The sequence below is a fragment of the Schistocerca gregaria genome, unplaced genomic scaffold (assembly GCF_023897955.1).
Source record: "Schistocerca gregaria isolate iqSchGreg1 unplaced genomic scaffold, iqSchGreg1.2 ptg000361l, whole genome shotgun sequence".
Classification (NCBI taxonomy): domain Eukaryota; kingdom Metazoa; phylum Arthropoda; class Insecta; order Orthoptera; family Acrididae; genus Schistocerca; species Schistocerca gregaria.
In genome coordinates, this window is record NW_026061818.1 from 602463 (window position 1) to 674345 (window position 71883).

Here is a 71883-nt window from a genome sequence, read left to right on the forward strand (position 1 = left end):
GAGCAAGGGGCAGCGGCTGTGTAGAACGAAAACACAAATCCTCAGGGGCGTGAGCGTTTCGAGATGAGTCGTATACATGTAAATGTTGGTCGTCAGTGACCGTGTGGCCTAATGGATAAGGCGTCGGACTTCGGCTCTGAAGATTACAGGTTCGAATGCTGTCACGCTTGTGTTTTTCCAGTTCTGAAAAAGAAACATACCGTTTTAATGTAGCAATTGAGCAGTACGAAACCGTCTGAATGTTGCTGTTGACCATTTTTTGCTTGGAGATGCTCTTGAGCTTGAAACACACACAGCAAGACCGGTGTTAACTAACGAAATGGTCGGCAGAGTGCCGACACCGCGAGTTTTGACTGGCACTTGCACATCTAAAACAACGTCGGAAAGTAACTCGTTCGGCTTTTGAGTCACATAAAGTATGTGTGTTAATTTTGACGCCACTAGCTCTGCTTGTTGTCATGCAATTTCTTTGCCTCTCAGAAATGATTATGACATAAAAGTGAAGTGCGTGACGAGTGTGACGTTAGGAAAACATTAGGCAGCATGGAGAGATGCTGTATGGGACCACCCAACCCAAACGAGTACTGTGTGACGTGCTACCCGGCAAGTATTCACCGAGGTAGCCGGCTATCTCAGTCGGTAGAGCGTCAGACACTTAATCCCAGGGTCGTGGGTTCGAGCCAGACGCTGGGCGAAACGGAATTTTGTTCCGCTGCAGGTGTAAATTACCGTTTTTCTGATTAACGAGATTTAATGGAAATAGCAACTTTAAACTTTGCCTACGTCTCTGTCAGTCGCAAGGAAACTGTATTTGAAGGTGAAGGTGATTTTGTAGACATGTGTAAAAGACATGTTCTGAAATGCAAGTGTTGTGGTTTGGAGAGCACATCGGTTACGTGTCAGATGTGTAGCCAAGCAGTAATTTGTCGCCATAGCTGCAAATATTAGCCGATAATATGAATTGTTGTCAGCTAAAGTCTGATGATGCAGACGACCGTAAGGACGAAGTACCCAAGAGTACCGCTAGGCCGCGTCTCTTTAGCTCAGTGGTAGAGCACTGGTCTAATAAACCAGGGGTCGTAAGTTCCATCCTCACAGGAGAAAGATGAATTTTGGAAATCAGTTGCGCGTCGTGGCCGTATAGCAAACAGTACCTGTGATGACGAACAATTAGCGACAGGCGTTTTTTTAAGATTTACTCTCAGATGTGATTAAGGCGAATGGCGCAGATAAAGCATTTGCCAAAGCGGTACAGCATAAGGTGGGACGAGGCAGTCTGAATTACATTTTATAGATGTATTTCTCACATATCTCAGAGCCTCTCGCGATCTTCGTCGTCGTCGTCGTCGTCGTCGTCGTCGTCGTCGCCGCCGCTTCTGCAGAAGTAGCAAATGGCCATCGTAGCAAATGCGGCGAGGGACGCCCTGCCTTCGATTCCGAATGCACAAAGTGTGTGGTCTTGTTTCTCAGTCTATTTTTGGTCGGTCTCGTCAGAGGTTGAATGTAACGAATGGGTGGGAAAGAGCAAGGGGCAGCGGCTGTGTAGAACGAAAACACAAATCCTCAGGGGTGTGAGCGTTTCGAGATGAGTCGTATACATGTAAATGTTGGTCGTCAGTGACCGTGTGGCCTAATGGATAAGGCGTCGGACTTCGGCTCTGAAGATTACAGGTTCGAATGCTGTCACGCTTGTGTTTTTCCAGTTCTGAAAAAGAAACATACCGTTTTAATGTAGCAATTGAGCAGTACGAAACCGTCTGAATGTTGCTGTTGACCATTTTTTGCTTGGAGATGCTCTTGAGCTTGAAACACACACAGCAAGACCGGTGTTAACTAACGAAATGGTCGGCAGAGTGCCGACACCGCGAGTTTTGACTGGCACTTGCACATCTAAAACAACGTCGGAAAGTAACTCGTTCAGCTTTTGAGTCACATAAAGTATGTGTGTTAATTTTGACGCCACTAGCTCTGCTTGTTGTCATGCAATTTCTTTGCCTCTCAGAAATGATTATGACATAAAAGTGAAGTGCGTGACGAGTGTGACGTTAGGAAAACATTAGGCAGCATGGAGAGATGCTGTATGGGACCACCCAACCCAAACGAGTACTGTGTGACGTGCTACCCGGCAAGTATTCACCGAGGTAGCCGGCTATCTCAGTCGGTAGAGCGTCAGACACTTAATCCCAGGGTCGTGGGTTCGAGCCAGACGCTGGGCGAAACGGAATTTTGTTCCGCTGCAGGTGTAAATTACCGTTTTTCTGATTAACGAGATTTAATGGAAATAGCAACTTTAAACTTTGCCTACGTCTCTGTCAGTCGCAAGGAAACTGTATTTGAAGGTGAAGGTGATTTTGTAGACATGTGTAAAAGACATGTTCTGAAATGCAAGTGTTGTGGTTTGGAGAGCACATCGGTTACGTGTCAGATGTGTAGCCAAGCAGTAATTTGTCGCCATAGCTGCAAATATTAGCCGATAATATGAATTGTTGTCAGCTAAAGTCTGATGATGCAGACGACCGTAAGGACGAAGTACCCAAGAGTACCGCTAGGCCGCGTCTCTTTAGCTCAGTGGTAGAGCACTGGTCTAATAAACCAGGGGTCGTAAGTTCCATCCTCACAGGAGAAAGATGAATTTTGGAAATCAGTTGCGCGTCGTGGCCGTATAGCAAACAGTACCTGTGATGACGAACAATTAGCGACAGGCGTTTTTTTAAGATTTACTCTCAGATGTGATTAAGGCGAATGGCGCAGATAAAGCATTTGCCAAAGCGGTACAGCATAAGGTGGGACGAGGCAGTCTGAATTACATTTTATAGATGTATTTCTCACATATCTCAGAGCCTCTCGCGATCTTCGTCGTCGTCGTCGTCGTCGTCGTCGTCGTCGTCGTCGCCGCCGCTTCTGCAGAAGTAGCAAATGGCCATCGTAGCAAATGCGGCGAGGGACGCCCTGCCTTCGATTCCGAATGCACAAAGTGTGTGGTCTTGTTTCTCAGTCTATTTTTGGTCGGTCTCGTCAGAGGTTGAATGTAACGAATGGGTGGGAAAGAGCAAGGGGCAGCGGCTGTGTAGAACGAAAACACAAATCCTCAGGGGTGTGAGCGTTTCGAGATGAGTCGTATACATGTAAATGTTGGTCGTCAGTGACCGTGTGGCCTAATGGATAAGGCGTCGGACTTCGGCTCTGAAGATTACAGGTTCGAATGCTGTCACGCTTGTGTTTTTCCAGTTCTGAAAAAGAAACATACCGTTTTAATGTAGCAATTGAGCAGTACGAAACCGTCTGAATGTTGCTGTTGACCATTTTTTGCTTGGAGATGCTCTTGAGCTTGAAACACACACAGCAAGACCGGTGTTAACTAACGAAATGGTCGGCAGAGTGCCGACACCGCGAGTTTTGACTGGCACTTGCACATCTAAAACAACGTCGGAAAGTAACTCGTTCGGCTTTTGAGTCACATAAAGTATGTGTGTTAATTTTGACGCCACTAGCTCTGCTTGTTGTCATGCAATTTCTTTGCCTCTCAGAAATGATTATGACATAAAAGTGAAGTGCGTGACGAGTGTGACGTTAGGAAAACATTAGGCAGCATGGAGAGATGCTGTATGGGACCACCCAACCCAAACGAGTACTGTGTTACGTGCTACCCGGCAAGTATTCACCGAGGTAGCCGGCTATCTCAGTCGGTAGAGCGTCAGACACTTAATCCCAGGGTCGTGGGTTCGAGCCAGACGCTGGGCGAAACGGAATTTTGTTCCGCTGCAGGTGTAAATTACCGTTTTTCTGATTAACGAGATTTAATGGAAATAGCAACTTTAAACTTTGCCTACGTCTCTGTCAGTCGCAAGGAAACTGTATTTGAAGGTGAAGGTGATTTTGTAGACATGTGTAAAAGACATGTTCTGAAATGCAAGTGTTGTGGTTTGGAGAGCACATCGGTTACGTGTCAGATGTGTAGCCAAGCAGTAATTTGTCGCCATAGCTGCAAATATTAGCCGATAATATGAATTGTTGTCAGCTAAAGTCTGATGATGCAGACGACCGTAAGGACGAAGTACCCAAGAGTACCGCTAGGCCGCGCCTCTTTAGCTCAGTGGTAGAGCACTGGTCTAATAAACCAGGGGTCGTAAGTTCCATCCTCACAGGAGTAAGATGAATTTTGGAAATCAGTTGCGCGTCGTGGCCGTATAGCAAACAGTACCTGTGATGACGAACAATTAGCGACAGGCGTTTTTTTAAGATTTACTCTCAGATGTGATTAAGGCGAATGGCGCAGATAAAGCATTTGCCAAAGCGGTACAGCATAAGGTTGGACGAGGCAGTCTGAATTACATTTTATAGATGTATTTCTCACATATCTCAGAGCCTCTCGCGATCTTCGTCGTCGTCGTCGTCGTCGTCGTCGTCGTCGTCGTCGCCGCCGCCGCCGCTTCTGCAGAAGTAGCAAATGGCCATCGTAGCAAATGCGGCGAGGGACGCCCTGCCTTCGATTCCGAATGCACAAAGTGTGTGGTCTTGTTTCTCAGTCTATATTTGGTCGGTCTCGTCAGAGGTTGAATGTAACGAATGGGTGGGAAAGAGCAAGGGGCAGCGGCTGTGTAGAACGAAAACACAAATCCTCAGGGGCGTGAGCGTTTCGAGATGAGTCGTATACATGTAAATGTTGGTCGTTAGTGACCGTGTGGCCTAATGGATAAGGCGTCGGACTTCGGCTCTGAAGATTACAGGTTCGAATGCTGTCACGCTTGTGTTTTTCCAGTTCTGAAAAAGAAACATACCGTTTTAATGTAGCAATTGAGCAGTACGAAACCGTCTGAATGTTGCTGTTGACCATTTTTTGCTTGGAGATGCTCTTGAGCTTGAAACACACACAGCAAGACCGGTGTTAACTAACGAAATGGTCGGCAGAGTGCCGACACCGCGAGTTTTGACTGGCACTTGCACATCTAAAACAACGTCGGAAAGTAACTCGTTCGGCTTTTGAGTCACATAAAGTATGTGTGTTAATTTTGACGCCACTAGCTCTGCTTGTTGTCATGCAATTTCTTTGCCTCTCAGAAATGATTATGACATAAAAGTGAAGTGCGTGACGAGTGTGACGTTAGGAAAACATTAGGCAGCATGGAGAGATGCTGTATGGGACCACCCAACCCAAACGAGTACTGTGTGACGTGCTACCCGGCAAGTATTCACCGAGGTAGCCGGCTATCTCAGTCGGTAGAGCGTCAGACACTTAATCCCAGGGTCGTGGGTTCGAGCCAGACGCTGGGCGAAACGGAATTTTGTTCCGCTGCAGGTGTAAATTACCGTTTTTCTGATTAACGAGATTTAATGGAAATAGCAACTTTAAACTTTGCCTACGTCTCTGTCAGTCGCAAGGAAACTGTATTTGAAGGTGAAGGTGATTTTGTAGACATGTGTGAAAGACATGTTCTGAAAAGCAAGTGTTGTGGTTTGGAGAGCACATCGGTTACGTGTCAGATGTGTAGCCAAGCAGTAATTTGTCGCCATAGCTGCAAATATTAGCCGGTAATATGAAGTGTTGTCAGCTAAAGTCTGATGGTGCAGACGACCGTAAGGACGAAGTACCCAAGAGTACCGCTAGGCCGCGCCTCTTTAGCTCAGTGGTAGAGCACTGGTCTAATAAACCAGGGGTTGTAAGTTCCATCCTCACAGGAGAAAGATGAATTTTGGAAATCAGTTGCGCGTCGTGGCCGTATAGCAAACAGTACCTGTGATGACGAACAATTAGCGACAGGCGTTTTTTTAAGATTTACTCTCAGATGTGATTAAGGCGAATGGCGCAGATAAAGCATTTGCCAAAGCGGTACAGCATAAGGTGGGACGAGGCAGTCTGAATTACATTTTATAGATGTATTTCTCACATATCTCAGAGTCTCTCGCGATCTTCGTCGTCGTCGTCGTCGTCGTCGTCGTCGTCGTCGTCGCCGCCGCTTCTGCAGAAGTAGCAAATGGCCATCGTAGCAAATGCGGCGAGGGACGCCCTGCCTTCGATTCCGAATGCACAAAGTGTGTGGTCTTGTTTCTCAGTCTATTTTTGGTCGGTCTCGTCAGAGGTTGAATGTAACGAATGGGTGGGAAAGAGCAAGGGGCAGCGGCTGTGTAGAACGAAAACACAAATCCTCAGGGGTGTGAGCGTTTCGAGATGAGTCGTATACATGTAAATGTTGGTCGTCAGTGACCGTGTGGCCTAATGGATAAGGCGTCGGACTTCGGCTCTGAAGATTACAGGTTCGAATGCTGTCACGCTTGTGTTTTTCCAGTTCTGAAAAAGAAACATACCGTTTTAATGTAGCAATTGAGCAGTACGAAACCGTCTGAATGTCGCTGTTGACCATTTTTTGCTTGGAGATGCTCTTGAGCTTGAAACACACACAGCAAGACCGGTGTTAACTAACGAAATGGTCGGCAGAGTGCCGACACCGCGAGTTTTGACTGGCACTTGCACATCTAAAACAACGTCGGAAAGTAACTCGTTCGGCTTTTGAGTCACATAAAGTATGTGTGTTAATTTTGACGCCACTAGCTCTGCTTGTTGTCATGCAATTTCTTTGCCTCTCAGAAATGATTATGACATAAAAGTGAAGTGCGTGACGAGTGTGACGTTAGGAAAACATTAGGCAGCATGGAGAGATGCTGTATGGGACCACCCAACCCAAACGAGTACTGTGTGACGTGCTACCCGGCAAGTATTCACCGAGGTAGCCGGCTATCTCAGTCGGTAGAGCGTCAGACACTTAATCCCAGGGTCGTGGGTTCGAGCCAGACGCTGGGCGAAACGGAATTTTGTTCCGCTGCAGGTGTAAATTACCGTTTTTCTGATTAACGAGATTTAATGGAAATAGCAACTTTAAACTTTGCCTACGTCTCTGTCAGTCGCAAGGAAACTGTATTTGAAGGTGAAGGTGATTTTGTAGACATGTGTAAAAGACATGTTCTGAAATGCAAGTGTTGTGGTTTGGAGAGCACATCGGTTACGTGTCAGATGTGTAGCCAAGCAGTAATTTGTCGCCATAGCTGCAAATATTAGCCGATAATATGAATTGTTGTCAGCTAAAGTCTGATGATGCAGACGACCGTAAGGACGAAGTACCCAAGAGTACCGCTAGGCCGCGCCTCTTTAGCTCAGTGGTAGAGCACTGGTCTAATAAACCAGGGGTCGTAAGTTCCATCCTCACAGGAGAAAGATGAATTTTGGAAATCAGTTGCGCGTCGTGGCCGTATAGCAAACAGTACCTGTGATGACGAACAATTAGCGACAGGCGTTTTTTTAAGATTTACTCTCAGATGTGATTAAGGCGAATGGCGCAGATAAAGCATTTGCCAAAGCGGTACAGCATAAGGTGGGACGAGGCAGTCTGAATTACATTTTATAGATGTATTTCTCACATATCTCAGAGCCTCTCGCGATCTTCGTCGTCGTCGTCGTCGTCGTCGTCGTCGTCGCCGCCGCCGCTTCTGCAGAAGTAGCAAATGGCCATCGTAGCAAATGCGGCGAGGGACGCCCTGCCTTCGATTCCGAATGCACAAAGTGTGTGGTCTTGTTTCTCAGTCTATATTTGGTCGGTCTCGTCAGAGGTTGAATGTAACGAATGGGTGGGAAAGAGCAAGGGGCAGCGGCTGTGTAGAACGAAAACACAAATCCTCAGGGGCGTGAGCGTTTCGAGATGAGTCGTATACATGTAAATGTTGGTCGTCAGTGACCGTGTGGCCTAATGGATAAGGCGTCGGACTTCGGCTCTGAAGATTACAGGTTCGAATGCTGTCACGCTTGTGTTTTTCCAGTTCTGAAAAAGAAACATACCGTTTTAATGTAGCAATTGAGCAGTACGAAACCGTCTGAATGTTGCTGTTGACCATTTTTTGCTTGGAGATGCTCTTGAGCTTGAAACACACACAGCAAGACCGGTGTTAACTAACGAAATGGTCGGCAGAGTGCCGACACCGCGAGTTTTGACTGGCACTTGCACATCTAAAACAACGTCGGAAAGTAACTCGTTCGGCTTTTGAGTCACATAAAGTATGTGTGTTAATTTTGACGCCACTAGCTCTGCTTGTTGTCATGCAATTTCTTTGCCTCTCAGAAATGATTATGACATAAAAGTGAAGTGCGTGACGAGTGTGACGTTAGGAAAACATTAGGCAGCATGGAGAGATGCTGTATGGGACCACCCAACCCAAACGAGTACTGTGTGACGTGCTACCCGGCAAGTATTCACCGAGGTAGCCGGCTATCTCAGTCGGTAGAGCGTCAGACACTTAATCCCAGGGTCGTGGGTTCGAGCCAGACGCTGGGCGAAACGGAATTTTGTTCCGCTGCAGGTGTAAATTACCGTTTTTCTGATTAACGAGATTTAATGGAAATAGCAACTTTAAACTTTGCCTACGTCTCTGTCAGTCGCAAGGAAACTGTATTTGAAGGTGAAGGTGATTTTGTAGACATGTGTAAAAGACATGTTCTGAAATGCAAGTGTTGTGGTTTGGAGAGCACATCGGTTACGTGTCAGATGTGTAGCCAAGCAGTAATTTGTCGCCATAGCTGCAAATATTAGCCGATAATATGAATTGTTGTCAGCTAAAGTCTGATGATGCAGACGACCGTAAGGACGAAGTACCCAAGAGTACCGCTAGGCCGCGCCTCTTTAGCTCAGTGGTAGAGCACTGGTCTAATAAACCAGGGGTCGTAAGTTCCATCCTCACAGGAGAAAGATGAATTTTGGAAATCAGTTGCGCGTCGTGGCCGTATAGCAAACAGTACCTGTGATGACGAACAATTAGCGACAGGCGTTTTTTTAAGATTTACTCTCAGATGTGATTAAGGCGAATGGCGCAGATAAAGCATTTGCCAAAGCGGTACAGCATAAGGTGGGACGAGGCAGTCTGAATTACATTTTATAGATGTATTTCTCACATATCTCAGAGTCTCTCGCGATCTTCGTCGTCGTCGTCGTCGCCGCCGCTTCTGCAGAAGTAGCAAATGGCCATCGTAGCAAATGCGGCGAGGGACGCCCTGCCTTCGATTCCGAATGCACAAAGTGTGTGGTCTTGTTTCTCAGTCTATATTTGGTCGGTCTCGTCAGAGGTTGAATGTAACGAATGGGTGGGAAAGAGCAAGGGGCAGCGGCTGTGTAGAACGAAAACACAAATCCTCAGGGGCGTGAGCGTTTCGAGATGAGTCGTATACATGTAAATGTTGGTCGTCAGTGACCGTGTGGCCTAATGGATAAGGCGACGGACTTCGGCTCAGAAGATTACAGGTTCGAATGCTGTCACGCTTGTGTTTTTCCAGTTCTGAAAAAGAAACATACCGTTTTAATGTAGCAATTGAGCAGTACGAAACCGTCTGAATGTTGCTGTTGACCATTTTTTGCTTGGAGATGCTCTTGAGCTTGAAACACACACAGCAAGACCGGTGTTAACTAACGAAATGGTCGGCAGAGTGCCGACACCGCGAGTTTTGACTGGCACTTGCACATCTAAAACAACGTCGGAAAGTAACTCGTTCGGCTTTTGAGTCACATAAAGTATGTGTGTTAATTTTGACGCCACTAGCTCTGCTTGTTGTCATGCAATTTCTTTGCCTCTCAGAAATGATTATGACATAAAAGTGAAGTGCGTGACGAGTGTGACGTTAGGAAAACATTAGGCAGCAAGGAGAGATGCTGTATGGGACCACCCAACCCAAACGAGTACTGTGTGACGTGCTACCCGGCAAGTATTCACCGAGGTAGCCGGCTATCTCAGTCGGTAGAGCGTCAGACACTTAATCCCAGGGTCGTGGGTTCGAGCCAGACGCTGGGCGAAACGGAATTTTGTTCCGCTGCAGGTGTAAATTACCGTTTTTCTGATTAACGAGATTTAATGGAAATAGCAACTTTAAACTTTGCCTACGTCTCTGTCAGTCGCAAGGAAACTGTATTTGAAGGTGAAGGTGATTTTGTAGACATGTGTAAAAGACATGTTCTGAAATGCAAGTGTTGTGGTTTGGAGAGCACATCGGTTACGTGTCAGATGTGTAGCCAAGCAGTAATTTGTCGCCATAGCTGCAAATATTAGCCGATAATATGAATTGTTGTCAGCTAAAGTCTGATGATGCAGACGACTGTAAGGACGAAGTACCCAAGAGTACCGCTAGGCCGCGCCTCTTTAGCTCAGTGGTAGAGCACTGGTCTAATAAACCAGGGGTCGTAAGTTCCATCCTCACAGGAGAAAGATGAATTTTGGAAATCAGTTGCGCGTCGTGGCCGTATAGCAAACAGTACCTGTGATGACGAACAATTAGCGACAGGCGTTTTTTTAAGATTTACTCTCAGATGTGATTAAGGCGAATGGCGCAGATAAAGCATTTGCCAAAGCGGTACAGCATAAGGTGGGACGAGGCAGTCTGAATTACATTTTATAGATGTATTTCTCACATATCTCAGAGTCTCTCGCGATCTTCGTCGTCGTCGTCGTCGTCGTCGTCGTCGTCGCCGCCGCTTCTGCAGAAGTAGCAAATGGCCATCGTAGCAAATGCGGCGAGGGACGCCCTGCCTTCGATTCCGAATGCACAAAGTGTGTGGTCTTGTTTCTCAGTCTATATTTGGTCGGTCTCGTCAGAGGTTGAATGTAACGAATGGGTGGGAAAGAGCAAGGGGCAGCGGCTGTGTAGAACGAAAACACAAATCCTCAGGGGTGTGAGCGTTTCGAGATGAGTCGTATACATGTAAATGTTGGTCGTCAGTGACCGTGTGGCCTAATGGATAAGGCGTCGGACTTCGGCTCTGAAGATTACAGGTTCGAATGCTGTCACGCTTGTGTTTTTCCAGTTCTGAAAAAGAAACATACCGTTTTAATGTAGCAATTGAGCAGTACGAAACCGTCTGAATGTTGCTGTTGACCATTTTTTGCTTGGAGATGCTCTTGAGCTTGAAACACACACAGCAAGACCGGTGTTAACTAACGAAATGGTCGGCAGAGTGCCGACACCGCGAGTTTTGACTGGCACTTGCACATCTAAAACAACGTCGGAAAGTAACTCGTTCGGCTTTTGAGTCACATAAAGTATGTGTGTTAATTTTGACGCCACTAGCTCTGCTTGTTGTCATGCAATTTCTTTGCATCTCAGAAATGATTATGACATAAAAGTGAAGTACGTGACGAGTGTGACGTTAGGAAAACATTAGGCAGCATGGAGAGATTCTGTATGGGACCACCCAACCCAAACGAGTACTGTGTGACGTGCTACCCGGCAAGTATTCACCGAGGTAGCCGGCTATCTCAGTCGGTAGAGCGTCAGACTCTTAATCCCAGGGTCGTGGCTTCGAGCCAGACGCTGGGCGGAACGGAATTTTGTTCCGCTGCAGGTGTAAATTACCGTTTTTCTGATTAACGAGATTTAATGGAAATAGCAACTTTAAACTTTGCCTACGTCTCTGTCAGTCGCAAGGAAACTGTATTTGAAGGTGAAGGTGATTTTGTAGACATGTGTGAAAGACATGTTCTGAAAAGCAAGTGTTGTGGTTTGGAGAGCACATCGGTTACGTGTCAGATGTGTAGCCAAGCAGTAATTTGTCGCCATAGCTGCAAATATTAGCCGGTAATATGAAGTGTTGTCAGCTAAAGTCTGATGGTGCAGACGACCGTAAGGACGAAGTACCCAAGAGTACCGCTAGGCCGCGCCTCTTTAGCTCAGTGGTAGAGCACTGGTCTAATAAACCAGGGGTCGTAAGTTCCATCCTCACAGGAGAAAGATGAATTTTGGAAATCAGTTGCGCGTCGTGGCCGTATAGCAAACAGTACCTGTGATGACGAACAATTAGCGACAGGCGTTTTTTTAAGATTTACTCTCAGATGTGATTAAGGCGAATGGCGCAGATAAAGCATTTGCCAAAGCGGTACAGCATAAGGTGGGACGAGGCAGTCTGAATTACATTTTATAGATGTATTTCTCACATATCTCAGAGTCTCTCGCGATCTTCGTCGTCGTCGTCGTCGTCGCCGCCGCCGCTTCTGCAGAAGTAGCAAATGGCCATCGTAGCAAATGCGGCGAGGGACGCCCTGCCTTCGATTCCGAATGCACAAAGTGTGTGGTCTTGTTTCTCAGTCTATATTTCGTCGGTCACGTCAGAGGTTGAATGTAACGAATGGGTGGGAAAGAGCAAGGGGCAGCGGCTGTGTAGAACGAAAACACAAATCCTCAGGGGTGTGAGCGTTTCGAGATGAGTCGTATACATGTAAATGTTGGTCGTCAGTGACCGTGTGGCCAAATGGATAAGGCGTCGGACTTCGCCTCTGAAGATTACAGGTTCGAGTGCTGTCACGCTTGTGTTTTTCCAGTTCTGAAAAAGAAACATACCGTTTTAATGTAGCAATTGAGCAGTACGAAACCGTCTGATTGTTGCTGTTGACCATTTTTTTCTCGGAGATGCTCTTGAGCTTGAAACACACACAGCAAGACCGGTGTTAACTAACGAAATGGTCGGCAGAGTGCCGACACCGCGAGTTTTGACTGGCACTTGCACATCTAAAACAACGTCGGAAAGTAACTCGTTCGGCTTTTGAGTCACATAAAGTATGTGTGTTAATTTTGACGCCACTAGCTCTGCTTGTTGTCATGCAATTTCTTTGCCTCCCAGAAATGATTATGACATAAAAGTGAAGTGCGTGACGAGTGTGACGTTAGGAAAACATTAGGCAGCATGGAGAGATGCTGTATGGGACCACCCAACCCAAACGAGTACTGTGTGACGTGCTACCCGGCAAGTATTCACCGAGGTAGCCGGCTATCTCAGTCGGTAGAGCGTCAGACACTTAATCCCAGGGTCGTGGGTTCGAGCCAGACGCTGGGCGAAACGGAATTTTGTTCCGCTGCAGGTGTAAATTACCGTTTTTCTGATTAACGAGATTTAATGGAAATAGCAACTTTAAACTTTGCCTACGTCTCTGTCAGTCGCAAGGAAACTGTATTTGAAGGTGAAGGTGATTTTGTAGACATGTGTAAAAGACATGTTCTGAAATGCAAGTGTTGTGGTTTGGAGAGCACATCGGTTACGTGTCAGATGTGTAGCCAAGCAGTAATTTGTCGCCATAGCTGCAAATATTAGCCGATAATATGAATTGTTGTCAGCTAAAGTCTGATGATGCAGACGACCGTAAGGACGAAGTACCCAAGAGTACCGCTAGGCCGCGCCTCTTTAGCTCAGTGGTAGAGCACTGGTCTAATAAACCAGGGGTCGTAAGTTCCATCCTCACAGGAGAAAGATGAATTTTGGAAATCAGTTGCGCGTCGTGGCCGTATAGCAAACAGTACCTGTGATGACGAACAATTAGCGACAGGCGTTTTTTTAAGATTTACTCTCAGATGTGATTAAGGCGAATGGCGCAGATAAAGCATTTGCCAAAGCGGTACAGCATAAGGTGGGACGAGGCAGTCTGAATTACATTTTATAGATGTATTTCTCACATATCTCAGAGTCTCTCGCGATCTTCGTCGTCGTCGTCGTCGTCGTCGTCGTCGTCGTCGTCGTCGTCGCCGCCGCCGCTTCTGCAGAAGTAGCAAATGGCCATCGTAGCAAATGCGGCGAGGGACGCCCTGCCTTCGATTCCGAATGCACAAAGTGTGTGGTCTTGTTTCTCAGTCTATATTTGGTCGGTCACGTCAGAGGTTGAATGTAACGAATGGGTGGGAAAGAGCAAGGGGCAGCGGCTGTGTAGAACGAAAACACAAATCCTCAGGGGTGTGAGCGTTTCGAGATGAGTCGTATACATGTAAAAGTTGGTCGTCAGTGACCGTGTGGCCAAATGGATAAGGCGTCGGACTTCGCCTCTGAAGATTACAGGTTCGAGTGCTGTCACGCTTGTGTTTTTCCAGTTCTGAAAAAGAAACATACCGTTTTAATGTAGCAATTGAGCAGTACGAAACCGTCTGATTGTTGCTGTTGACCATTTTTTTCTCGGAGATGCTCTTGAGCTTGAAACACACACAGCAAGACCGGTGTTAACTAACGAAATGGTCGGCAGAGTGCCGACACCGCGAGTTTTGACTGGCACTTGCACATCTAAAACAACGTCGGAAAGTAACTCGTTCGGCTTTTGAGTCACATAAAGTATGTGTGTTAATTTTGACGCCACTAGCTCTGCTTGTTGTCATGCAATTTCTTTGCCTCTCAGAAATGATTATGACATAAAAGTGAAGTGCGTGACGAGTGTGACGTTAGGAAAACATTAGGCAGCATGGAGAGATGCTGTATGGGACCACCCAACCCAAACGAGTACTGTGTGACGTGCTACCCGGCAAGTATTCACCGAGGTAGCCGGCTATATCAGTCGGTAGAGCGTCAGACACTTATTCCCAGGGTCGTGGGTTCGAGCCAGACGCTGGGCGAAACGGAATTTTGTTCCGCTGCAGGTGTAAATTACCGTTTTTCTGATTAACGAGATTTAATGGAAATAGCAACTTTAAACTTTGCCTACGTCTCTGTCAGTCGCAAGGAAACTGTATTTGAAGGTGAAGGTGATTTTGTAGACATGTGTAAAAGACATGTTCTGAAATGCAAGTGTTGTGGTTTGGAGAGCACATCGGTTACGTGTCAGATGTGTAGCCAAGCAGTAATTTGTCGCCATAGCTGCAAATATTAGCCGATAATATGAATTGTTGTCAGCTAAAGTCTGATGATGCAGACGACCGTAAGGACGAAGTACCCAAGAGTACCGCTAGGCCGCGCCTCTTTAGCTCAGTGGTAGAGCACTGGTCTAATAAACCAGGGGTCGTAAGTTCCATCCTCACAGGAGAAAGATGAATTTTGGAAATCAGTTGCGCGTCGTGGCCGTATAGCAAACAGTACCTGTGATGACGAACAATTAGCGACAGGCGTTTTTTTAAGATTTACTCTCAGATGTGATTAAGGCGAATGGCGCAGATAAAGCATTTGCCAAAGCGGTACAGCATAAGGTGGGACGAGGCAGTCTGAATTACATTTTATAGATGTATTTCTCACATATCTCAGAGTCTCTCGCGATCTTCGTCGTCGTCGTCGTCGTCGTCGTCGTCGTCGCCGCCGCTTCTGCAGAAGTAGCAAATGGCCATCGTAGCAAATGCGGCGAGGGACGGCCTGCCTTCGATTCCGAATGCACAAATTGTGTGGTCTTGTTTCTCAGTCTATATTTGGTCGGTCACGTCAGAGGTTGAATGTAACGAATGGGTGGGAAAGAGCAAGGGGCAGCGGCTGTGTAGAACGAAAACACAAATCCTCAGGGGTGTGAGCGTTTCGAGATGAGTCGTATACATGTAAATGTTGGTCGTCAGTGACCGTGTGGCCTAATGGATAAGGCGTCGGACTTCGGCTCTGAAGATTACAGGTTCGAATGCTGTCACGCTTGTGTTTTTCCAGTTCTGAAAAAGAAACATACCGTTTTAATGTAGCAATTGAGCAGTACGAAACCGTCTGAATGTTGCTGTTGACCATTTTTTGCTTGGAGATGCTCTTGAGCTTGAAACACACACAGCAAGACCGGTGTTAACTAACGAAATGGTCGGCAGAGTGCCGACACCGCGAGTTTTGACTGGCACTTGCACATCTAAAACAACGTCGGAAAGTAACTCGTTCGGCTTTTGAGTCACATAAAGTATGTGTGTTAATTTTGACGCCACTAGCTCTGCTTGTTGTCATGCAATTTCTTTGCCTCTCAGAAATGATTATGACATATAAGTGAAGTGCGTGACGAGTGTGACGTTAGGAAAACATTAGGCAGCATGGAGAGATGCTGTATGGGACCACCCAACCCAAACGAGTACTGTGTGACGTGCTACCCGGCAAGTATTCACCGAGGTAGCCGGCTATCTCAGTCGGTAGAGCGTCAGACACTTAATCCCAGGGTCGTGGGTTCGAGCCAGACGCTGGGCGAAACGGAATTTTGTTCCGCTGCAGGTGTAAATTACCGTTTTTCTGATTAACGAGATTTAATGGAAATAGCAACTTTAAACTTTGCCTACGTCTCTGTCAGTCGCAAGGAAACTGTATTTGAAGGTGAAGGTGATTTTGTAGACATGTGTAAAAGACATGTTCTGAAATGCAAGTGTTGTGGTTTGGAGAGCACATCGGTTACGTGTCAGATGTGTAGCCAAGCAGTAATTTGTCGCCATAGCTGCAAATATTAGCCGATAATATGAATTGTTGTCAGCTAAAGTCTGATGATGCAGACGACCGTAAGGACGAAGTACCCAAGAGTACCGCTAGGCCGCGCCTCTTTAGCTCAGTGGTAGAGCACTGGTCTAATAAACCAGGGGTCGTAAGTTCCATCCTCACAGGAGAAAGATGAATTTTGGAAATCAGTTGCGCGTCGTGGCCGTATAGCAAACAGTACCTGTGATGACGAACAATTAGCGACAGGCGTTTTTTTAAGATTTACTCTCAGATGTGATTAAGGCGAATGGCGCAGATAAAGCATTTTCCAAAGCGGTACAGCATAAGGTGGGACGAGGCAGTCTGAATTACATTTTATAGATGTATTTCTCACATATCTCAGAGCCTCTCGCGATCTTCGTCGTCGTCGTCGTCGTCGTCGTCGTCGTCGCCGTCGCCGCTTCTGCAGAAGTAGCAAATGGCCATCGTAGCAAATGCGGCGAGGGACGCCCTGCCTTCGATTCCGAATGCACAAAGTGTGTGGTCTTGTTTCTCAGTCTATATTTGGTCGGTCACGTCAGAGGTTGAATGTAACGAATGGGTGGGAAAGAGCAAGGGGCAGCGGCTGTGTAGAACGAAAACACAAATCCTCAGGGGTGTGAGCGTTTCGAGATGAGTCGTATACATGTAAAAGTTGGTCGTCAGTGACCGTGTGGCCAAATGGATAAGGCGTCGGACTTCGCCTCTGAAGATTACAGGTTCGAGTGCTGTCACGCTTGTGTTTTTCCAGTTCTGAAAAAGAAACATACCGTTTTAATGTAGCAATTGAGCAGTACGAAACCGTCTGATTGTTGCTGTTGACCATTTTTTTCTCGGAGATGCTCTTGAGCTTGAAACACACACAGCAAGACCGGTGTTAACTAACGAAATGGTCGGCAGAGTGCCGACACCGCGAGTTTTGACTGGCACTTGCACATCTAAAACAACGTCGGAAAGTAACTCGTTCGGCTTTTGAGTCACATAAAGTATGTGTGTTAATTTTGACGCCACTAGCTCTGCTTGTTGTCATGCAATTTCTTTGCCTCTCAGAAATGATTATGACATAAAAGTGAAGTGCGTGACGAGTGTGACGTTAGGAAAACATTAGGCAGCATGGAGAGATGCTGTATGGGACCACCCAACCCAAACGAGTACTGTGTGACGTGCTACCCGGCAAGTATTCACCGAGGTAGCCGGCTATCTCAGTCGGTAGAGCGTCAGACACTTAATCCCAGGGTCGTGGGTTCGAGCCAGACGCTGGGCGGAACGGAATTTTGTTCCGCTGCAGGTGTAAATTACCGTTTTTCTGATTAACGAGATTTAATGGAAATAGCAACTTTAAACTTTGCCTACGTCTCTGTCAGTCGCAAGGAAACTGTATTTGAAGGTGAAGGTGATTTTGTAGACATGTGTAAAAGACATGTTCTGAAATGCAAGTGTTGTGGTTTGGAGAGCACATCGGTTACGTGTCAGATGTGTAGCCAAGCAGTAATTTGTCGCCATAGCTGCAAATATTAGCCGATAATATGAATTGTTGTCAGCTAAAGTCTGATGATGCAGACGACCGTAAGGACGAAGTACCCAAGAGTACCGCTAGGCCGCGCCTCTTTAGCTCAGTGGTAGAGCACTGGTCTAATAAACCAGGGGTCGTAAGTTCCATCCTCACAGGAGAAAGAAGAGTTTTGGAAATCAGTTGCGCGTCGTGGCCGTATAGCAAACAGTACCTGTGATGACGAACAATTAGCGACAGGCGTTTTTTTAAGATTTACTCTCAGATGTGATTAAGGCGAATGGCGCAGATAAAGCATTTGCCAAAGCGGTACAGCATAAGGTGGGACGAGGCAGTCTGAATTACATTTTATAGATGTATTTCTCACATATCTCAGAGCCTCTCGCGATATTCGTCGTCGTCGCCGCCACCGCCGCTTCTGCAGAAGTAGCAAATGGCCATCGTAGCAAATGCGGCGAGGGACGCCCTGCCTTCGATTCCGAATGCACAAAGTGTGTGGTCTTGTTTCTCAGTCTATATTTGGTCGGTCACGTCAGAGGTTGAATGTAACGAATGGGTGGGAAAGAGCAAGGGGCAGCGGCTGTGTAGAACGAAAACACAAATCCTCAGGGGTGTGAGCGTTTCGAGATGAGTCGTATACATGTAAACGTTGGTCGTCAGTGACCGTGTGGCCTAATGGATAAGGCGTCGGACTTCGGCTCTGAAGATTACAGGTTCGAATGCTGTCACGCTTGTGTTTTTCCAGTTCTGAAAAAGAAACATACCGTTTTAATGTAGCAATTGAGCAGTACGAAACCGTCTGAATGTTGCTGTTGACCATTTTTTGCTTGGAGATGCTCTTGAGCTTGAAACACACACAGCAAGACCGGTGTTAACTAACGAAATGGTCGGCAGAGTGCCGACACCGCGAGTTTTGACTGGCACTTGCACATCTAAAACAACGTCGGAAAGTAACTCGTTCGGCTTTTGAGTCACATAAAGTATGTGTGTTAATTTTGACGCCACTAGCTCTGCTTGTTGTCATGCAATTTCTTTGCCTCTCAGAAATGATTATGACATAAAAGTGAAGTACGTGACGAGTGTGACGTTAGGAAAACATTAGGCAGCATGGAGAGATTCTGTATGGGACCACCCAACCCAAACGAGTACTGTGTGACGTGCTACCCGGCAAGTATTCACCGAGGTAGCCGGCTATCTCAGTCGGTAGAGCGTCAGACTCTTAATCCCAGGGTCGTGGGTTCGAGCCAGACGCTGGGCGGAACGGAATTTTGTTCCGCTGCAGGTGTAAATTACCGTTTTTCTGATTAACGAGATTTAATGGAAATAGCAACTTTAAACTTTGCCTACGTCTCTGTCAGTCGCAAGGAAACTGTATTTGAAGGTGAAGGTGATTTTGTAGACATGTGTAAAAGACATGTTCTGAAAAGCAAGTGTTGTGGTTTGGAGAGCACATCGGTTACGTGTCAGATGTGTAGCCAAGCAGTAATTTGTCGCCATAGCTGCAAATATTAGCCGATAATATGAATTGTTGTCAGCTAAAGTCTGATGATGCAGACGACCGTAAGGACGAAGTACCCAAGAGTACCGCTAGGCCGCGCCTCTTTAGCTCAGTGGTAGAGCACTGGTCTAATAAACCAGGGGTCGTAAGTTCCATCCTCACAGGAGAAAGATGAATTTTGGAAATAAGTTGCGCGTCGTGGCCGTATAGCAAACAGTACCTGTGATGACGAACAATTAGCGACAGGCGTTTTTTTAAGATTTACTCTCAGATGTGATTAAGGCGAATGGCGCAGATAAAGCATTTGCCAAAGCGGTACAGCATAAGGTGGGACGAGGCAGTCTGAATTACATTTTATAGATGTATTTCTCACATATCTCAGAGCCTCTCGCGATCTTCGTCGTCGTCGTCGTCGTCGTCGTCGTCGCCGCCGCCGCTTCTGCAGAAGTAGCAAATGGCCGTCGTAGCAAATGCGGCGAGGGACGCCCTGCCTTCGATTCCGAATGCACAAAGTGTGTGGTCTTGTTTCTCAGTCTATATTTGGTCGGTCACGTCAGAGGTTGAATGTAACGAATGGGTGGGAAAGAGCAAGGGGCAGCGGCTGTGTAGAACGAAAACACAAATCCTCAGGGGTGTGAGCGTTTCGAGATGAGTCGTATACATGTAAATGTTGGTTGTCAGTGACCGTGTGGCTTAATGGAAAAGGCGCCGGACTTCGGCTCTGAAGATTACAGGTTCGAATGCTGTCACGCTTGTGTTTTTCCAGTTCTGAAAAAGAAACATACCGTTTTAATGTAGCAATTGAGCAGTACGAAACCGTCTGAATGTTGCTGTTGACCATTTTTTGCTTGGAGATGCTCTTGAGCTTGAAACACACACAGCAAGACCGGTGTTAACTAACGAAATGGTCGGCAGAGTGCCGACACCGCGAGTTTTGACTGGCACTTGCACATCTAAAACAACGTCGGAAAGTAACTCGTTCGGCTTTTGAGTCACATAAAGTATGTGTGTTAATTTTGACGCCACTAGCTCTGCTTGTTGTCATGCAATTTCTTTGCCTCTCAGAAATGATTATGACATAAAAGTGAAGTACGTGACGAGTGTGACGTTAGGAAAACATTAGGCAGCATGGAGAGATTCTGTATGGGACCACCCAACCCAAACGAGTACTGTGTGACGTGCTACCCGGCAAGTATTCAACGAGGTAGCCGGCTATCTCAGTCGGTAGAGCGTCAGACTCTTAATCCCAGGGTCGTGGGTTCGAGCCAGACGCTGGGCGGAACGGAATTTTGTTCCGCTGCAGGTGTAAATTACCGTTTTTCTGATTAACGAGATTTAATGGAAATAGCAACTTTAAACTTTGCCTACGTCTCTGTCAGTCGCAAGGAAACTGTATTTGAAGGTGAAGGTGATTTTGTAGACATGTGTAAAAGACATGTTCTGAAATGCAAGTGTTGTGGTTTGGAGAGCACATCGGTTACGTGTCAGATGTGTAGCCAAGCAGTAATTTGTCGCCATAGCTGCAAATATTAGCCGATAATATGAATTGTTGTCAGCTAAAGTCTGATGATGCAGACGACCGTAAGGACGAAGTACCCAAGAGTACCGCTAGGCCGCGCCTCTTTAGCTCAGTGGTAGAGCACTGGTCTAATAAACCAGGGGTCGTAAGTTCCATCCTCACAGGAGAAAGATGAATTTTGGAAATAAGTTGCGCGTCGTGGCCGTATAGCAAACAGTACCTGTGATGACGAACAATTAGCGACAGGCGTTTTTTTAAGATTTACTCTCAGATGTGATTAAGGCGAATGGCGCAGATAAAGCATTTGCCAAAGCGGTACAGCATAAGGTGGGACGAGGCAGTCTGAATTACATTTTATAGATGTATTTCTCACATATCTCAGAGCCTCTCGCGATCTTCGTCGTCGTCGCCGCCGCCGCTTCTGCAGAAGTAGCAAATGGCCATCGTAGCAAATGCGGCGAGGGACGCCCTGCCTTCGATTTCGAATGCACAAAGTGTGTGGTCTTGTTTCTCAGTCTATATTTGGTCGGTCACGTCAGAGGTTGAATGTAACGAATGGGTGGGAAAGAGCAAGGGGCAGCGGCTGTGTAGAACGAAAACACAAATCCTCAGGGGTGTGAGCGTTTCGAGATGAGTCGTATACATGTAAATGTTGGTCGTCAGTGACCGTGTGGCCTAATGGATAAGGCGTCGGACTTCGGCTCTGAAGATTACAGGTTCGAATGCTGTCACGCTTGTGTTTTTCCAGTTCTGAAAAAGAAACATACCGTTTTAATGTAGCAATTGAGCAGTACGAAACCGTCTGAATGTTGCTGTTGACCATTTTTTGCTTGGAGATGCTCTTGAGCTTGAAACACACACAGCAAGACCGGTGTTAACTAACGAAATGGTCGGCAGAGTGCCGACACCGCGAGTTTTGACTGGCACTTGCACATCTAAAACAACGTCGGAAAGTAACTCGTTCGGCTTTTGAGTCACATAAAGTATGTGTGTTAATTTTGACGCCACTAGCTCTGCTTGTTGTCATGCAATTTCTTTGCCTCTCAGAAATGATTATGACATAAAAGTGAAGTACGTGACGAGTGTGACGTTAGGAAAACATTAGGCAGCATGGAGAGATTCTGTATGGGACCACCCAACCCAAACGAGTACTGTGTGACGTGCTACCCGGCAAGTATTCACCGCGGTAGCCGGCTATCTCAGTCGGTAGAGCGTCAGACTCTTAATCCCAGGGTCGTGGGTTCGAGCCAGACGCTGGGCGGAACGGAATTTTTTTTCCGCTGCAGGTGTAAATTACCGTTTTTCTGATTAACGAGATTTAATGGAAATAGCAACTTTAAACTTTGCCTACGTCTCTGTCAGTCGCAAGGAAACTGTATTTGAAGGTGAAGGTGATTTTGTAGACATGTGTAAAAGACATGTTCTGAAAAGCAAGTGTTGTGGTTTGGAGAGCACATCGGTTACGTGTCAGATGTGTAGCCAAGCAGTAATTTGTCGCCATAGCTGCAAATATTAGCCGATAATATGAATTGTTGTCAGCTAAAGTCTGATGATGCAGACGACCGTAAGGACGAAGTACCCAAGAGTACCGCCAGGCCGCGCCTCTTTAGCTCAGTGGTAGAGCACTGGTCTAATAAACCAGGGGTCGTAAGTTCCATCCTCACAGGAGAAAGATGAATTTTGGAAATCAGTTGCGCGTCGTGGCCGTATAGCAAACAGTACCTGTGATGACGAACAATTAGCGACAGGCGTTTTTTTAAGATTTACTCTCAGATGTGATTAAGGCGAATGGCGCAGATAAAGCATTTGCCAAAGCGGTACAGCATAAGGTGGGACGAGGCAGTCTGAATTACATTTTATAGATGTATTTCTCACATATCTCAGAGCCTCTCGCGATCTTCGTCGTCGTCGTCGTCGTCGTCGTCGTCGTCGCCGCCGCCGCTTCTGCAGAAGTAGCAAATGGCCATCGTAGCAAATGCGGCGAGGGACGCCCTGCCTTCGATTCCGAATGCACAAAGTGTGTGGTCTTGTTTCTCAGTCTATATTTGGTCGGTCACGTCAGAGGTTGAATGTAACGAATGGGTGGGAAAGAGCAAGGGGCAGCGGCTGTGTAGAACGAAAACACAAATCCTCAGGGGTGTGAGCGTTTCGAGATGAGTCGTATACATGTAAATGTTGGTCGTCAGTGACCGTGTGGCCTAATGGATAAGGCGTCGGACTTCGGCTCTGAAGATTACAGGTTCGAATGCTGTCACGCTTGTGTTTTTCCAGTTCTGAAAAAGAAACATACCGTTTTAATGTAGCAATTGAGCAGTACGAAACCGTCTGAATGTTGCTGTTGACCATTTTTTGCTTGGAGATGCTCTTGAGCTTGAAACACACACAGCAAGACGGGTGTTAACTAACGAAATGGTCGGCAGAGTGCCGACACCGCGAGTTTTGACTGGCACTTGCACATCTAAAACAACGTCGGAAAGTAATTCGTTCGGCTTTTGAGTCACATAAAGTATGTGTGTTAATTTTGACGCCACTAGCTCTGCTTGTTGTCATGCAATTTCTTTGCCTCTCAGAAATGATTATGACATAAAAGTGAAGTGCGTGACGAGTGTGACGTTAGGAAAACATTAGGCAGCATGGAGAGATGCTGTATGGGACCACCCAACCCAAACGAGTACTGTGTGACGTGCTACCCGGCAAGTATTCACCGAGGTAGCCGGCTATCTCAGTCGGTAGAGCGTCAGACACTTAATCCCAGGGTCGTGGGTTCGAGCCAGACGCTGGGCGAAACGGAATTTTGTTCCGCTGCAGGTGTAAATTACCGTTTTTCTGATTAACGAGATTTAATGGAAATAGCAACTTTAAACTTTGCCTACGTCTCTGTCAGTCGCAAGGAAACTTTATTTGAAGGTGAAGGTGATTTTGTAGACATGTGTAAAAGACATGTTCTGAAATGCAAGTGTTGTGGTTTGGAGAGCACATCGGTTACGTGTCAGATGTGTAGCCAAGCAGTAATTTGTCGCCATAGCTGCAAATATTAGCCGATAATATGAATTGTTGTCAGCTAAAGTCTGATGATGCAGACGACCGTAAGGACGAAGTCCCCAAGAGTACCGCTAGGCCGCGCCTCTTTAGCTCAGTGGTAGAGCACTGGTCTAATAAACCAGGGGTCGTAAGTTCCATCCTCACAGGAGAAAGATGAATTTTGGAAATCATTTGCGCGTCGTGGCCGTATAGCAAACAGTACCTGTGATGACGAACAATTAGCGACAGGCGTTTTTTTAAGATTTACTCTCAGATGTGATTAAGGCGAATGGCGCAGATAAAGCATTTGCCAAAGCGGTACAGCATAAGGTGGGACGAGGCAGTCTGAATTACATTTTATAGATGTATTTCTCACATATCTCAGAGCCTCTCGCGATCTTCGTCGTCGTCGTCGTCGTCGTCGTCGCCGCCGCCGCTTCTGCAGAAGTAGCAAATGGCCGTCGTAGCAAATGCGGCGAGGGACGCCCTGCCTTCGATTCCGAATGCACAAAGTGTGTGGTCTTGTTTCTCAGTCTATATTTGGTCGGTCACGTCAGAGGTTGAATGTAACGAATGGGTGGGAAAGAGCAAGGGGCAGCGGCTGTGTAGAACGAAAACACAAATCCTCAGGGGTGTGAGCGTTTCGAGATGAGTCGTATACATGTAAATGTTGGTTGTCAGTGACCGTGTGGCTTAATGGATAAGGCGCCGGACTTCGGCTCTGAAGATTACAGGTTCGAATGCTGTCACGCTTGTGTTTTTCCAGTTCTGAAAAAGAAACATACCGTTTTAATGTAGCAATTGAGCAGTACGAAACCGTCTGAATGTTGCTGTTGACCATTTTTTGCTTGGAGATGCTCTTGAGCTTGAAACACACACAGCAAGACCGGTGTTAACTAACGAAATGGTCGGCAGAGTGCCGACACCGCGAGTTTTGACTGGCACTTGCACATCTAAAACAACGTCGGAAAGTAACTCGTTCGGCTTTTGAGTCACATAAAGTATGTGTGTTAATTTTGACGCCACTAGCTCTGCTTGTTGTCATGCAATTTCTTTGCCTCTCAGAAATGATTATGACATAAAAGTGAAGTACGTGACGAGTGTGACGTTAGGAAAACATTAGGCAGCATGGAGAGATTCTGTATGGGACCACCCAACCCAAACGAGTACTGTGTGACGTGCTACCCGGCAAGTATTCAACGAGGTAGCCGGCTATCTCAGTCGGTAGAGCGTCAGACTCTTAATCCCAGGGTCGTGGGTTCGAGCCAGACGCTGGGCGGAACGGAATTTTGTTCCGCTGCAGGTGTAAATTACCGTTTTTCTGATTAACGAGATTTAATGGAAATAGCAACTTTAAACTTTGCCTACGTCTCTGTCAGTCGCAAGGAAACTGTATTTGAAGGTGAAGGTGATTTTGTAGACATGTGTAAAAGACATGTTCTGAAATGCAAGTGTTGTGGTTTGGAGAGCACATCGGTTACGTGTCAGATGTGTAGCCAAGCAGTAATTTGTCGCCATAGCTGCAAATATTAGCCGATAATATGAATTGTTGTCAGCTAAAGTCTGATGATGCAGACGACCGTAAGGACGAAGTACCCAAGAGTACCGCTAGGCCGCGCCTCTTTAGCTCAGTGGTAGAGCACTGGTCTAATAAACCAGGGGTCGTAAGTTCCATCCTCACAGGAGAAAGATGAATTTTGGAAATCAGTTGCGCGTCGTGGCCGTATAGCAAACAGTACCTGTGATGACGAACAATTAGCGACAGGCGTTTTTTTAAGATTTACTCTCAGATGTGATTAAGGCGAATGGCGCAGATAAAGCATTTGCCAAAGCGGTACAGCATAAGGTGGGACGAGGCAGTCTGAATTACATTTTATAGATGTATTTCTCACATACCTCAGAGCCTCTCGCGATCTTCGTCGTCGTCGTCGTCGTCGTCGTCGTCGTCGCCGCCGCCGCTTCTGCAGAAGTAGCAAATGGCCATCGTAGCAAATGCGGCGAGGGACGGCCTGCCTTCGATTCCGAATGCACAAAGTGTGTGGTCTTGTTTCTCAGTCTATATTTGGTCGGTCACGTCAGAGGTTGAATGTAACGAATGGGTGGGAAAGAGCAAGGGGCAGCGGCTGTGTAGAACGAAAACACAAATCCTCAGGGGTGTGAGCGTTTCGAGATGAGTCGTATACATGTAAATGTTGGTCGTCAGTGACCGTGTGGCCTAATGGATAAGGCGTCGGACTTCGGATCTGAAGATCACACGTTCGAATGCTGTCACGCTTGTGTTTTTCCAGTTCTGAAAAAGAAACATAATGTTTTAATGTAGCAATTGAGCAGTACGAAACCGTCTGAATGTTGCTGTTGACCATTTTTTGCTTGGAGATGCTCTTGAGCTTGAAACACACACAACAAGACCGGTGTTAACTAGCGAAATGGTCGGCAGAGTGCCGACACAGCGAGTTTTGACTATCACTTGCACATGTAAAACAACGTCGGAAAGTAACTCGTTCGGCTTTTGAGTCACATAAAGTATGTGCGTTAATTTTGACGCCACTAGCTCTGCATGTTGTCATGCAATTTCTTTACCTCTCAGAAATGATTATGACATAAAAGTGAAGTACGTGACGAGTGTGACGTTAGGAAAACATTAGGCATCATGGAGAGATTCTGTATGGGACCACCCAACACAAACGAGTACTGTGTGACGTGCTACCCGGCAGGTATTCATACGAGGTAGCCGGCTAGCTCAGTCGGTAGAGCGTCAGACTCTTAATCCCAGGGTCGTGGGTTCGAGCCAGACGCTGGGCGGAACGGAATTTTGTTCCACTGCAGGTGTAAATTACCGTTTTTCTGATTAACGAGATTTAATGGAAATAGCAACTTTAAACTTTGCCTACGTCTCTGACAGTCGCAAGGAAGCTGTATTTGAAGGTGAAGGTGATTTTGTAGACATGTGTGAAAGACATGTTCTGAAATGCAAGTGTTGTTGTTTGGAGAGCACATCGGTTACGTGTCAGATGTGTAGTCAAGCAGTAATTTGTCGCCATAGCTGCAAATATTAGCCGGTAATATGAAGTGTTGTCAGCTAAAGTCTGATGATGCAGACGACCGTAAGGACGAAGTATCTAAGAGTACCGCTAGGCCGCGCCTCTTTAGCTCAGTGGTAGAGCACTGGTCTAATAAACCAGCGGTCGTAAGTTCAATCCTCACAGGAGAAAGATGAATTTTGGAAATCAGTTGCGCGTCGTGGCCGTATAGCAAACAGTACCTGTGATGACGAACAATTAGCGACAGGCGTCTTTTTAAGAATCACTCTCAGATGCGATTAAGGCGAATGGCGCAGATAAAGCATTTGCCAAAGCGGTACAGCATAAGGTGGGACGAGGCAGTCTGAATTACATTTTATAGATGTATTTCTCACATATCTCAGAGCCTCTCGCGATATTCGTCGTCGTCGTCGTCGTCGTCGTCGTCGTCGCCGCCGCCGCCGCCGCCGCCGCTTCTACAGAAGTAGCAAATGGCAATCGTAGCAAATGCGGCGAGGGACGCCCTGCCTTCGATTCCGAATGCACAAAGTGTGGTCTTGTTTCACAGTCTATATTTGGTCGGTCTCGTCAGAGGTTGAATGTAACGAATGGGTGGGAAAGAGCAAGGGGCAGCGGCTGTGTAGAACGAAAACACAAATCCTCAGGGGTGTGAGCGTTTCGAGATGAGTCGTATACATGTAAATGTTGGTCGTCAGTGACCGTGTGGCCTAATGGATAAGGCGTCGGACTTCGGATCTGAAGATTACAGGTTCGAATGCTGTCACGCTTGTGTTTTTCCAGTTCTGAAAAAGAAACATAACGTTTTAATGTAGCAATTGAGCAGTACGAAACCGTCTGAATGTTGCTGTTGACCATTTTTTGCTTGGAGATGCTCTTGAGCTTGAAACACACACAACAAGACCGGTGTTAACTAGCGAAATGGTCGGCAGAGTGCCGACACAGCGAGTTTTGACTATCACTTGCACATCTAAAACAACGTCGGAAAGTAACTCGTTCGGCTTTTGAGTCACATAAAGTATGTGCGTTAATTTTGACGCCACTAGCTCTGCATGTTGTCATGCAATTTCTTTACCTCTCAGAAATGATTATGACATAAAAGTGAAGTACGTGACGAGTGTGACGTTAGGAAAACATTAGGCATCATGGAGAGATTCTGTATGGGACCACCCAACACAAACGAGTACTGTGTGACGTGCTACCCGGCAGGTATTCACCGAGGTAGCCGGCTAGCTCAGTCGGTAGAGCGTCGGACTCTTAATCCCAGGGTCGTGGGTTCGAGCCAGACGCTGGGCGGAACGGAATTTTCTTCCGCTGCAGGTGTAAATTACCGTTTTTCTGATTAACGAGATTTAATGGAAATAGCAACTTTAAACTTTGCCTACGTCTCTGTCAGTCGCAAGGAATCTGTATTTGAAGGTGAAGGTGATTTTGTAGACATGTGTGAAAGACATGTTCTGAAATGCAAGTGTTGTTGTTTGGAGAGCACATCGGTTACGTGTCAGATGTGTAGCCAAGCAGTAATTTGTCGCCATAGCTGCAAATATTAGCCGGTAATATGAAGTGTTGTCAGCTAAAGTCTGATGATGCAGACGACCGTAAGGACGAAGTACCCAAGAGTACCGCTAGGCCGCGCCTCTTTAGCTCAGTGGTAGAGCACTGGTCTAATAAACCAGGTGTCGTAAGTTCCATCCTCACAGGAGAAAGATGAATTTTGGAAATCAGTTGCGCGTCGTGGCCGTATAGCAAACAGTACCTGTGATGACGAACAATTAGCGACAGGCGTTTTTTTAAGAATTACTTTCAGATGCGATTAAGGCGAATGGCGCAGATAAAGCATTTGCCAAAGCGGTACAGCATAAGGTGGGACGAGGCAGTCTGAATTACATTTTATAGATGTATTTCTCACATATCTCAGAGCCTCTCGCGATATTCGTCGTCGTCGTCGTCGTCGTCGCCGCCGCCGCCGCTTCTGCAGAAGTAGCAAATGGCAATCGTAGCAAATGCGGCGAGGGTCGCCCTGCCTTCGATTCCGAATGCACAAAGTGTGTGGTCTTGTTTCTCAGTCTATATTTGGTCGGTCTCGTCAGAGGTTGAATGTAACGAATGGGTGGGAAAGAGCAAGGGGCAGCGGCTGTGTAGAACGAAAACACAAATCCTCAGGGGTGTGAGCGTTTCGAGATGAGTCGTATACATGTAAATGTTGGTCGTCAGTGACCGTGTGGCCTAATGGATAAGGCGTCGGACTTCGGATCTGAAGATTACAGGTTCGAATGCTGTCACGCTTGTGTTTTTCCAGTTCTGAAAAAGAAACATAACGTTTTAATGTAGCAATTGAGCAGTACGAAACCGTCTGAATGTTGCTGTTGACCATTTTTTGCTTGGAGATGCTCTTGAGCTTGAAACACACACAACAAGACCGGTGTTAACTAGCGAAATGGTCGGCAGAGTGCCGACACAGCGAGTTTTGACTATCACTTGCACATCTAAAACAACGTCGGAAAGTAACTCGTTCGGCTTTTGAGTCACATAAAGTATGTGCGTTAATTTTGACGCCACTAGCTCTGCATGTTGTCATGCAATTTCTTTACCTCTCAGAAATGATTATGACATAAAAGTGAAGTACGTGACGAGTGTGACGTTAGGAAAACATTAGGCATCATGGAGAGATTCTGTATGGGACCACCCAACACAAACGAGTACTGTGTGACGTGCTACCCGGTAGGTATTCAACGAGGTAACACTAGATCGCGTGTTGTAGAGCGTCGGACTCTTAATCCCAGGTTCGTGGGTTCGAGCCAGGCGCTGGGCGGAACGGAATTTTCTTCCGCTGCAGGTGTAAATTACCGTTTTTCTGATTAACGAGATTTAATGGAAATAGCAACTTTAAACTTTGCCTACGTCTCTGTCAGTCGCAAGGAATCTGTATTTGAAGGTGAAGGTGATTTTGTAGACATGTGTGAAAGACATGTTCTGAAATGCAAGCACACACGCGAGACAGATACATCGGTTACGTGTCAGATGTGTAGCCAAGCAGTAATTTGTCGCCATAGCTGCAAATATTAGCCGGTAATATGAAGTGTTGTCAGCTAAAGTCTGATGATGCAGACGACCGTAAGGACAAAGTACCCAAGAGTACCGCTAGGCCGCGCCTCTTTAGCTCAGTGGTAGAGCACTGGTCTAATAAACCAGGTGTCGTAAGTTCCATCCTCACAGGAGAAAGATGAATTTCGGAAATCAGTTACGCGTCGTGGCCGTATAGCAAACAGTACCTGTGATGACGAACAATTAGCGACAGGCGTTTTTTTAAGAATTACTTTCAGATGCGATTAAGGCGAATGGCGCAGATAAAGCATTTGCCAAAGCGGTACAGCATAAGGTGGGACGAGGCAGTCTGAATTACATTTTATAGATGTATTTCTCACATAACTCAGAGCCTCTCGCGATATTCGTCGTCGTCGTCGTCGTCGTCGCCGCCGCCGCCGCTTCTGCAGAAGTAGCAAATGGCAATCGTAGCAAATGCGGCGAGGGTCGCCCTGCCTTCGATTCCGAATGCACAAAGTGTGTGGTCTTGTTTCTCAGTCTATATTTGGTCGGTCTCGTCAGAGGTTGAATGTAACGAATGGGTGGGAAAGAGCAAGGGGCAGCGGCTGTGTAGAACGAAAACACAAATCCTCAGGGGTGTGAGCGTTTCGAGATGAGTCGTATACATGTAAATGTTGGTCGTCAGTGACCGTGTGGCCTAATGGATAAGGCGTCGGACTTCGGATCTGAAGATTACAGGTTCGAATGCTGTCACGCTTGTGTTTTTCCAGTTCTGAAAAAGAAACATAACGTTTTAATGTAGCAATTGAGCAGTACGAAACCGTCTGAATGTTGCTGTTGACCATTTTTTGCTTGGAGATGCTCTTGAGCTTGAAACACACACAACAAGACCGGTGTTAACTAGCGAAATGGTCGGCAGAGTGCCGACACAGCGAGTTTTGACTATCACTTGCACATCTAAAACAACGTCGGAAAGTAACTCGTTCGGCTTTTGAGTCACATAAAGTATGTGCGTTAATTTTGACGCCACTAGCTGTGCATGTTGTCATGCAATTTCTTTACCTCTCAGAAATGATTATGACATAAAAGTGAAGTACGTGACGAGTGTGACGTTAGGAAAACATTAGGCATCATGGAGAGATTCTGTATGGGACCACCCAACACAAACGAGTACTGTGTGACGTGCTACCCGGCAGGTATTCACCGAGGTAGCCGGCTAGCTCAGTCGGTAGAGCGTCGGACTCTTAATCCCAGGGTCGTGGGTTCGAGCCAGACGCTGGGCGGAACGGAATTTTCTTCCGCTGCAGGTGTAAATTACCGTTTTTCTGATTAACGAGATTTAATGGAAATAGCAACTTTAAACTTTGCCTACGTCTCTGTCAGTCGCAAGGAATCTGTATTTGAAGGTGAAGGTGATTTTGTAGACATGTGTGAAAGACATGTTCTGAAATGCAAGTGTTGTTGTTTGGAGAGCACATCGGTTACGTGTCAGATGTGTAGCCAAGCAGTAATTTGTCGCCATAGCTGCAAATATTAGCCGGTAATATGAAGTGTTGTCAGCTAAAGTCTGATGATGCAGACGACCGTAAGGACGAAGTACCCAAGAGTACCGCTAGGCCGCGCCTCTTTAGCTCAGTGGTAGAGCACTGGTCTAATAAACCAGGTGTCGTAAGTTCCATCCTCACAGGAGAAAGATGAATTTTGGAAATCAGTTGCGCGTCGTGGCCGTATAGCAAACAGTACCTGTGATGACGAACAATTAGCGACAGGCGTTTTTTTAAGAATTACTTTCAGATGCGATTAAGGCGAATGGCGCAGATAAAGCATTTGCCAAAGCGGTACAGCATAAGGTGGGACGAGGCAGTCTGAATTACATTTTATAGATGTATTTCTCACATATCTCAGAGCCTCTCGCGATATTCGTCGTCGTCGTCGTCGTCGTCGCCGCCGCCGCCGCTTCTGCAGAAGTAGCAAATGGCAATCGTAGCAAATGCGGCGAGGGTCGCCCTGCCTTCGATTCCGAATGCACAAAGTGTGTGGTCTTGTTTCTCAGTCTATATTTGGTCGGTCTCGTCAGAGGTTGAATGTAACGAATGGGTGGGAAAGAGCAAGGGGCAGCGGCTGTGTAGAACGAAAACACAAATCCTCAGGGGTGTGAGCGTTTCGAGATGAGTCGTATACATGTAAATGTTGGTCGTCAGTGACCGTGTGGCCTAATGGATAAGGCGTCGGACTTCGGATCTGAAGATTACAGGTTCGAATGCTGTCACGCTTGTGTTTTTCCAGTTCTGAAAAAGAAACATAACGTTTTAATGTAGCAATTGAGCAGTACGAAACCGTCTGAATGTTGCTGTTGACCATTTTTTGCTTGGAGATGCTCTTGAGCTTGAAACACACACAACAAGACCGGTGTTAACTAGCGAAATGGTCGGCAGAGTGCCGACACAGCGAGTTTTGACTATCACTTGCACATCTAAAACAACGTCGGAAAGTAACTCGTTCGGCTTTTGAGTCACATAAAGTATGTGCGTTAATTTTGACGCCACTAGCTGTGCATGTTGTCTTGCAATTTCTTTACCTCTCAGAAATGATTATGACATAAAAGTGAAGTACGTGACGAGTGTGACGTTAGGAAAACATTAGGCATCATGGAGAGATTCTGTATGGGACCACCCAACACAAACGAGTACTGTGTGACGTGCTACCCGGCAGGTATTCACCGAGGTAGCCGGCTAGCTCAGTCGGTAGAGCGTCGGACTCTTAATCCCAGGGTCGTGGGTTCGAGCCAGACGCTGGGCGGAACGGAATTTTCTTCCGCTGCAGGTGTAAATTACCGTTTTTCTGATTAACGAGATTTAATGGAAATAGCAACTTTAAACTTTGCCTACGTCTCTGTCAGTCGCAAGGAATCTGTATTTGAAGGTGAAGGTGATTTTGTAGACATGTGTGAAAGACATGTTCTGAAATGCAAGTGTTGTTGTTTGGAGAGCACATCGGTTACGTGTCAGATGTGTAGCCAAGCAGTAATTTGTCGCCATAGCTGCAAATATTAGCCGGTAATATGAAGTGTTGTCAGCTAAAGTCTGATGATGCAGACGACCGTAAGGACGAAGTACCCAAGAGTACCGCTAGGCCGCGCCTCTTTAGCTCAGTGGTAGAGCACTGGTCTAATAAACCAGGTGTCGTAAGTTCCATCCTCACAGGAGAAAGATGAATTTTGGAAATCAGTTGCGCGTCGTGGCCGTATAGCAAACAGTACCTGTGATGACGAACAATTAGCGACAGGCGTTTTTTTAAGAATTACTTTCAGATGCGATTAAGGCGAATGGCGCAGATAAAGCATTTGCCAAAGCGGTACAGCATAAGGTGGGACGAGGCAGTCTGAATTACATTTTATAGATGTATTTCTCACATATCTCAGAGCCTCTCGCGATATTCGTCGTCGTCGTCGTCGTCGTCGCCGCCGCCGCCGCTTCTGCAGAAGTAGCAAATGGCAATCGTAGCAAATGCGGCGAGGGTCGCCCTGCCTTCGATTCCGAATGCACAAAGTGTGTGGTCTTGTTTCTCAGTCTATATTTGGTCGGTCTCGTCAGAGGTTGAATGTAACGAATGGGTGGGAAAGAGCAAGGGGCAGCGGCTGTGTAGAACGAAAACACAAATCCTCAGGGGTGTGAGTGTTTCGAGATGAGTCGTATACATGTAAATGTTGGTCGTCAGTGACCGTGTGGCCTAATGGATAAGGCGTCGGACTTCGGATCTGAAGATTACAGGTTCGAATGCTGTCACGCTTGTGTTTTTCCAGTTCTGAAAAAGAAACATAACGTTTTAATGTAGCAATTGAGCAGTACGAAACCGTCTGAATGTTGCTGTTGACCATTTTTTGCTTGGAGATGCTCTTGAGCTTGAAACACACACAACAAGACCGGTGTTAACTAGCGAAATGGTCGGCAGAGTGCCGACACAGCGAGTTTTGACTATCACTTGCACATCTAAAACAACGTCGGAAAGTAACTCGTTCGGCTTTTGAGTCACATAAAGTATGTGCGTTAATTTTGACGCCACTAGCTCTGCATGTTGTCATGCAATTTCTTTACCTCTCAGAAATGATTATGACATAAAAGTGAAGTACGTGACGAGTGTGACGTTAGGAAAACATTAGGCATCATGGAGAGATTCTGTATGGGACCACCCAACACAAACGAGTACTGTGTGACGTGCTACCCGGCAGGTATTCACCGAGGTAGCCGGCTAGCTCAGTCGGTAGAGCGTCGGACTCTTAATCCCAGGTTCGTGGGTTCGAGCCAGACGCTGGGCGGAACGGAATTTTCTTCCGCTGCAGGTGTAAATTACCGTTTTTCTGATTAACGAGATTTAATGGAAATAGCAACTTTAAACTTTGCCTACGTCTCTGTCAGTCGCAAGGAATCTGTATTTGAAGGTGAAGGTGATTTTGTAGACATGTGTGAAAGACATGTTCTGAAATGCAAGTGTTGTTGTTTGGAGAGCACATCGGTTACGTGTCAGATGTGTAGCCAAGCAGTAATTTGTCGCCATAGCTGCAAATATTAGCCGGTAATATGAAGTGTTGTCAGCTAAAGTCTGATGATGCAGACGACCGTAAGGACGAAGTACCCAAGAGTACCGCTAGGCCGCGCCTCTTTAGCTCAGTGGTAGAGCACTGGCCTAATAAACCAGCGGTCGTAAGTTCCATCCTCACAGGAGAAAGATGAATTTCGGAAATCAGTTGCGCGTCGTGGCCGTATAGCAAACAGTACCTGTGATGACGAACAATTAGCGACAGGCGTTTTTTTAAGAATTACTTTCAGATGCGATTAAGGCGAATGGCGCAGATAAAGCATTTGCCAAAGCGGTACAGCATAAGGTGGGACGAGGCAGTCTGAATTACATTTTATAGATGTATTTCTCACATATCTCAGAGCCTCTCGCGATATTCGTCGTCGTCGTCGTCGTCGTCGCCGCCGCCGCCGCTTCTGCAGAAGTAGCAAATGGCAATCGTAGCAAATGCGGCGAGGGTCGCCCTGCCTTCGATTCCGAATGCACAAAGTGTGTGGTCTTGTTTCACAGTCTATATTTGGTCGGTCTCGTCAGAGGTTGAATGTAACGAATGGGTGGGAAAGAGCAAGGGGCAGCGGCTGTGCAGAACGAAAACACAAATCCTCAGGGGTGTGAGCGTTTCGAGATGAGTCGTATACATGTAAATGTTGGTCGTCAGTGACCGTGTGGCCTAATGGATAAGGCGTCGGACTTCGGATCTGAAGATTACAGGTTCGAATGCTGTCACGCTTGTGTTTTTCCAGTTCTGAAAAAGAAACATAACGTTTTAATGTAGCAATTGAGCAGTACGAAACCGTCTGAATGTTGCTGTTGACCATTTTTTGCTTGGAGATGCTCTTGAGCTTGAAACACACACAACAAGACCGGTGTTAACTAGCGAAATGGTCGGCAGAGTGCCGACACAGCGAGTTTTGACTATCACTTGCACATCTAAAACAACGTCGGAAAGTAACTCGTTCGGCTTTTGAGTCACATAAAGTATGTGCGTTAATTTTGACGCCACTAGCTGTGCATGTTGTCATGCAATTTCTTTACCTCTCAGAAATGATTATGACATAAAAGTGAAGTACGTGACGAGTGTGACGTTAGGAAAACATTAGGCATCATGGAGAGATTCTGTATGGGACCACCCAACACAAACGAGTACTGTGTGACGTGCTACCCGGCAGGTATTCACCGAGGTAGCCGGCTAGCTCAGTCGGTAGAGCGTCGGACTCTTAATCCCAGGGTCGTGGGTTCGAGCCAGACGCTGGGCGGAACGGAATTTTCTTCCGCTGCAGGTGTAAATTACCGTTTCTCTCATTAACGAGATTTAATGGAAATAGCAACTTTAAACTTTGCCTACGTCTCTGTCAGTCGCAAGGAATCTGTATTTGAAGGTGAAGGTGATTTTGTAGACATGTGTGAAAGACATGTTCTGAAATGCAAGTGTTGTTGTTTGGAGAGCACATCGGTTACGTGTCAGATGTGTAGCCAAGCAGTAATTTGTCGCCATAGCTGCAAATATTAGCCGGTAATATGAAGTGTTGTCAGCTAAAGTCTGATGATGCAGACGACCGTAAGGACGAAGTACCCAAGAGTACCGCTAGGCCGCGCCTCTTTAGCTCAGTGGTAGAGCACTGGTCTAATAAACCAGCGGTCGTAAGTTCCATCCTCACAGGAGAAAGATGAATTTTGGAAATCAGTTGCGCGTCGTGGCCGTATAGCAAACAGTACCTGTGATGACGAACAATTAGCGACAGGCGTTTTTTTAAGAATTACTTTCAGATGCGATTAAGGCGAATGGCGCAGATAAAGCATTTGCCAAAGCGGTACAGCATAAGGTGGGACGAGGCAGTCTGAATTACATTTTATAGATGTATTTCTCACATATCTCAGAGCCTCTCGCGATATTCGTCGTCGTCGTCGTCGTCGTCGCCGCCGCCGCCGCTTCTGCAGAAGTAGCAAATGGCAATCGTAGCAAATGCGGCGAGGGTCGCCCTGCCTTCGATTCCGAATGCACAAAGTGTGTGGTCTTGTTTCTCAGTCTATATTTGGTCGGTCTCGTCAGAGGTTGAATGTAACGAATGGGTGGGAAAGAGCAAGGGGCAGCGGCTGTGTAGAACGAAAACACAAATCCTCAGGGGTGTGAGCGTTTCGAGATGAGTCGTATACATGTAAATGTTGGTCGTCAGTGACCGTGTGGCCTAATGGATAAGGCGTCGGACTTCGGATCTGAAGATTACAGGTTCGAATGCTGTCACGCTTGTGTTTTTCCAGTTCTGAAAAAGAAACATAACGTTTTAATGTAGCAATTGAGCAGTACGAAACCGTCTGAATGTTGCTGTTGACCATTTTTTGCTTGGAGATGCTCTTGAGCTTGAAACACACACAACAAGACCGGTGTTAACTAGCGAAATGGTCGGCAGAGTGCCGACACAGCGAGTTTTGACTATCACTTGCACATCTAAAACAACGTCGGAAAGTAACTCGTTCGGCTTTTGAGTCACATAAAGTATGTGCGTTAATTTTGACGCCACTAGCTGTGCATGTTGTCATGCAATTTCTTTACCTCTCAGAAATGATTATGACATAAAAGTGAAGTACGTGACGAGTGTGACGTTAGGAAAACATTAGGCGTCATGGAGAGATTCTGTATGGGACCACCCAACACAAACGAGTACAGTGTGACGTGCTACCCCTCAGGTATTCACCGAGGTAGCCAGCTAGCTCAGTCGGTAGAGCGTCGGACTCTTAATCCCAGGGTCGTGGGTTCTAGCCAGACGCTGGGCGGAACGGAATTTTCTTCCGCTGCAGGTGTAAATTACCGTTTTTCTGATTAACGAGATTTAATGGAAATAGCAACTTTAAACTTTGCCTACGTCTCTGTTAGTCGCAAGGAATCTGTATTTGAAGGTGAAGGTGATTTTGTAGACATGTGTGAAAGACATGTTCTGAAATGCAAGTGTTGTTGTTTGGAGAGCACATCGGTTACGTGTCAGATGTGTAGCCAAGCAGTAATTTGTCGCCATAGCTGCAAATATTAGCCGGTAATATGAAGTGTTGTCAGCTAAAGTCTGATGATGCAGACGACCGTAAGGACGAAGTACCCAAGAGTACCGCTAGGCCGCGCCTCTTTAGCTCAGTGGTAGAGCACTGGTCTAATAAACCAGCGGTCGTAAGTTCAATCCTAACAGGAGAAAGATGAATTTTGGAAATCAGTTGCGCGTCGTGGCCGTATAGCAAACAGTACCTGTGATGACGAACAAGTAGCGACAGGCGTTTTTTTAAGAATCACTCTCAGATGCGATAAAGGCGAATGGCGCAGATAAAGCATTTGCCAAAGCGGTACAGCATAAGGTGGGACGAGGCAGTCTGAATTACATTTTATAGATGTATTTCTCACATATCTCAGAGCCTCTCGCGATATTCGTCGTCGTCGTCGTCGTCGTCGTCGTCGCCGCCGCTTCTGCAGAAGTAGCAAATGGCAATCGTAGCAAATGCGGCGAGGGTCGCCCTGCCTTCGATTCCGAATGCACAAAGTGTGTGGTCTTGTTTCACAGTCTATATTTGGTCGGTCTCGTCAGAGGTTGAATGTAACGAATGGGTGGGAAAGAGCAAGGGGCAGCGGCTGTGTAGAACGAAAACACAAATCCTCAGGGGTTTGAGCGTTTCGAGATGAGTCGTATACATGTAAATGTTGGTCGTCAGTGACCGTGTGGCCTAATGGATAAGGCGTCGGACTTCGGATCTGAAGATTACAGGTTCGAATGCTGTCACGCATGTGTTTTTCCAGTTCTGAAAAAGAAACATAACGTTTTAATGTAGCAATTGAGCAGTACGAAACCGTCTGAATGTTGCTGTTGACCATTTTTTGCTTGGAGATGCTCTTGAGCTTGAAACACACACAACAAGACCGGTGTTAACTAGCGAAATGGTCGGCAGAGTGCCGACACAGCGAGTTTTGACTATCACTTGCACATCTAAAACAACGTCGGAAAGTAACTCGTTCGGCTTTTGAGTCACATAAAGTATGTGCGTTAATTTTGACGCCACTAGCTGTGCATGTTGTCATGCAATTTCTTTACCTCTCAGAAATGATTATGACATAAAAGTGAAGTACGTGACGAGTGTGACGTTAGGAAAACATTAGGCATCATGGAGAGATTCTGTATGGGACCACCCAACACAAACGAGTACTGTGTGACGTGCTACCCGGCAGGTTTTCACCGAGGTAGCCGGCTAGCTCAGTCGGTAGAGCGTCAGACTCTTAATCCCAGGGTCGTGGGTTCGAGCCAGACGCTGGGCGGAACGGAATTTTGTTCCGCTGCAGGTGTAAATTACCGTTTTTCTGATTAACGAGATTTAATGGAAATAGCAACTTTAAACTTTGCCTACGTCTCTGTCAGTCGCAAGGAATCTGTATTTGAAGGTGAAGGTGATTTTGTAGACATGTGTGAAAGACATGTTCTGAAATGCAAGTGTTGTTGTTTGGAGAGCACATCGGTTACGTGTCAGATGTGTAGCCAAGCAGTAATTTGTCGCCATAGCTGCAAATATTAGCCGGTAATATGAAGTGTTGTCAGCTAAAGTCTGATGATGCAGACGACCGTAAGGACGAAGTACCCAAGAGTACCGCTAGGCCGCGCCTCTTTAGCTCAGTGGTAGAGCACTGGTCTAATAAACCAGCGGTCGTAAGTTCCATCCTCACAGGAGAAAGATGAATTTTGGAATTCAGTTGCGCGTCGTGGCCGTATAGCAAACAGTACCTGTGATGACGAACAATTAGCGACAGGCGTTTTTTTAAGAATTACTTTCAGATGCGATTAAGGCGAATGGCGCAGATAAAGCATTTGCCAAAGCGGTACAGCATAAGGTGGGACGAGGCAGTCTGAATTACATTTTATAGATGTATTTCTCACATATCTCAGAGCCTCTCGCGATATTCGTCGTCGTCGTCGTCGTCGCCGCCGCCGCCGCTTCTGCAGAAGTAGCAAATGGCAATCGTAGCAAATGCGGCGAGGGTCGCCCTGCCTTCGATTCCGAATGCACAAAGTGTGTGGTCTTGTTTCTCAGTCTATATTTGGTCGGTCTCGTCAGAGGTTGAATGTAACGAATGGGTGGGAAAGAGCAAGGGGCAGCGGCTGTGTAGAACGAAAACACAAATCCTCAGGGGTGTGAGCGTTTCGAGATGAGTCGTATACATGTAAATGTTGGTCGTCAGTGACCGTGTGGCCTAATGGATAAGGCGTCGGACTTCGGATCTGAAGATTACAGGTTCGAATGCTGTCACGCTTGTGTTTTTCCAGTTCTGAAAAAGAAACATAACGTTTTAATGTAGCAATTGAGCAGTACGAAACCGTCTGAATGTTGCTGTTGACCATTTTTTGCTTGGAGATGCTCTTGAGCTTGAAACACACACAACAAGACCGGTGTTAACTAGCGAAATGGTCGGCAGAGTGCCGACACAGCGAGTTTTGACTATCACTTGCACATCTAAAACAACGTCGGAAAGTAACTCGTTCGGCTTTTGAGTCACATAAAGTATGTGCGTTAATTTTGACGCCACTAGCTGTGCATGTTGTCATGCAATTTCTTTACCTCTCAGAAATGATTATGACATAAAAGTGAAGTACGTGACGAGTGTGACGTTAGGAAAACATTAGGCATCATGGAGAGATTCTGTATGGGACCACCCAACACAAACGAGTACTGTGTGACGTGCTACCCGGCAGGTATTCACCGAGGTAGCCGGCTAGCTCAGTCGGTAGAGCGTCGGACTCTTAATCCCAGGGTCGTGGGTTCGAGCCAGACGCTGGGCGGAACGGAATTTTTGTTCCGCTGCAGGTGTAAATTACCGTTTTTTTTCTGATTAACGAGATTTAATGGAAATAGCAACTTTAAACTTTGCCTACGTCTCTGTCAGTCGCAAGGAAGCTGTATTTGAAGGTGAAGGTGATTTTGTAGACATGTGTGAAAGACATGTTCTGAAATGCAAGTGTTGTTGTTTGGAGAGCACATCGGTTACGTGTCAGATGTGTAGCCAAGCAGTAATTTGTCGCCATAGCTGCAAATATTAGCCGGTAATATGAAGTGTTGTCAGCTAAAGTCTGATGATGCAGACGACCGTAAGGACGAAGTACCCAAGAGTACCGCTAGGCCGCGCCTCTTTAGCTCAGTGGTAGAGCACTGGTCTAATAAACCAGGTGTCGTAAGTTCCATCCTCACAGGAGAAAGATGAATTTTGGAAATCAGTTGCGCGTCGTGGCCGTATAGCAAACAGTACCTGTGATGACGAACAATTAGCGACAGGCGTTTTTTTAAGAATTACTTTCAGATGCGATTAAGGCGAATGGCGCAGATAAAGCATTTGCCAAAGCGGTACAGCATAAGGTGGGACGAGGCAGTCTGAATTACATTTTATAGATGTATTTCTCACATATCTCAGAGCCTCTCGCGATATTCGTCGTCGTCGTCGTCGTCGTCGTCGCCGCCGCCGCTTCTGCAGAAGTAGCAAATGGCAATCGTAGCAAATGCGGCGAGGGTCGCCCTGCCTTCGATTCCGAATGCACAAAGTGTGTGGTCTTGTTTCTCAGTCTATATTTGGTCGGTCTCGTCAGAGGTTGAATGTAACGAATGGGTGGGAAAGAGCAAGGGGCAGCGGCTGTGTAGAACGAAAACACAAATCCTCAGGGGTGTGAGCGTTTCGAGATGAGTCGTATACATGTAAATGTTGGTCGTCAGTGACCGTGTGGCCTAATGGAGTCAGTGACCGTGTGGCCTTATGGATAAGGCGTCGGACTTCGGATCTGAAGATTACAGGTTCGAATGCTGTCACGCTTGTGTTTTTCATTCTGGCTTTAGCCGTCGCCGCGGTCGGACGTGCTTGTTGTTTACTCCGCGTACGTTAGCGCTATCGCCGGTGTTTTGGTGTTTTCGTGAAGTTAGCTGTACATTTTCGCTGTTATTTTTTGAGTGGTGTCTCTCATAAGTGTTTTTATAGTGCTTTCGTCCGTTCCACGTCTCGTGCTTCGCCGCAATTTCGGTTGTTGCCGGAATTTCGTCGGAACCGACGACCATGTCTGACACCGTCAGGAAGAATACTTTAGTCTTCTCGTTCGAGAAAGAAACACGGCCGGTCCAACCCACTGCGCTGGAAATCCACGATTGGCTGACTGAGGTAATCGGTATAAATTCTGACTCTGTTCATACCACGCAATTAGATGCTGAAAAATACTGTGTTTTTGTTAAATTTCTGAACTCAGTGACAGTCGATAAGTTGCTTGCAAAATGGGGTAATTCCGTCGAATTTGTTCACCGAGACGGTTCAAAAAGTAATGTCTCTGTACGAAAAGCTGATATCATGTACACCAATGTCAGGATTTTGAATGTTCCAATTGAAATTGATAATCAGTTGATCAAGGACGCTCTATCTAAATATGGCGAAGTTAAATCTATCTATAACGAAAGATGGTCGAAGCTTTACAAGATACAGTGTTTTAATGGCATTAGATCCGTTGAAATGGAGGTGAAAGCCAACATTCCGTCCCATATATCCGTTGCAGGCCATAAAGCACATGTTGTGTATTCTGGTCAGGAGCGCACGTGCAATATTTGCAATGAGACAGGTCATTTCCGACAAGATTGTCCGCGCCGTGTTTTTGTTCTTCGGAACAATCTAACACAGCGTCAAAAACTGACCCTCAGCGATGTCTTACCAAATAGCACTTCCCTTCTTTCGGTTAACGACAGTGGTGCATGTACTTCTGCAGTGCCCGCCATAACTACTACGGAGTTCCCTCCCCTGAGCGTCATTACATCACACCCTTCTGTTCCCGATTGCGATCTCCCGAATAAGAAGCGACCGTTGGAAACGACCGATGACGGCTCGGACGGCGAGTCCGCCCGTAATTCGCCTTCCACCCGCAAGCAGAAGCAATGTAATGCGGATGTGCTCGAGGAAACAAACAGTACATGTATTGACGTGCCGACAGCCGCTGAGGCAACCCGGCCGCTGTCGGCGGCTGAACAGGTACAAACGGTCCACGGAGGGGACGCAGTAACGATTGTCGCGGAGACGGATGAGGCGCACTCCGAAGCACAGGAGGTGACGGAGCGGAACCCAACTCAAGAACTTACAGACCCACAAACCGCCGACTCAGTCAGTGCTCTGGAGCTAGTGACGGAAGAACAAGGAAATGGCACTCGTAAAAAGGACGCTGTTGAGGCAGCTTCGGTCACAACGGTGGTAAAGATAGACAATCCGACTGACGGCGCGTTGAACCAAGATGTCCGAAGACGCCGACTCAAACCGCAACCTACTCTCAAAGCTTCCCGTAACCAAAGCAAACAACAACCAGCACAAGAGGAAGCGACGGCCAAGAACGTCTTGTATGAAATCATCACGGAAAGACCTAAGGAGGTACCTTCAGGTGACATTAGTGATGCAAAGCCCCTCGGTAAAACTAAAACCCGAGATGTTCGGAATCCTACACCAAAATGAGGCTGTAAGATGAAAAAAAAAAAGGATTTTGTTGAACCAGTTTCATTTCTAATTGTACTACTGTCTTAGTCATATTTCAGAGGAACCAGATGAAGTGTTTACCGAGCTTCAAATACTGACTATTCTTTTAGATGTTTGTTTAAGCGGAGTCGTTTCTCCCTTCTAGAAGCTGCACATCTCTTTTCTTTTTTTTTTATTAATATTTTGTTATCTTTTTAATCACTTATTTACTTTTTATGCAAACTAAATGTCCCAGGCATATACAATTACGACTATCAATATTAACAGGATTACATCCGTGACTAAAGTTACAGCGCTCAAGGATTATTTATATGAGTCAGGGACTGACATTGCTTTCCTACAGGAAGTAGTGCTGACTAATCTTACAGTGCCTGGATATTTGGCGATCTTAAATGTCTCACTTGACACCAACGTCGGTACAGCAATTTTAGTCAGGGAGGGGATTCCTGTCTCGGATATCGAGAGGTTGGACTCCGGCAGAGCGATAGGTATAAAAGTCTTTGGTTCTACCCTTATCAATCTGTATGCCCCTTCTGGCACATCCAATAGAATGGAAAGAGCACAGTTCTATAAAGAAGAAATCATTTATTTATTACGGAAAAACCCAAAAGATCTTATAATAGGCGGTGATTTTAATTGTGTGATAAATAAGAAAGACCAGGTTCCGAATTTTAATAACTGCACTGAACTGAAGCGTTTCGTCACTGTTTTACAGCTTAAAGATGCTTGGGAAATAATGTATCCCACATTTGTGGCATTTACATTCCTAGGTCCTCTCTCACGTAGCAGGATCGACAGACTCTACATATCGCAAAGTCTAGTTAGCTCCTTCATTAAAGCAGAGACGATTCCAGTTTACTTTTCTGATCATAGCTCCGTGTTAGCTTCCATCAACCTTACTGCGCAACCCACTCGCCGTTTTAGAAGTTCATGGCACCTTAATACGTCACTGATGCAGGACGACGGATTAGAAGAAAGTTTGACAGAAGCGTGGGCATTGTGCCTCCGCTCTGCAGATAGACACGTCTCAGTACTAGACTGGTGGTGCAACAGGGCAAAGCCTAAACTGAGAAAAGTTCTCATCCAGTATAGTGTACAACGATCGAAAGACTTGAAAAATTCCATAGAATTTTATTATACCATGCTGCGAAATTTATATGAGCAGGCAAACACTTCCAACGTCCGTCTGGCAGATATCAAGCAAACTAAGGCCAAATTGCTCAGTCTTAAAAGACAGCAGATGGAGGGTCTGAAATTAAAATCCAAGGCTAAGACAGTCGTGGAGGATGAACATGCTTCCTTGTACCATCTACTGAAGCACGAAAGAAACAGGAGACGCACCTTCATTGATGGACTTCAGTCTGAAACTGGCGAGACACTCACGACTCAGAGAGACATCGTCAATGCAGTGCACAAATATTACGAAGACCTATACACTGCCAACCCGGTATGTGAAGAGTCCTTCGATGAGTTCCTTAGTTACATAGCTCCACAGGTCTCGGACGAGGAAAACGAAGACCTTCTCGTTGAGTGTACTAACGAAGATATCCACAGAATCATCTGCAAATCTCCTCTGAGGAAATCGCCGGGACCGGATGGTTTGCCTGTTGAATTTTATAAACGATACTGGCCACTGATTGGTGACATGTTTACCCGAATGACGAACGAGGTGCTTCAGGGAAAGCATTTACCTGCTGTTTTTAAAGAGAGCACAATAGTACTAATCCCAAAAAATGCTGCAAAAAGAAACCTCAACAACTTTCGTCCTATCTCCCTGTTAAACTCCGATTATAAAATCATCGGCAGAATTTTAAACAACAGACTCTCACAGTTGGCCAAAAAGATAGTAAGTCCATACCAGTCCTGTGTGCCTACCAAGAGCATTTTCAAAAGCATAGCTGAATATAGAGATATAATTGCAATCACTGCTGTGACCACCATAAAATGTGCTATCATGTTTATTGACTTCCAGAAAGCATTTGATCGTGTGGATCATAGATTCCTTAGTGCCACACTGAACAAAATAGGTTTTAATGAGCGAGTCGTAAGTGTGATCAGAAATGTTGCAACAGGCATCAGCGCTTGTATATCAGTTAACTGCCAGAGGACAAAGCAGATTCAGATCAGGCGCGGCGTTCCTCAAGGAAGCCCCCTTTCCATGTTCCTATTCGTGCTTTCATTAGAACCTTTCCTCCGCAGTGTTCATGCCACTCTAACTGGCATCACATTATCTGGTCACCGAACAGTCATAAACGCCTATGCCGATGATGTCGGAGTCGTCCTGCGAAATCCCGACGACATTTTGAAATTGGAAACGCTAATTAAAAAGTACTGTAGAGTCTCCGGAGCAGGTGTCAACGCAAACAAAAGCAAACTCCTAAACCTGCGGGGTTTTCAACATACCACCTTAGCCTGGGCCACAACGGTCACCCAATGCAAAGCACTAGGAATAACACTGACACCTTGTCCGTTAAAAATGGCAGCTATCAATTGGAGAAATACGTCGGGACAACTTCTTGGAACAACAAGGGAAAACCTCCACCGTAACATGAACCAAGTTCAGAGGGTGATTTTCATTAACCACTGCATTCTCTCCAGGAGTTACTTTATAGCACAGATCTTCCCACTACCGAAAATGATTGGAAAAAAGATAATGTCCACCATTGCCAGCTATCTTTGGAGAGGAGATATATTCAGAGTCGACGCAAAAACTGCGACCTTAGATCCCAGGAATGGAGGTTTGGGGTTAGTTGACATCAGAAATAAGGCGTCTGCGCTTTTTATAAAAAGGACCGCCACTATCCTTAGCGACCACGCTGATAGCATTACAACTAAATTATTTGAAGTTGTCAGGCCTGCCAGTTTACGGGCGCCGGTGAATGTGCAAAAAATAAATAACCGGCTCCAGTACGTTCGTGTATATTTTGTGGAATTAAGCTATCTCGGCGGTGTCATCATCAACTCACGACGGATCACGGCCCGCGATATTCTGTGCCATCGAAAGAAAATGGAGGGGAGAAACAAATTGGAAAGTAAATACCCACACACTGATTGGGACGCCATATGGAAAAATATTAATATGCGTGGTCTACCATCGGACGTCAAGTCCGCGTGGTATAAAACAGTGAATGAGACCGTAAGCACCAATGAAAGGTTACATGCAATCGGCGTTAGCGACACGAACCTATGTCTCAAATGTAAATTGATCGACACGTTAGTGCACAGATTCACGTGCGGTGGCAATCTACAACTCTGTAATTGGATTAGGGAACAACTGGCTTTTCTTACGAGATCTTCGGTGGAAAATTTTCCCCCTGTTACATTCCTCAGGCCTCAGACTTGCTATTTTCCAGCAGCAAAAAACAACTCGGTCCATTGGTTAATGGGACACTATGTGAATTACGTAATTAATCACCTGGGAAATGACAATTCCACTGATTTTTACATGTACTTGAAGTGTGCTTTTTATAACGCCCTGAAATATAAAGACCACAAGAAAAACTACGGCAATATGCTTAAAATTGTATTCGAGCGACTGGGCATTGGTTGACAAGCCAACGAGATAAACAAAAATCGTTTATTTAAGCGAAACGACGCTTAAACAAAAACAATTGAGGAGAAGTACAATTTTACAGTTTCATATTACAATCACTTATCCTCTGCTGGCAAAGAAGGCTATTTTGTTTATTGCACAGAAGAAGCCGAAGCCGAAAGCCAGTATCGCAGGGTTAAAGATAAATTGTTTTCTTATACATTCATTTTATGACTGAGAAGGAAGTCTCATTTGTTTCCATGGAAGGGAACATACTTTTTTATTATTATTATTAATCTCAAGAAGGAAAGGAGGCTATGGAATTAGTGCCTTAACATAAAATTCCTTCTTCACATTCCATGAAGATTTTTCTTTTACAATAAAAAAAAATAACAAACAAACAAAAATAATAATAATAACAATAAAAAAACTAAACAGAAATTAAAAAAATAATATACAGGTTCAGGGTCCACTACTTCCTACAACTTTATTATATATTACAAAGAAGTATGCTAGGTTGCCGAGAAGCAGTGGATGAGAGAAAAAAAAAAAAAAAAAAAAAGCACTAAAGCTATAACCTTCAGTCTCTATTGCCTCGGCATGACATAAATTTTTTGTTTCAAATGAAGCATCTTTTGGTTCAGGATTTCGAAGGCAAAACAGCATATATCTACGTATACAACAAGATGTAAAATTTCTTATTGAAAACTATGATAAAGACACGCCTCAGCAACAGGACTGGGTGGAGACATCGCGGCCAGGCCTCGAGATTTTGACCCCTGCCCGCTTTGCCTCCGCCTGCCTCATGCTGCTTATATATAAAAAAAAAAAAAAAAAAAAAAAAAAAAAAATTCGGATCTCCGGGAGGGGACTGCCAAGGGGGAGGTTACAAAAAAAAAAAAAAAAAAATGGTGTAATGGAAAAAAAAATAAAAAAAAAATGGATAAGGCGTCGGACTTCGGATCTGAAGATTACAGGTTCGAATGCTGTCACGCTTGTGTTTTTCCAGTTCTGAAAAAGAAACATAACGTTTTAATGTAGCAATTGAGCAGTACAAAACCGTCTGAATGTTGCTGTTGACCATTTTTTGCTTGGAGATGCTCTTGAGCTTGAAACACACACAACAAGACCGGTGTTAACTAGCGAAATGGTCGGCAGAGTGCCGACACAGCGAGTTTTGACTATCACTTGCACATCTAAAACAACGTCGGAAAGTAACTCGTTCGGCTTTTGAGTCACATAAAGTATGTGCGTTAATTTTGACGCCAATAGCTCTGCATGTTGTCATGCAATTTCTTTACCTCTCAGAAATGATTATGGCATAAAAGTGAAGTACGTGACGAGTGTGACGTTAGGAAAACATTAGGCATCATGGAGAGATTCTGTATGGGACCACCCAACACAAACGAGTACTGTGTGACGTGCTACCCGGCAGTCATTCACCGAGGTAGCCGGCTAGCTCAGTCGGTAGAGCGTCAGACTCTTAATCCCAGGGTCGTGGGTTCGTGCCAGACGCTGGGCGGAACGGAATTTTGTTCCGCTGCAGGTGTAAATTACCGTTTTTCTGATTAACGAGATTTAATGGAAATAGCAACTTTAAACTTTGCCTACGTCTCTGTCAGTCGCAAGGAAGCTGTATTTGAAGGTGAATGTGATTTTGTAGACATGTGTGAAAGACATGTTCTGAAATGCAAGTGTTGTTGTTTGGAGAGCACATCGGTTACGTGTCAGATGTGTAGTCAAGCAGTAATTTGTCGCCATAGCTGCAAATATTAGCCGGTAATATGAAGTGTTGTCAGCTAAAGTCTGATGATGCAGACGACCGTAAGGACGAAGTACCCAAGAGTACCGCTAGGCCGCGCCTCTTTAGCTCAGTGGTAGAGCACTGGTCTAATAAACCAGCGGTCGTAAGTTCAATCCTCACAGGAGAAAGATGAATTTTGGAAATCAGTTGCGCGTCGTGGCCGTATAGCAAACAGTACCTGTGATGACGAACAATTAGCGACAGGCGTTTTTTTAAGAATCATTCTCAGATGCGATTAAGGCGAATGGCGCAGATAAAGCATTTGCCAAAGCGGTACAGCATAAGGTGGGACGAGGCAGTCTGAATTACATTTTATAGATGTATTTCTCACATATCTCAGAGCCTCTCGCGATATTCGTCGTCGTCGTCGTCGTCGTCGCCGCCGCCGCCGCCGCTTCTGCAGAAGTAGCAAATGGCAATCGTAGCAAATGCGGCGAGGGACGCCCTGCCTTCGATTCCGAATGCACAAAGTGTGTGGTCTTGTTTCACAGTCTATATTTGGTCGGTCTCGTCAGAGGTTGAATGTAACGAATGGGTGGGAAAGAGCAAGGGGCAGCGGCTGTGTAGAACGAAAACACAAATCCGCAGGGGTGTGAGCGTTTCGAGATGAGTCGTATACATGTAAATGTTGGTCGTCAGTGACCGTGTGGCCTAATGGATAAGGCGTCGGACTTTGTATCTGAAGATTACAGGTTCGAATGCTGTCACGCTTGTGTTTTTCCAGTTCTGAAAAAGAATCATAACGTTTTAATGTAGCAATTGAGCAGTACGAAACCGTCTGAATGTTGCTGTTGACCATTTTTTGCTTGGAGATGCTCTTGAGCTTGAAACACACACAACAAGACCGGTGTTAACTAGCGAAATGGTCGGCAGAGTGCCGACACAGCGAGTTTTGACTATCACTTGCACATCTAAAACAACATCGGAAAGTAACTCGTTCGGCTTTTGAGTCACATAAAGTATGTGCGTTAATTTTGACGCGACTAGCTCTGCATGTTGTCATGCAATTTCTTTACCTCTCAGAAATGATTATGACATAAAAGTGAAGTACGTGACGAGTGTGACGTTAGGAAAACATTAGGCATCATGGAGAGATTCTGTATGGGACCATCCAACACAAACGAGTACTGTGTGACGTGCTACCCGGCAGGTATTCACCGAGGTAGCCGGCTAGCTCAGTCGGTAGAGCGTCGGACTCTTAATCCCAGGGTTGTGGGTTCGAGCCAGACGCTGGGCGGAACGGAATTTTGTTCCGCTGCAGGTGTAAATTACCGTTTTTCTGATTAACGAGATTTAATGGAAATAGCAACTTTAAACTTTGCCTACGTCTCTGTCAGTCGCAAAGAATCTGTATTTGAAGGTGAAGGTGATTTTGTAGACATGTGTGAAAGACATGTTCTGAAATGCAAGTGTTGTTGTTTGGAGAGCACATCGGTTACGTGTCAGATGTGTAGTCAAGCAGTAATTTGTCGCCATAGCTGCAAATATTAGCCGGTAATATGAAGTGTTGTCAGCTAAAGTCTGATGATGCAGACGACCGTAAGGACGAAGTACCCAAGAGTACCGCTAGGCCGCGCCTCTTTAGCTCAGTGGTAGAGCACTGGTCTAATAAACCAGCGGTCGTAAGTTCCATCCTCACAGGAGAAAGATGAATTTTGGAAATCAGTTGCGCGTCGTGGCCGTATAGCAAACAGTACCTGTGATGACGAACAATTAGCGACAGGCGTTTTTTTAAGAATCACTCTCAGATGCGATTAAGGCGAATGGCGCAGATAAAGCATTTGCCAAAGCGGTACAGCATAAGGTGGGACGAGGCAGTCTGAATTACATTTTATAGATGTATTTCTCACATATCTCAGAGCCTCTCGCGATATTCGTCGTCGTCGTCGTCGTCGTCGTCGTCGCCGCCGCCGCCGCTTCTGCAGAAGTAGCAAATGGCAATCGTAGCAAATGCGGCGAGGGACGCCCTGCCTTCGATTCCGAATGCACAAAGTGTGTGGTCTTGTTTCACAGTCTATATTTGGTCGGTCTCGTCAGAGGTTGAATGTAACGAATGGGTGGGAAAGAGCAAGGGGCAGCGGCTGTGTAGAACGAAAACACAAATCCTCAGGGGTGTGAGCGTTTCGAAATGAGTCGTATACATGTAAATGTTGGTCGTCAGTGACCGTGTGGCCTAATGGATAAGGCGTCGGACTTCGGATCTGAAGATTACAGGTTCGAATGCTGTCACGCTTGTGTTTTTCCAGTTCTGAAAAAGAATCATAACGTTTTAATGTAGCAATTGAGCAGTACGAAACCGTCTGAATGTTGCTGTTGACCATTTTTTGCTTGGAGATGCTCTTGAGCTTGAAACACACACAACAAGACCGGTGTTAACTAGCGAAATGGTCGGCAGAGTGCCGACACAGCGAGTTTTGACTATCACTTGCACATCTAAAACAACGTCGGAAAGTAACTCGTTCGGCTTTTGAGTCACATAAAGTATGTGCGTTAATTTTGACGCGACTAGCTGTGCATGTTGTCATGCAATTTCTTTACCTCTCAGAAATGATTATGACATAAAAGTGAAGTACGTGACGAGTGTGACGTTAGGAAAACATTAGGCATCATGGAGAGATTCTGTATGGGACCACCCAACACAAACGAGTACTGTGTGACGTGCTACCCGGCAGGTATTCACCGAGGTAGCCGTCTAGCTCAGTCGGTAGAGCGTCAGACTTTTAATCCCAGGGTCGTGGGTTCGAGCCAGACGCTGGGCGGAACGGAATTTTGTTCCGCTGCAAGTGTAAATTACCGTTTTTCTGATTAACTAGATTTAATGGAAATAGCAACTTTAAACTTTGCCTACGTCTCTGTCAGTCGCAAGGAAGCTGTATTTGAAGGTGAAGGTGATTTTGTAGACATGTGTGAAAGACATGTTCTGAAATGCAAGTGTTGTTGTTTGGAGAGCACATCGGTTACGTGTCAGATGTGTAGTCAAGCAGTAATTTGTCGCCATAGCTGCAAATATTAGCCGGTAATATGAAGTGTTGTCAGCTAAAGTCTGATGATGCAGACGACCGTAAGGACGAAGTACCCAAGAGTACCGCTAGGCCGCGCCTCTTTAGCTCAGTGGTAGAGCACTGGTCTAATAAACCAGCGGTCGTAAGTTCCATCCTCACAGGAGAAAGATGAATTTTGGAAATCAGTTGCGCGTCGTGGCCGTATAGCAAACAGTACCTGTGATGACGAACAATTAGCGACAGGCGTTTTTTTAAGAATCACTCTCAGATGCGATTAAGGCGAATGGCGCAGATAAAGCATTTGCCAAAGCGGTACAGCATAAGGTGGGACGAGGCAGTCTGAATTACATTTTATAGATGTATTTCTCACATATCTCAGAGCCTCTCGCGATATTCGTCGTCGTCGTCGTCGTCGTCGTCGTCGTCGTCGCCGCCGCCGCCGCCGCCGCCGCTTCTGCAGAAGTAGCAAATGGCAATCGTAGCAAATGCGGCGAGGGACGCCCTGCCTTCGATTCCGAATGCACAAAGTGTGTGGTCTTGTTTCACAGTCTATATTTGGTCGGTCTCGTCAGAGGTTGAATGTAACGAATGGGTGGGAAAGAGCAAGGGGCAGCGGCTGTGTAGAACGAAAACACAAATCCTCAGGGGTGTGAGCGTTTCGAGATGAGTCGTATACATGTAAATGTTGGTCGTCAGTGACCGTGTGGCCTACTGGATAAGGCGTCGGACTTCGGATCTGAAGATTACAGGTTCGAATGCTGTCACGCTTGTGTTTTTCCAGTTCTGAAAAAGAAACATAACGTTTTAATGTAGCAATTGAGCAGTACGAAACCGTCTGAATGTTGCTGTTGACCATTTTTTGCTTGGAGATGCTCTTGAGCTTGAAACACACACAACAAGACCGGTGTTAACTAGCGAAATGGTCGGCAGAGTGCCGACACAGCGAGTTTTGACTATCACTTGCACATCTAAAACAACGTCGGAAAGTAACTCGTTCGGCTTTTGAGTCACATAAAGTATGTGCGTTAATTTTGACGCGACTAGCTGTGCATGTTGTCATGCAATTTCTTTACCTCTCAGAAATGATTATGACATAAAAGTGAAGTACGTGACGAGTGTGACGTTAGGAAAACATTAGGCATCATGGAGAGATTCTGTATGGGACCACCCAACACAAACGAGTACTGTGTGACGTGCTACCCGGCAGGTATTCACCGAGGTAGCCGGCTAGCTCAGTCGGTAGAGCGTATCCCAGGGTCGTGGGTTCGAGCCAGACGCTGGGCGGAACGGAATTTTCTTCCGCTGCAGGTGTAAATTACCGTTTTTCTGATTAACGAGATTTAATGGAAATAGCAACTTTAAACTTTGCCTACGTCTCTGTCAGTCGCAAGGAATCTGTATTTGAAGGTGAAGGTGATTTTGTAGACATGTGTGAAAGACATGTTCTGAAATGCAAGTGTTGTTGTTTGGAGAGCACATCGGTTACGTGTCAGATGTGTAGTCAAGCAGTAATTTGTCGCCATAGCTGCAAATATTAGCCGGTAATATGAAGTGTTGTCAGCTAAAGTCTGATGATGCAGACGACCGTAAGGACGAAGTACCCAAGAGTACCGCTAGGCCGCGCCTCTTTAGCTCAGTGGTAGAGCACTGGTCTAATAAACCAGCGGTCGTAAGTTCCATCCTCACAGGTGAAAGATGAATTTTGGAAATCAGTTGCGCGTCGTGGCCGTATAGCAAACAGTACCTGTGATGACGAACAATTAGCGACAGGCGTTTTTTTAAGAATCACTCTCAGATGCGATTAAGGCGAATGGCGCAGATAAAGCATTTGCCAAAGCGGTACAGCATAAGGTGGGACGAGGTAGTCTGAATTACATTTTATAGATGTATTTCTCACATATCTCAGAGCCTCTCGCGATATTCGTCGTCGTCGTCGTCGTCGTCGTCGTCGTCGTCGTCGTCGTCGTCGCCGCCGCCGCCGCTTCTGCAGAAGTAGCAAATGGCAATCGTAGCAAATGCGGCGAGGGACGCCCTGCCTTCGATTCCGAATGCACAAAGTGTGTGGTCTTGTTTCACAGTCTATATTTGGTCGGTCTCGTCAGAGGTTGAATGTAACGAATGGGTGGGAAAGAGCAAGGGGCAGCGGCTGTGTAGAACGAAAACACAAATCCTCAGGGGTGTGAGCGTTTCGAGATGAGTCGTATACATGTAAATGTTGGTCGTCAGTGACCGTGTGGCCTAATGGATAAGGCGTCGGACTTCGGATCTGAAGATTACAGGTTCGAATGCTGTCACGCTTGTGTTTTTCCAGTTCTGAAAAAGAAACATAACGTTTTAATGTAGCAATTGAGCAGTACGAAACCGTCTGAATGTTGCTGTTGACCATTTTTTGCTTGGAGATGCTCTTGAGCTTGAAACACACACAACAAGACCGGTGTTAACTAGCGAAATGGTCGGCAGAGTGCCGACACAGCGAGTTTTGACTATCACTTGCACATCTAAAACAACGTCGGAAAGTAACTCGTTCGGCTTTTGAGTCACATAAAGTATGTGCGTTAATTTTGACGCGACTAGCTGTGCATGTTGTCATGCAATTTCTTTACCTCTCAGAAATGATTATGACATAAAAGTGAAGTACGTGACGAGTGTGACGTTAGGAAAACATTAGGCATCATGGAGAGATTCTGTATGGGACCACCCAACACAAACGAGTACTGTGTGACGTGCTACCCGGCAGGTATTCACCGAGGTAGCCGTCTAGCTCAGTCGGTAGAGCGTCAGACTTTTAATCCCAGGGTCGTGGGTTCGAGCCAGACGCTGGGCGGAACGGAATTTTGTTCCGCTGCAAGTGTAAATTACCGTTTTTCTGATTAACGAGATTTAATGGAAATAGCAACTTTAAACTTTGCCTACGTCTCTGTCAGTCGCAAGGAAGCTGTATTTGAAGGTGAAGGTGATTTTGTAGACATGTGTGAAAGACATGTTCTGAAATGCAAGTGTTGTTGTTTGGAGAGCACATCGGTTACGTGTCAGATGTGTAGTCAAGCAGTAATTTGTCGCCATAGCTGCAAATATTAGCCGGTAATATGAAGTGTTGTCAGCTAAAGTCTGATGATGCAGACGACCGTAAGGACGAAGTACCCAAGAGTACCGCTAGGCCGCGCCTCTTTAGCTCAGTGGTAGAGCACTGGTCTAATAAACCAGCGGTCGTAAGTTCCATCCTCACAGGAGAAAGATGAATTTTGGAAATCAGTTGCGCGTCGTGGCCGTATAGCAAACAGTACCTGTGATGACGAACAATTAGCGACAGGCGTTTTTTTAAGAATCACTCTCAGATGCGATTAAGGCGAATGGCGCAGATAAAGCATTTGCCAAAGCGGTACAGCATAAGGTGGGACGAGGCAGTCTGAATTACATTTTATAGATGTATTTCTCACATATCTCAGAGCCTCTCGCGATATTCGTCGTCGTCGTCGTCGTCGTCGTCGTCGTCGCCGCCGCCGCCGCCGCTTCTGCAGAAGTAGCAAATGGCAATCGTAGCAGATGCGGCGAGGGACGCCCTGCCTTCGATTCCGAATGCACAAAGTGTGTGGTCTTGTTTCACAGTCTATATTTGGTCGGTCTCGTCAGAGGTTGAATGTAACGAATGGGTGGGAAAGAGCAAGGGGCAGCGGCTGTGTAGAACGAAAACACAAATCCTCAGGGGTGTGAGCGTTTCGAGATGAGTCGTATACATGTAAATGTTGGTCGTCAGTGACCGTGTGGCCTAATGGATAAGGCGTCGGACTTCGGATCTGAAGATTACAGGTTCGAATGCTGTCACGCTTGTGTTTTTCCAGTTCTGAAAAAGAAACATAACGTTTTAATGTAGCAATTGAGCAGTACGAAACCGTCTGAATGTTGCTGTTGACCATTTTTTGCTTGGAGATGCTCTTGAGCTTGAAACACACACAACAAGACCGGTGTTAACTAGCGAAATGGTCGGCAGAGTGCCGACACAGCGAGTTTTGACTATCACTTGCACATCTAAAACAACATCGGAAAGTAACTCGTTCGGCTTTTGAGTCACATAAAGTATGTGCGTTAATTTTGACGCCACTAGCTCTGCATGTTGTCATGCAATTTCTTTACCTCTCAGAAATGATTATGACATAAAAGTGAAGTACGTGACGAGTGTGACGTTAGGAAAACATTAGGCATCATGGAGAGATTCTGTATGGGACCACCCAACACAAACGAGTACTGTGTGACGTGCTACCCGGCAGGTATTCACCGAGGTAGCCGTCTAGCTCAGTCGGTAGAGCGTCAGACTTTTAATCCCAGGGTCGTGGGTTCGAGCCAGACGCTGGGCGGAACGGAATTTTGTTCCGCTGCAAGTGTAAATTACCGTTTATCTGATTAACGAGATTTAATGGAAATAGCAACTTTAAACTTTGCCTACGTCTCTGTCAGTCGCAAGGAAGCTGTATTTGAAGGTGAAGGTGATTTTGTAGACATGTGTGAAAGACATGTTCTGAAATGCAAGTGTTGTTGTTTGGAGAGCACATCGGTTACGTGTCAGATGTGTAGTCAAGCAGTAATTTGTCGCCATAGCTGCAAATATTAGCCGGTAATATGAAGTGTTGTCAGCTAAAGTCTGATGATGCAGACGACCGTAAGGACGAAGTACCCAAGAGTACCGCTAGGCCGCGCCTCTTTAGCTCAGTGGTAGAGCACTGGTCTAATAAACCAGCGGTCGTAAGTTCCATCCTCACAGGAGAAAGATGAATTTTGGAAATCAGTTGCGCGTCGTGGCCGTATAGCAAACAGTACCTGTGATGACGAACAATTAGCGACAGGCGTTTTTTTAAGAATCACTCTCAGATGCGATTAAGGCGAATGGCGCAGATAAAGCATTTGCCAAAGCGGTACAGCATAAGGTGGGACGAGGCAGTCTGAATTACATTTTATAGATGTATTTCTCACATATCTCAGAGCCTCTCGCGATATTCGTCGTCGTCGTCGTCGTCGTCGTCGTCGTCGCCGCCGCCGCCGCCGCTTCTGCAGAAGTAGCAAATGGCAATCGTAGCAGATGCGGCGAGGGACGCCCTGCCTTCGATTCCGAATGCACAAAGTGTGTGGTCTTGTTTCACAGTCTATATTTGGTCGGTCTCGTCAGAGGTTGAATGTAACGAATGGGTGGGAAAGAGCAAGGGGCAGCGGCTGTGTAGAACGAAAACACAAATCCTCAGGGGTGTGAGCGTTTCGAGATGAGTCGTATACATGTAAATGTTGGTCGTCAGTGACCGTGTGGCCTAATGGATAAGGCGTCGGACTTCGGATCTGAAGATTACAGGTTCGAATGCTGTCACGCTTGTGTTTTTCCAGTTCTGAAAAAGAAACATAACGTTTTAATGTAGCAATTGAGCAGTACGAAACCGTCTGAATGTTGCTGTTGACCATTTTTTGCTTGGAGATGCTCTTGAGCTTGAAACACACACAACAAGACCGGTGTTAACTAGCGAAATGGTCGGCAGAGTGCCGACACAGCGAGTTTTGACTATCACTTGCACATCTAAAACAACATCGGAAAGTAACTCGTTCGGCTTTTGAGTCACATAAAGTATGTGCGTTAATTTTGACGCCACTAGCTCTGCATGTTGTCATGCAATTTCTTTACCTCTCAGAAATGATTATGACATAAAAGTGAAGTACGTGACGAGTGTGACGTTAGGAAAACATTAGGCATCATGGAGAGATTCTGTATGGGACCACCCAACACAAACGAGTACTGTGTGACGTGCTACCCGGCAGGTATTCACCGAGGTAGCCGTCTAGCTCAGTCGGTAGAGCGTCAGACTTTTAATCCCAGGGTCGTGGGTTCGAGCCAGACGCTGGGCGGAACGGAATTTTGTTCCGCTGCAAGTGTAAATTACCGTTTTTCTGATTAACGAGATTTAATGGAAATAGCAACTTTAAACTTTGCCTACGTCTCTGTCAGTCGCAAGGAAGCTGTATTTGAAGGTGAAGGTGATTTTGTAGACATGTGTGAAAGACATGTTCTGAAATGCAAGTGTTGTTGTTTGGAGAGCACATCGGTTACGTGTCAGATGTGTAGTCAAGCAGTAATTTGTCGCCATAGCTGCAAATATTAGCCGGTAATATGAAGTGTTGTCAGCTAAAGTCTGATGATGCAGACGACCGTAAGGACGAAGTACCCAAGAGTACCGCTAGGCCGCGCCTCTTTAGCTCAGTGGTAGAGCACTGGTCTAATAAACCAGCGGTCGTAAGTTCCATCCTCACAGGAGAAAGATGAATTTTGGAAATCAGTTGCGCGTCGTGGCCGTATAGCAAACAGTACCTGTGATGACGAACAATTAGCGACAGGCGTTTTTTTAAGAATCACTCTCAGATGCGATTAAGGCGAATGGCGCAGATAAAGCATTTGCCAAAGCGGTACAGCATAAGGTGGGACGAGGCAGTCTGAATTACATTTTATAGATGTATTTCTCACATATCTCAGAGCCTCTCGCGATATTCGTCGTCGTCGTCGTCGTCGTCGTCGTCGTCGTCGTCGTCGCCGCCGCCGCCGCCGCTTCTGCAGAAGTAGCAAATGGCAATCGTAGCAAATGCGGCGAGGGACGCCCTGCCTTCGATTCCGAATGCACAAAGTGTGTGGTCTTGTTTCACAGTCTATATTTGGTCGGTCTCGTCAGAGGTTGAATGTAACGAATGGGTGGGAAAGAGCAAGGGGCAGCGGCTGTGTAGAACGAAAACACAAATCCTCAGGGGTGTGAGCGTTTCGAGATGAGTCGTATACATGTAAATGTTGGTCGTCAGTGACCGTGTGGCCTAATGGATAAGGCGTCGGACTTCGGATCTGAAGATTACAGGTTCGAATGCTGTCACGCTTGTGTTTTTCCAGTTCTGAAAAAGAAACATAACGTTTTAATGTAGCAATTGAGCAGTACGAAACCGTCTGAATGTTGCTGTTGACCATTTTTTGCTTGGAGATGCTCTTGAGCTTGAAACACACACAACAAGACCGGTGTTAACTAGCGAAATGGTCGGCAGAGTGCCGACACAGCGAGTTTTGACTATCACTTGCACATCTAAAACAACATCGGAAAGTAACTCGTTCGGCTTTTGAGTCACATAAAGTATGTGCGTTAATTTTGACGCCACTAGCTCTGCATGTTGTCATGCAATTTCTTTACCTCTCAGAAATGATTATGACATAAAAGTGAAGTACGTGACGAGTGTGACGTTAGGAAAACATTAGGCATCATGGAGAGATTCTGTATGGGACCACCCAACACAAACGAGTACTGTGTGACGTGCTACCCGGCAGGTATTCACCGAGGTAGCCGTCTAGCTCAGTCGGTAGAGCGTCAGACTTTTAATCCCAGGGTCGTGGGTTCGAGCCAGACGCTGGGCGGAACGGAAATTTGTTCCGCTGCAAGTGTAAATTACCGTTTTTCTGATTAACGAGATTTAATGGAAATAGCAACTTTAAACTTTGCCTACGTCTCTGTCAGTCGCAAGGAAGCTGTATTTGAAGGTGAAGGTGATTTTGTAGACATGTGTGAAAGACATGTTCTGAAATGCAAGTGTTGTTGTTTGGAGAGCACATCGGTTACGTGTCAGATGTGTAGTCAAGCAGTAATTTGTCGCCATAGCTGCAAATATTAGCCGGTAATATGAAGTGTTGTCAGCTAAAGTCTGATGATGCAGACGACCGTAAGGACGAAGTACCCAAGAGTACCGCTAGGCCGCGCCTCTTTAGCTCAGTGGTAGAGCACTGGTCTAATAAACCAGCGGTCGTAAGTTCCATCCTCACAGGAGAAAGATGAATTTTGGAAATCAGTTGCGCGTCGTGGCCGTATAGCAAACAGTACCTGTGATGACGAACAATTAGCGACAGGCGTTTTTTTAAGAATCACTCTCAGATGCGATTAAGGCGAATGGCGCAGATAAAGCATTTGCCAAAGCGGTACAGCATAAGGTGGGACGAGGTAGTCTGAATTACATTTTATAGATGTATTTCTCACGTATCTCAGAGCCTCTCGCGATATTCGTCGTCGTCGTCGTCGTCGTCGTCGTCGCCGCCGCCGCCGCTTCTGCAGAAGTAGCAAATGGCAATCGTAGCAAATGCGGCGAGGGACGCCCTGCCTTCGATTCCGAATGCACAAAGTGTGTGGTCTTGTTTCACAGTCTATATTTGGTCGGTCTCGTCAGAGGTTGAATGTAACGAATGGGTGGGAAAGAGCAAGGGGCAGCGGCTGTGTAGAACGAAAACACAAATCCTCAGGGGTGTGAGCGTTTCGAGATGAGTCGTATACATGTAAATGTTGGTCGTCAGTGACCGTGTGGCCTAATGGATAAGGCGTCGGACTTCGGATCTGAAGATTACAGGTTCGAATGCTGTCACGCTTGTGTTTTTCCAGTTCTGAAAAAGAAACATAACGTTTTAATGTAGCAATTGAGCAGTACGAAACCGTCTGAATGTTGCTGTTGACCATTTTTTGCTTGGAGATGCTCTTGAGCTTGAAACACACACAACAAGACCGGTGTTAACTAGCGAAATGGTCGGCAGAGTGCCGACACAGCGAGTTTTGACTATCACTTGCACATCTAAAACAACATCGGAAAGTAACTCGTTCGGCTTTTGAGTCACATAAAGTATGTGCGTTAATTTTGACGCCACTAGCTCTGCATGTTGTCATGCAATTTCTTTACCTCTCAGAAATGATTATGACATAAAAGTGAAGTACGTGACGAGTGTGACGTTAGGAAAACATTAGGCATCATGGAGAGATTCTGTATGGGACCACCCAACACAAACGAGTACTGTGTGACGTGCTACCCGGCAGGTATTCACCGAGGTAGCCGTCTAGCTCAGTCGGTAGAGCGTCAGACACACTAGATCGCGTGTTTGGGTTCGAGCCAGACGCTGGGCGGAACGGAATTTTGTTCCGCTGCAAGTGTAAATTACCGTTTTTCTGATTAACGAGATTTAATGGAAATAGCAACTTTAAACTTTGCCTACGTCTCTGTCAGTCGCAAGGAAGCTGTATTTGAAGGTGAAGGTGATTTTGTAGACATGTGTGAAAGACATGTTCTGAAATGCAAGTGTTGTTGTTTGGAGAGCACATCGGTTACGTGTCAGATGTGTAGTCAAGCAGTAATTTGTCGCCATAGCTGCAAATATTAGCCGGTAATATGAAGTGTTGTCAGCTAAAGTCTGATGATGCAGACGACCGTAAGGACGAAGTACCCAAGAGTACCGCTAGGCCGCGCCTCTTTAGCTCAGTGGTAGAGCACTGGTCTAATAAACCAGCGGTCGTAAGTTCCATCCTCACAGGAGAAAGATGAATTTTGGAAATCAGTTGCGCGTCGTGGCCGTATAGCAAACAGTACCTGTGATGACGAACAATTAGCGACAGGCGTTTTTTTAAGAATCACTCTCAGATGCGATTAAGGCGAATGGCGCAGATAAAGCATTTGCCAAAGCGGTACAGCATAAGGTGGGACGAGGCAGTCTGAATTACATTTTATAGATGTATTTCTCACATATCTCAGAGCCTCTCGCGATATTCGTCGTCGTCGTCGTCGTCGTCGTCGTCGTCGTCGTCGCCGCCGCCGCCGCCGCTTCTGCAGAAGTAGCAAATGGCAATCGTAGCAAATGCGGCGAGGGACGCCCTGCCTTCGATTCCGAATGCACAAAGTGTGTGGTCTTGTTTCACAGTCTATATTTGGTCGGTCTCGTCAGAGGTTGAATGTAACGAATGGGTGGGAAAGAGCAAGGGGCAGCGGCTGTGTAGAACGAAAACACAAATCCTCAGGGGTGTGAGCGTTTCGAGATGAGTCGTATACATGTAAATGTTGGTCGTCAGTGACCGTGTGGCCTAATGGATAAGGCGTCGGACTTCGGATCTGAAGATTACAGGTTCGAATGCTGTCACGCTTGTGTTTTTCCAGTTCTGAAAAAGAAACATAACGTTTTAATGTAGCAATTGAGCAGTACGAAACCGTCTGAATGTTGCTGTTGACCATTTTTTGCTTGGAGATGCTCTTGAGCTTGAAACACACACAACAAGACCGGTGTTAACTAGCGAAATGGTCGGCAGAGTGCCGACACAGCGAGTTTTGACTATCACTTGCACATCTAAAACAACATCGGAAAGTAACTCGTTCGGCTTTTGAGTCACATAAAGTATGTGCGTTAATTTTGACGCCACTAGCTCTGCATGTTGTCATGCAATTTCTTTACCTCTCAGAAATGATTATGACATAAAAGTGAAGTACGTGACGAGTGTGACGTTAGGAAAACATTAGGCATCATGGAGAGATTCTGTATGGGACCACCCAACACAAACGAGTACTGTGTGACGTGCTACCCGGTAGGTATTCACCGAGGTAGCCGTCTAGCTCAGTCGGTAGAGCGTCAGACTTTTAATCCCAGGGTCGTGGGTTCGAGCCAGACGCTGGGCGGAACGGAAATTTGTTCCGCTGCAAGTGTAAATTACCGTTTTTCTGATTAACGAGATTTAATGGAAATAGCAACTTTAAACTTTGCCTACGTCTCTGTCAGTCGCAAGGAAGCTGTATTTGAAGGTGAAGGTGATTTTGTAGACATGTGTGAAAGACATGTTCTGAAATGCAAGTGTTGTTGTTTGGAGAGCACATCGGTTACGTGTCAGATGTGTAGTCAAGCAGTAATTTGTCGCCATAGCTGCAAATATTAGCCGGTAATATGAAGTGTTGTCAGCTAAAGTCTGATGATGCAGACGACCGTAAGGACGAAGTACCCAAGAGTACCGCTAGGCCGCGCCTCTTTAGCACAGTGGTAGAGCACTGGTCTAATAAACCAGCGGTCGTAAGTTCCATCCTCACAGGAGAAAGATGAATTTTGGAAATCAGTTGCGCGTCGTGGCCGTATAGCAAACAGTACCTGTGATGACGAACAATTAGCGACAGGCGTTTTTTTAAGAATCACTCTCAGATGCGATTAAGGCGAATGGCGCAGATAAAGCATTTGCCAAAGCGGTACAGCATAAGGTGGGACGAGGTAGTCTGAATTACATTTTATAGATGTATTTCTCACATATCTCAGAGCCTCTCGCGATATTCGTCGTCGTCGTCGTCGTCGTCGTCGCCGCCGCCGCCGCTTCTGCAGAAGTAGCAAATGGCAATCGTAGCAAATGCGGCGAGGGACGCCCTGCCTTCGATTCCGAATGCACAAAGTGTGTGGTCTTGTTTCACAGTCTATATTTGGTCGGTCTCGTCAGAGGTTGAATGTAACGAATGGGTGGGAAAGAGCAAGGGGCAGCGGCTGTGTAGAACGAAAACACAAATCCTCAGGGGTGTGAGCGTTTCGAGATGAGTCGTATACATGTAAATGTTGGTCGTCAGTGACCGTGTGGCCTAATGGAAAAGGCGTCGGACTTCGGATCTGAAGATTACAGGTTCGAATGCTGTCACGCTTGTGTTTTTCCAGTTCTGAAAAAGAAACATAACGTTTTAATGTAGCAATTGAGCAGTACGAAACCGTCTGAATGTTGCTGTTGACCATTTTTTGCTTGGAGATGCTCTTGAGCTTGAAACACACACAACAAGACCGGTGTTAACTAGCGAAATGGTCGGCAGAGTGCCGACACAGCGAGTTTTGACTATCACTTGCACATCTAAAACAACGTCGGAAAGTAACTCGTTCGGCTTTTGAGTCACATAAAGTATGTGCGTTAATTTTGACGCCACTAGCTCTGCATGTTGTCATGCAATTTCTTTACCTCTCAGAAATGATTATGACATAAAAGTGAAGTACGTGACGAGTGTGACGTTAGGAAAACATTAGGCATCATGGAGAGATTCTGTATGGGACCACCCAACACAAACGAGTACTGTGTGACGTGCTACCCGGCAGTTATTCACCGAGGTAGCCGGCTAGCTCAGTCGGTAGAGCGTCAGACTCTTAATCCCAGGGTCGTGGGTTCGAGCCAGACGCTGGGCGGAACGGAATTTTGTTCCGCTGCAAGTGTAAATTACCGTTTTTCTGATTAACGAGATTTAATTGAAATAGCAACTTTAAACTTTGCCTACGTCTCTGTCAGTCGCAAGGAAGCTGTATTTGAAGGTGAAGGTGATTTTGTAGACATGTGTGAAAGACATGTTCTGAAATGCAAGTGTTGTTGTTTGGAGAGCACATCGGTTACGTGTCAGATGTGTAGTCAAGCAGTAATTTGTCGCCATAGCTGCAAATATTAGCCGGTAATATGAAGTGTTGTCAGCTAAAGTCTGATGATGCAGACGACCGTAAGGACGAAGTACCCAAGAGTACCGCTAGGCCGCGCCTCTTTAGCTCAGTGGTAGAGCACTGGTCTAATAAACCAGCGGTCGTAAGTTCCATCCTCACAGGAGAAAGATGAATTTTGGAAATCAGTTGCGCGTCGTGGCCGTATAGCAAACAGTACCTGTGATGACGAACAATTAGCGACAGGCGTTTTTTTAAGAATCACTCTCAGATGCGATTAAGGCGAATGGCGCAGATAAAGCATTTGCCAAAGCGGTACAGCATAAGGTGGGACGAGGCAGTCTGAATTACATTTTATAGATGTATTTCTCACATATCTCAGAGCCTCTCGCGATATTCGTCGTCGTCGTCGTCGTCGCCGCCGCCGCCGCCGCTTCTGCAGAAGTAGCAAATGGCAATCGTAGCAAATGCGGCGAGGGACGCCCTGCCTTCGATTCCGAATGCACAAAGTGTGTGGTCTTGTTTCACAGTCTATATTTGGTCGGTCTCGTCAGAGGTTGAATGTAACGAATGGGTGGGAAAGAGCAAGGGGCAGCGGCTGTGTAGAACGAAAACACAAATCCTCAGGGGTGTGAGCGTTTCGAGATGAGTCGTATACATGTAAATGTTGGTCGTCAGTGACCGTGTGGCCTAATGGATAAGGCGTCGGACTTCGGATCTGAAGATTACAGGTTCGAATGCTGTCACGCTTGTGTTTTTCCAGTTCTGAAAAAGAAACATAACGTTTTAATGTAGCAATTGAGCAGTACGAAACCGTCTGAATGTTGCTGTTGACCATTTTTTGCTTGGAGATGCTCTTGAACTTGAAACACACACAACAAGACCGGTGTTAACTAGCGAAATGGTCGGCAGAGTGCCGACACAGCGAGTTTTGACTATCACTTGCACATCTAAAACAACGTCGGAAAGTAACTCGTTCGGCTTTTGAGTCACATAAAGTATGTGCGTTAATTTTGACGCCACTAGCTCTGCATGTTGTCATGCAATTTCTTTACCTCTCAGAAATGATTATGACATAAAAGTGAAGTACGTGACGAGTGTGACGTTAGGAAAACATTAGGCATCATGGAGAGATTCTGTATGGGACCACCCAACACAAACGAGTACTGTGTGACGTGCTACCCGGCAGGTATTCACCGAGGTAGCCGTCTAGCTCAGTCGGTAGAGCGTCAGACTTTTAATCCCAGGGTCGTGGGTTCGAGCCAGACGCTGGGCGGAACGGAATTTTGTTCCGCTGCAAGTGTAAATTACCGTTTTTCTGATTAACGAGATTTAATGGAAATAGCAACTTTAAACTTTGCCTACGTCTCTGTCAGTCGCAAGGAAGCTGTATTTGAAGGTGAAGGTGATTTTGTAGACATGTGTGAAAGACATGTTCTGAAATGCAAGTGTTGTTGTTTGGAGAGCACATCGGTTACGTGTCAGATGTGTAGTCAAGCAGTAATTTGTCGCCATAGCTGCAAATATTAGCCGGTAATATGAAGTGTTGTCAGCTAAAGTCTGATGATGCAGACGACCGTAAGGACGAAGTACCCAAGAGTACCGCTAGGCCGCGCCTCTTTAGCTCAGTGGTAGAGCACTGGTCTAATAAACCAGCGGTCGTAAGTTCCATCCTCACAGGAGAAAGATGAATTTTAGAAATCAGTTGCGCGTCGTGGCCGTATAGCAAACAGTACCTGTGATGACGAACAATTAGCGACAGGCGTTTTTTTAAGAATCACTCTCAGATGCGATTAAGGCGAATGGCGCAGATAAAGCATTTGCCAAAGCGGTACAGCATAAGGTGGGACGAGGCAGTCTGAATTACATTTTATAGATGTATTTCTCACATATCTCAGAGCCTCTCGCGATATTCGTCGTCGTCGTCGTCGTCGTCGTCGTCGTCGCCGCCGCCGCCGCCGCCGCCGCTTCTGCAGAAGTAGCAAATGGCAATCGTAGCAAATGCGGCGAGGGACGCCCTGCCTTCGATTCCGAATGCACAAAGTGTGTGGTCTTGTTTCACAGTCTATATTTGGTCGGTCTCGTCAGAGGTTGAATGTAACGAATGGGTGGGAAAGAGCAAGGGGCAGCGGCTGTGTAGAACGAAAACACAAATCCTCAGGGGTGTGAGCGTTTCGAGATGAGTCGTATACATGTAAATGTTGGTCGTCAGTGACCGTGTGGCCTAATGGATAAGGCGTCGGACTTCGGATCTGAAGATTACAGGTTCGAATGCTGTCACGCTTGTGTTTTTCCAGTTCTGAAAAAGAAACATAACGTTTTAATGTAGCAATTGAGCAGTACGAAACCGTCTGAATGTTGCTGTTGACCATTTTTTGCTTGGAGATGCTCTTGAGCTTGAAACACACACAACAAGACCGGTGTTAACTAGCGAAATGGTCGGCAGAGTGCCGACACAGCGAGTTTTGACTATCACTTGCACATCTAAAACAACGTCGGAAAGTAACTCGTTCGGCTTTTGAGTCACATAAAGTATGTGCGTTAATTTTGACGCCACTAGCTCTGCATGTTGTCATGCAATTTCTTTACCTCTCAGAAATGATTATGACATAAAAGTGAAGTACGTGACGAGTGTGACGTTAGGAAAACATTAGGCATCATGGAGAGATTCTGTATGGGACCACCCAACACAAACGAGTACTGTGTGACGTGCTACCCGGCAGTTATTCACCGAGGTAGCCGGCTAGCTCAGTCGGTAGAGCGTCAGACTCTTAATCCCAGGGTCGTGGGTTCGAGCCAGACGCTGGGCGGAACGGAATTTTGTTCCGCTGCAAGTGTAAATTACCGTTTTTCTGATTAACGAGATTTAATGGAAATAGCAACTTTAAACTTTGCCTACGTCTCTGTCAGTCGCAAGGAAGCTGTATTTGAAGGTGAAGGTGATTTTGTAGACATGTGTGAAAGACATGTTCTGAAATGCAAGTGTTGTTGTTTGGAGAGCACATCGGTTACGTGTCAGATGTGTAGTCAAGCAGTAATTTGTCGCCATAGCTGCAAATATTAGCCGGTAATATGAAGTGTTGTCAGCTAAAGTCTGATGATGCAGACGACCGTAAGGACGAAGTACCCAAGAGTACCGCTAGGCCGCGCCTCTTTAGCTCAGTGGTAGAGCACTGGTCTAATAAACCAGCGGTCGTAAGTTCCATCCTCACAGGAGAAAGATGAATTTTGGAAATCAGTTGCGCGTCGTGGCCGTATAGCAAACAGTACCTGTGATGACGAACAATTAGCGACAGGCGTTTTTTTAAGAATCACTCTCAGATGCGATTAAGGCGAATGGCGCAGATAAAGCATTTGCCAAAGCGGTACAGCATAAGGTGGGACGAGGCAGTCTGAATTACATTTTATAGATGTATTTCTCACATATCTCAGAGCCTCTCGCGATATTCGTCGTCGTCGTCGTCGTCGTCGCCGCCGCCGCCGCCGCCGCTTCTGCAGAAGTAGCAAATGGCAATCGTAGCAAATGCGGCGAGGGACGCCCTGCCTTCGATTCCGAATGCACAAAGTGTGTGGTCTTGTTTCACAGTCTATATTTGGTCGGTCTCGTCAGAGGTTGAATGTAACGAATGGGTGGGAAAGAGCAAGGGGCAGCGGCTGTGTAGAACGAAAACACAAATCCTCAGGGGTGTGAGCGTTTCGAGATGAGTCGTATACATGTAAATGTTGGTCGTCAGTGACCGTGTGGCCTAATGGATAAGGCGTCGGACTTCGGATCTGAAGATTACAGGTTCGAATGCTGTCACGCTTGTGTTTTTCCAGTTCTGAAAAAGAAACATAACGTTTTAATGTAGCAATTGAGCAGTACGAAACCGTCTGAATGTTGCTGTTGACCATTTTTTGCTTGGAGATGCTCTTGAGCTTGAAACACACACAACAAGACCGGTGTTAACTAGCGAAATGGTCGGCAGAGTGCCGACACAGCGAGTTTTGACTATCACTTGCACATCTAAAACAACGTCGGAAAGTAACTCGTTCGGCTTTTGAGTCACATAAAGTATGTGCGTTAATTTTGACGCGACTAGCTGTGCATGTTGTCATGCAATTTCTTTACCTCTCAGAAATGATTATGACATAAAAGTGAAGTACGTGACGAGTGTGACGTTAGGAAAACATTAGGCATCATGGAGAGATTCTGTATGGGACCACCCAACACAAACGAGTACTGTGTGACGTGCTACCCGGCAGGTATTCACCGAGGTAGCCGTCTAGCTCAGTCGGTAGAGCGTCAGACTTTTAATCCCAGGGTCGTGGGTTCGAGCCAGACGCTGGGCGGAACGGAATTTTGTTCCGCTGCAAGTGTAAATTACCGTTTTTCTGATTAACGAGATTTAATGGAAATAGCAACTTTAAACTTTGCCTACGTCTCTGTCAGTCGCAAGGAAGCTGTATTTGAAGGTGAAGGTGATTTTGTAGACATGTGTGAAAGACATGTTCTGAAATGCAAGTGTTGTTGTTTGGAGAGCACATCGGTTACGTGTCAGATGTGTAGTCAAGCAGTAATTTGTCGCCATAGCTGCAAATATTAGCCGGTAATATGAAGTGTTGTCAGCTAAAGTCTGATGATGCAGACGACCGTAAGGACGAAGTACCCAAGAGTACCGCTAGGCCGCGCCTCTTTAGCTCAGTGGTAGAGCACTGGTCTAATAAACCAGCGGTCGTAAGTTCCATCCTCACAGGAGAAAGATGAATTTTGGAAATCAGTTGCGCGTCGTGGCCGTATAGCAAACAGTACCTGTGATGACGAACAATTAGCGACAGGCGTTTTTTTAAGAATCACTCTCAGATGCGATTAAGGCGAATGGCGCAGATAAAGCATTTGCCAAAGCGGTACAGCATAAGGTGGGACGAGGTAGTCTGAATTACATTTTATAGATGTATTTCTCACATATCTCAGAGCCTCTCGCGATATTCGTCGTCGTCGTCGTCGTCGTCGTCGCCGCCGCCGCCGCTTCTGCAGAAGTAGCAAATGGCAATCGTAGCAAATGCGGCGAGGGACGCCCTGCCTTCGATTCCGAATGCACAAAGTGTGTGGTCTTGTTTCACAGTCTATATTTGGTCGGTCTCGTCAGAGGTTGAATGTAACGAATGGGTGGGAAAGAGCAAGGGGCAGCGGCTGTGTAGAACGAAAACACAAATCCTCAGGGGTGTGAGCGTTTCGAGATGAGTCGTATACATGTAAATGTTGGTCGTCAGTGACCGTGTGGCCTAATGGATAAGGCGTCGGACTTCGGATCTGAAGATTACAGGTTCGAATGCTGTCACGCTTGTGTTTTTCCAGTTCTGAAAAAGAAACATAACGTTTTAATGTAGCAATTGAGCAGTACGAAACCGTCTGAATGTTGCTGTTGACCATTTTTTGCTTGGAGATGCTCTTGAGCTTGAAACACACACAACAAGACCGGTGTTAACTAGCGAAATGGTCGGCAGAGTGCCGACACAGCGAGTTTTGACTATCACTTGCACATCTAAAACAACGTCGGAAAGTAACTCGTTCGGCTTTTGAGTCACATAAAGTATGTGCGTTAATTTTGACGCCACTAGCTCTGCATGTTGTCATGCAATTTCTTTACCTCTCAGAAATGATTATGACATAAAAGTGAAGTACGTGACGAGTGTGACGTTAGGAAAACATTAGGCATCATGGAGAGATTCTGTATGGGACCACCCAACACAAACGAGTACTGTGTGACGTGCTACCCGGCAGTTATTCACCGAGGTAGCCGGCTAGCTCAGTCGGTAGAGCGTCAGACTCTTAATCCCAGGGTCGTGGGTTCGAGCCAGACGCTGGGCGGAACGGAATTTTGTTCCGCTGCAAGTGTAAATTACCGTTTTTCTGATTAACGAGATTTAATGGAAATAGCAACTTTAAACTTTGCCTACGTCTCTGTCAGTCGCAAGGAAGCTGTATTTGAAGGTGAAGGTGATTTTGTAGACATGTGTGAAAGACATGTTCTGAAATGCAAGTGTTGTTGTTTGGAGAGCACATCGGTTACGTGTCAGATGTGTAGTCAAGCAGTAATTTGTCGCCATAGCTGCAAATATTAGCCGGTAATATGAAGTGTTGTCAGCTAAAGTCTGATGATGCAGACGACCGTAAGGACGAAGTACCCAAGAGTACCGCTAGGCCGCGCCTCTTTAGCTCAGTGGTAGAGCACTGGTCTAATAAACCAGCGGTCGTAAGTTCCATCCTCACAGGAGAAAGATGAATTTTAGAAATCAGTTGCGCGTCGTGGCCGTATAGCAAACAGTACCTGTGATGACGAACAATTAGCGACAGGCGTTTTTTTAAGAATCACTCTCAGATGCGATTAAGGCGAATGGCGCAGATAAAGCATTTGCCAAAGCGGTACAGCATAAGGTGGGACGAGGCAGTCTGAATTACATTTTATAGATGTATTTCTCACATATCTCAGAGCCTCTCGCGATATTCGTCGTCGTCGTCGTCGTCGTCGTCGTCGCCGCCGCCGCCGCCGCTTCTGCAGAAGTAGCAAATGGCAATCGTAGCAAATGCGGCGAGGGACGCCCTGCCTTCGATTCCGAATGCACAAAGTGTGTGGTCTTGTTTCACAGTCTATATTTGGTCGGTCTCGTCAGAGGTTGAATGTAACGAATGGGTGGGAAAGAGCAAGGGGCAGCGGCTGTGTAGAACGAAAACACAAATCCTCAGGGGTGTGAGCGTTTCGAGATGAGTCGTATACATGTAAATGTTGGTCGTCAGTGACCGTGTGGCCTAATGGATAAGGCGTCGGACTTCGGATCTGAAGATTACAGGTTCGAATGCTGTCACGCTTGTGTTTTTCCAGTTCTGAAAAAGAAACATAACGTTTTAATGTAGCAATTGAGCAGTACGAAACCGTCTGAATGTTGCTGTTGACCATTTTTTGCTTGGAGATGCTCTTGAGCTTGAAACACACACAACAAGACCGGTGTTAACTAGCGAAATGGTCGGCAGAGTGCCGACACAGCGAGTTTTGACTATCACTTGCACATCTAAAACAACGTCGGAAAGTAACTCGTTCGGCTTTTGAGTCACATAAAGTATGTGCGTTAATTTTGACGCCACTAGCTCTGCATGTTGTCATGCAATTTCTTTACCTCTCAGAAATGATTATGACATAAAAGTGAAGTACGTGACGAGTGTGACGTTAGGAAAACATTAGGCATCATGGAGAGATTCTGTATGGGACCACCCAACACAAACGAGTACTGTGTGACGTGCTACCCGGCAGTTATTCACCGAGGTAGCCGGCTAGCTCAGTCGGTAGAGCGTCAGACTCTTAATCCCAGGGTCGTGGGTTCGAGCCAGACGCTGGGCGGAACGGAATTTTGTTCCGCTGCAAGTGTAAATTACCGTTTTTCTGATTAACGAGATTTAATGGAAATAGCAACTTTAAACTTTGCCTACGTCTCTGTCAGTCGCAAGGAAGCTGTATTTGAAGGTGAAGGTGATTTTGTAGACATGTGTGAAAGACATGTTCTGAAATGCAAGTGTTGTTGTTTGGAGAGCACATCGGTTACGTGTCAGATGTGTAGTCAAGCAGTAATTTGTCGCCATAGCTGCAAATATTAGCCGGTAATATGAAGTGTTGTCAGCTAAAGTCTGATGATGCAGACGACCGTAAGGACGAAGTACCCAAGAGTACTGCTAGGCCGCGCCTCTTTAGCTCAGTGGTAGAGCACTGGTCTAATAAACCAGCGGTCGTAAGTTCCATCCTCACAGGAGAAAGATGAATTTTGGAAATCAGTTGCGCGTCGTGGCCGTATAGCAAACAGTACCTGTGATGACGAACAATTAGCGACAGGCGTTTTTTTAAGAATCACTCTCAGATGCGATTAAGGCGAATGGCGCAGATAAAGCATTTGCCAAAGCGGTACAGCATAAGGTGGGACGAGGTAGTCTGAATTACATTTTATAGATGTATTTCTCACATATCTCAGAGCCTCTCGCGATATTCGTCGTCGTCGTCGTCGTCGTCGTCGCCGCCGCCGCCGCCGCTTCTGCAGAAGTAGCAAATGGCAATCGTAGCAAATGCGGCGAGGGACGCCCTGCCTTCGATTCCGAATGCACAAAGTGTGTGGTCTTGTTTCACAGTCTATATTTGGTCGGTCTCGTCAGAGGTTGAATGTAACGAATGGGTGGGAAAGAGCAAGGGGCAGCGGCTGTGTAGAACGAAAACACAAATCCTCAGGGGTGTGAGCGTTTCGAGATGAGTCGTATACATGTAAATGTTGGTCGTCAGTGACCGTGTGGCCTAATGGATAAGGCGTCGGACTTCGGATCTGAAGATTACAGGTTCGAATGCTGTCACGCTTGTGTTTTTCCAGTTCTGAAAAAGAAACATAACGTTTTAATGTAGCAATTGAGCAGTACGAAACCGTCT

The 71883-nt window shown here is 46.1% G+C and overlaps 5 non-coding genes across 5 annotated transcripts; all 5 read left to right on the forward strand.

The window, feature by feature from the left end:
- The first annotated feature begins 1032 nt into the window (after window positions 1-1032).
- On the forward strand, window positions 1033-1104 carry Trnai-aau (transfer RNA isoleucine (anticodon AAU)). Its single transcript has one exon. It is a non-coding gene; the product is annotated as a tRNA-Ile (tRNA).
- A 1450-nt stretch (window positions 1105-2554) lies between these two features.
- Window positions 2555-2626, forward strand: Trnai-aau (transfer RNA isoleucine (anticodon AAU)). The gene has a single exon. It is a non-coding gene; the product is annotated as a tRNA-Ile (tRNA).
- Window positions 2627-26851: 24225 nt separating this feature from the next.
- Window positions 26852-26923, forward strand: Trnai-aau (transfer RNA isoleucine (anticodon AAU)). Its single transcript has one exon. It is a non-coding gene; the product is annotated as a tRNA-Ile (tRNA).
- Window positions 26924-37479: 10556 nt separating this feature from the next.
- Window positions 37480-37551, forward strand: Trnai-aau (transfer RNA isoleucine (anticodon AAU)). The gene has a single exon. It is a non-coding gene; the product is annotated as a tRNA-Ile (tRNA).
- Window positions 37552-48264: 10713 nt separating this feature from the next.
- On the forward strand, window positions 48265-48336 carry Trnai-aau (transfer RNA isoleucine (anticodon AAU)). The gene has a single exon. It is a non-coding gene; the product is annotated as a tRNA-Ile (tRNA).
- Window positions 48337-71883: the final 23547 nt, after the last annotated feature.